This window comes from Anomaloglossus baeobatrachus, chromosome 8 (genome assembly GCF_048569485.1).
Source record: "Anomaloglossus baeobatrachus isolate aAnoBae1 chromosome 8, aAnoBae1.hap1, whole genome shotgun sequence".
Classification (NCBI taxonomy): Eukaryota; Metazoa; Chordata; class Amphibia; order Anura; family Aromobatidae; genus Anomaloglossus; species Anomaloglossus baeobatrachus.
Genome location: NC_134360.1, coordinates 229,086,146 through 229,158,234, shown reverse-complemented (window position 1 = coordinate 229,158,234; position 72,089 = coordinate 229,086,146). Strand labels below are relative to the sequence as shown.

Here is a 72,089-nt window from a genome sequence, read left to right as displayed (position 1 = left end):
TACGACATTTATCGATTTTGTTATGAAAAGTCAATCAAAACAGAAATTAATTAATTCTGAAAAATCAACACGAAAAAGGGAGAGTTTCTGTGAAAAACCAACAGTGTCTCCCATATCCAGATATTTCTGTGACAGGATATATGAAATTCGCAGGAAAATGCATACGTGTTATAAACCATACAATCCATCCCAATTATTATCATCTAAAAATCTTTTTCCACAGGAAAAACCTTTGTTTCCCTTGTCTCCAGTGAAGGGATTGGTCACTGGGATTGATGGTCCCAGACAAATGATGAGTAAAAGCTTTGAAAGACAGAAACAGGTGTCTTGTGCAGATTCTTTCCCTGGGTTAGAATTTGACAGCCAGCAACAGCTGGGGGGTCTTTCAGAGAGAGAAATTCTTTCTCATTTAAGGGACAAACTTGAATTACAACGAATCTTTGAAGAAAAATTTAGGTTTGGTCTTCAGCTAAATAAAGTGGATTTTTGGGTAAATTAAGTTTATTGTTTGATAAATATGATTATTCATATACAGTGAATTTATGCATATATATATATATATATATATATATATATATTTTAAAAGTAGTGATAGTAAATCAAGATCATATTTTCATTTAGTAAAATGATAGTTAAATGTTATAAATTAATAATTTGATCTCTGTATATGGATAATGATATTTAAAATGAAATAATAAGAGAAAGTAACAGATTCTAAGTGTTTCATTTTTATCATAAATATGATAATAATTTTATTCTTTTATTTCCCTCAGAATTTATCAGTAAAGCAGATTGATGAAGTATTAACTTTTTATTTATACATTTGTTCTTGTCCTCAATCAGGTAACATATATCTTATTGTGTAAGGTTAATCGCGAAAGCATTATTTTCTCAGGTACCAATTGCCAGAGAACCATTAGTTTAACGTTTCTTTTATGAATATATATATCTTCTTTAGAGTTATTAGAAATGTAATCTGAGCTTTGGAGTGTAGTAAAACTGCTTGCTGTTTTGGAATGGTGTTCTTTGCACGTGACCAGAGCATGTGACTTGAATTACTAAAGCTAATAATAAATGTTTGTTCTATGGTCAAATGTACAGTATGTAATACATTGGAATTTGTATTTTTCAAGAAGTACTTCAAATTAGTAACATAATTTTTGAAATGCGCATAGAATAATTGGAAAAAGGGATATGTGTCTGTCAATGTTTCTATGTAGAAGTATATGTTAAAGAACCATGACAGTCTTGTGTGCATAGATGTGTCTATGAATGATTGATTGTCTGAGCAGCGGCCAATGTCGAGTACTTGAAGTTTCCAAAAAAAAAAAGAAAGGGAATTTTTGTTTTAACTCCGAGGTTATAATATGTATGTATATTATTAGAATAAATAAGTTATAGTACATAAGTATAAATAATGAAGGAACTTATACTGAATATATCTTATTCTTAGACACATTTCTTTAGTATAGAGATGTTAGGATTTTTTATTAAGGGTTTATTTTGAAGGATTACACTCTAGAATAAGGTTTTAACTTTTGATTTTTATACAGTTATGAGTTACTTCCTTTTGGTAATCATTTTTCTTATATGGTCTTGAAGATATATAACATAAATTTTAATTTAATTTAATCTTGACATATTAATTTTTATAATATCATATTTCATGATATTGAAAGGGAAAGGTTTGGTCTCAATCACACATTTATATTTGATAAATATATGTGTTTACAGGATACTTTAATAATTAATATTTCAAGCATAAGGGAAGAATTGGGAATAAAAAATATATTTGAAGTATATCATGATGCATTTATATACTAAGAGAAGAGTATTATTTGCAAGGTTACATGACTTAATTATTTATAGGTTACTGATATGATAGGTATGGAAATCCTATAAGATACTGGTAACATTAAGGTTATGTATTATTAAAGACATAGGTGTTATATACATAGAAGGCCTTATTTTTATTTCAATTTTTATTTTTATTCCGATTTTCATTTTTCCTTTTCTTCCTATTTTTTATATTAATTATTATTATTTAATATTCACATTTTTAATCAAAATTTTAATTCTACAATTTTTATTTTTTTCTTCAAATTTTAAATATCTCAATTGAGAAAACACTTCAATATTTAGTTAAGTAATATCTAATATAAGAATATTACTTTATTAAATATGAATCATATAAAAAGGGAAAAGTTCCATTTTTTAGAAGAAAAGATACTTCCTTCATCAATATATACAATTGTTTACTTCCTAGTAATACATTATGTTTATATTAATACAGTTAAGTCCAGAAATATTTGGACAGTGACACAATTTTCGCGAGTTGGGCTCTGCATGCCACCACATTGGATTTGAAATGAAACCTCTACAACAGAATTCAAGTGCAGATTGTAACATTTAATTTGAAGGTTTGAACAAAAATATCTGACAGAAATTGTAGGAATTGTACAAATTTCTTTACAAACACTCCACATTTTAGGAGGTCAAAAGTAATTGGACAAATAAACCAAACCCAAACAAAATATTTTTATTTTCAATATTTTGTTGCGAATCCTTTGGAGGCAATCACTGCCTTAAGTGTGGAACCCATGGACATTACCAAACGCTGGGTTTCCTCCTTCTTAATGCTTTGCCAGGCCTTTACAGCCGCAGCCTTCAGGTCTTGCTTGTTTGTGGGTCTTTCCGTCTTAAGTCTGGATTTGAGCAAGTGAAATTCATGCTCAATTGGGTTAAGATCTGGTGATTGACTTGGCCATTGCAGAATGTTCCACTTTTTTGCACTCGTGAACTCCTGGGTAGCTTTGGCTGTATGCTTGGGGTCATTGTCCATCTGTACTATGAAGCGCCGTCCGATCAACTTTGCGGCATTTGGCTGAATCTGGGCTGAAAGAATATCCCGGTACACTTCAGAATTCATCCGGCTACTCTTGTCTGCTGTTATGTCATCAATAAACACAAGTGACCCAGTGCCATTGAAAGCCATGCATGCCCATGCCATCACGTTGCCTCCACCATGTTTTACAGAGGATGTGGTGTGCCTTGGATCATGTGCCGTTCCCTTTCTTCTCCAAACTTTTTTCTTCCCATCATTCTGGTACAGGTTGATCTTGGTCTCATCTGTCCACAGAATACTTTTCCAGAACTGAGCTGGCTTCATGAGGTGTTTTTCAGCAAATTTAACTCTGGCCTGTCTATTTTTGGAATTGATGAATGGTTTGCATCTAGATGTGAACCCTTTGTATTTACTTTCATGGAGTCTTCTCTTTACTGTTGACTTAGAGACAGATACACCTACTTCACTGAGAGTGTTCTGGACTTCAGTTGATGTTGTGAACGGGTTCTTCTTCACCAAAGAAAGTATGCGGCGATCATCCACCACTGTTGTCATCCGTGGACGCCCAGGCCTTTTTGAGTTCCCAAGCTCACCAGTCAATTCCTTTTTTCTCAGAATGTACCCGACTGTTGATTTTGCTACTCCAAGCATGTCTGCTATCTCTCTGATGGATTTTTTCTTTTTTTTCAGCCTCAGGATGTTCTGCTTCACCTCAATTGAGAGTTCCTTAGACCGCATGTTGTCTGGTCATAGCAACAGCTTCCAAATGCAAAACCACACACCTGTAATCAACCCCAGACCTTTTAACTACTTCATTGATTAGAGGTTAACGAGGGAGACACCTTCAGAGTTAATTGCAGCCCTTAGAGTCCCTTGTCCAATTACTTTTGGTCCCTTTAAAAAGAGGAGGCTATGCATTACAGAGCTATGATTCCTTAACCCTTTCTCCGATTTGGATGTGAAAACTCTCATATTGCAGCTGGGAGTGTGCACTTTCAGCCCATATTATATATATAATTGTATTTCTGAACATGTTTTTGTAAACAGCTAAAATAACAAAACTTGTGTCACTGTCCAAATATTTCTGGACCTAACTGTATGTTAACACAATAAGGATGAAATATTATTTATAGTTACACATTTTCTTATAGTAGGTTATTTAATAAATAATAGACAAATCAAATAAATTAAATTAGAGTAATAAAGATGGAAGATCGAGGTACATCTAGGTTTACCTTCCTATATTTACAAATAATATTAATATTATATTTTTAATCAATAATAATTTGTAATGGGTATTATTGTGTTTTGATGGTATCATCCAGTCTTTCCTAAAAGGTTATTTGCTTTGGTTTATAATTTTACAAATGATCTAACTAAATAAGCTACATTGTTGCCTTTCATATTTATAATATGATACATGTTATAGGTACACATTATATTGTTTCATATTTTATATTATATTTTGGTTACATTCAACACATTGCCACCTATGGGTTTGGAAGGGTAATACACCAATGACAAAAAGGTTATTACATGAAATACTATCGTCTATACCATTATGCAGTATTATTACATCATTCTAAGTATCAATTATATTAATACTTCTACGATAATAATAATGACATAGTATTATAGTATTAGAGTTATGATACGCTGTGACATTTATTAGTGATAGTTATTGCCATATTTGGTATCTAGATTAGGGAATGAAGTCTTCAATCAAGATTACAGAAGATAAAAAAGACTTTATAATTTTCCTAAAGTTAAAAGGGATTCTGCAAAAAGGTCCAAAAGGGTAACGTCTCAAATGAGACTGTGAAACATACAATACACTTACCGTGTTTGCACCTCAGAAACACAGTGATCCTATGGTTCTAGGATGGACAATGACACATGGTCTGTGCATTAAGACCTCACTACAGATACTAAGAAGAGCAATGACGTGTTAAAGTTAACCCCTGTCGTGCTGACCAAAAACGTCTTAACATCTGTTCCAGGATTTGACAACAGGCAGCATGGAGGATAAAGGTGACTAATGTAAATTACACTACACAGACATCAAAGACTTCTGCTATTCTTCTACACTCATGAACTGTGGTTTATCAACATTGGCTATGGACTTTGTAATAAAGAATAAAGTTTATGGACTTTGATCTAACGATGATAAACGCAATACGGGACTGTATAAATTGGTAACCATTCATTTTTATCAAAGGATTTATTTCTAAGAGACTGTGTTTATGCCAGATTACATCGGAGATAAGAAGACATCAACTCAGAGGACATTATATGGTGACCGGATTTGGTTTTTTTGCATTTCTTTTTAGGTCTAGCGAAGTATAGTTATATATTTTTATATGATTGATCAGTCACGGCCTATCATAACATGAATTCACATTATTATATTATTGAACTTACAACATGAATAATGCAAATTAATTATTATTCATCATTATTATTGATATTAATCCATTATCGCCAAATAAGGAAAGATTTGTTATTTTAATGATGTATTAATTAATTTTCGGGGTTACTTCACCCGCTTTAAGGGAGAATTGTAAAAACATTAAAATTAATACATCTAGTTATCAAATATTTTATAGTAGGACATATATGTTCACAGTTCTGTTTATGTTGGAGGGCATAGTTTATTAATAAAGTTCTTATAAGGAATAGATCCATATTGAATATACTTGAGTACTGACATGGAAGGATATATTTGAATCTTCTGGAAGCTTCTAGAAGATTATGTCATATGGAACTATGTTCAACTAAAACACCCTATATGGACTGAACAGTTGGTATATAACACACGATGGAGGGGGCTACTGGTTCGCTCCTGCACGTTGCCTGCTGCCAGAAGACTCCGAGGCTGCAAGATGAACACACGCTGTCCAGCCTAAGGGATATCACCCCTGCTTTGCCATTCAGAAACCAAGGAGAGATGGGTGAAGATTTTCTATTGATCAGTATGGACTAAATGAACTCTTTTTCCGTAAGCTAATGAAGTATATTATTTTTCCTTTCTGTAACTGAACCCTGGCAACCATTTTTAAATAGATAAAATACATTTATTTTTTACATTTTTGAAGTTCTTTCTTTCATGCGCCTTTACGTATTTGAAGAAAAATATATTTAAGAGTATATTTTTTAACAGTATATGAGCGGCGGATTGTGACTGATGCCCTTGCGTTGCATCCTCCGCCCGACTGATCAGTCGTGGAATGACTGACCGTTGGGCGGGAGGAACGCAGCATGTAACTTTTTTTGAGCAGCGGAATCCTTATGATTTCACTGCGCATGCTCAGCTCCTGTGTTTAATTATTCAAATCAATATCTCTCTTTCTCGGCGGCCGAACGATCAGCTGATTGCCCAGCGGTCAACTTCTGTGAGCGATCAGCTAATCGCCCGGCGGCCAGCTTCTGTGAGCGATCAGCTAATCTCCCGGCGGCCAGCTACTGTGAGCGATCAGTTGATCACCCAGCGGCCGGCTACTGTAAGCGATCAGCTGATCGCCTGGCGGCCGGCTTCTGTGAGCGATCAGCTAATCGCCCGGCGGCCAGCTTCTGTGAGCGATCAGCTAATCTCCCGGCGGCCAGCTACTGTGAGTGATCAGTTGATCACCCAGCGGCCGGCTACTGTGAGCGATCAGCTGATCGCCTGGCGGCCGGCTTCTGTGAGCGATCAGCTAATCGCCCGGCGGCCAGCTTCTGTGAGCGATCAGCTAATCTCCCGGCGGCCAGCTACTGTGAGCGATCAGTTGATCACCCAGCGGCCGGCTACTGTGAGCGATCAGCTGATCGCCTGGCGGCCGGCTTCTGTGAGCGATCAGCTAATCGCCCGGCGGCCAGCTACTGTGAGCGATCAGTTGATCACCCAGCGGCCGGCTACTGTGAGCGATCAGCTGATCGCCCGGTGGCCGACTACTGTGAGCGATCAGCTGATCATTGATAATAGCCGGCCGCCGGTTAAACAGTGAAAAAAACCAAAACAACGGATTGTTGTTTTGCAGCATCAGTCACGTCAGTTGTGCCACTATCTGCAACGCATCCGCTGCAGCAGTCACACAACTGATTGTGATGGATGCAAAACAACGGAAGTGTGAACATAGCCTTAAATTACTGATTCTGGCAACAGATCCGTTTTTAGCAACAGAGCATGCTCAGAAGTGGAAATTCCTTTCTGGTTAGTACAAAATTCTCTCTCTCTCTCTGTCGATGTTGGTCTCTCCCTCTCACCCCCTCTCTCATACTCACCGATCACCGGAGTGGTAGTGCCTGCGTTTGTGCGGTGATGATGGGGGCTGTAGTGCCTGCGTGTATGCAGTGATGATGGGTGCGGTAGTGCCTGCGTGTATGCAGTGATGATGGGTGCGGTAGTGCCTGCGTGTATGCAGTGATGATGGGGGCGGTAGTGCCGGAGTGTGTGGTGATGATGGGGGCGGTAGTGCTGGTGTGTGTGTACTGATTATGGGGGCGGTAGTGCCGGTTTGTGAAGTGATGATGGGGGCAGTAGTGCCTGCGTGTACGCAGTGATGATGGGGGCGGTAGTGCCTGCGTGTATGCTGTGATGATGGGGCAGTAGTTCCGGTTTGTGTGCAGTGATGATGGGGGCAGTAGTGCCGGTGTACGCGGTGATGATGGGGGCGGTAGTGCCGGTGTACGTGGTGATGATGGGGGCGGTAGTGCCTGCGTTTGTGCAGTGATGATGGGGGCGGTAGTGCCGGTGTGTGTGCGGTGATGTTGGGGGCGGTAGTGCCGGTGGACGTGGTGATGATGGGGGCGGTAGTGCCTGCGTGTGTGCAGTGATGATGGGGGCGGTAGTGCCGGTGTGTGCAGTGATGATGGGGGCGGTAGTGCCGGTGTATGTGGTGATGATGGGGGCGGTAGTGCCTGCGTGTGTGCAGTGATGATGGGGGCGGTAGTGTCGGTGTGTGTGCGGTGATGATGGGGGCGGTAGTGCCGGTGGACGTGGTGATGATGGGGGCGGTAGTGCCTGCGTCTGTGCGGTGATGATGGGGGCGGAGGTGCCTGCATGTGTCCGGTGATGATGGGGCGGTAGTGCAGGTGTGTGCGGTGATGATGGGGACAGTAGTGCCTGCGTGTGTGCAGTGATGATGGGGACGGTAGTGCCTGTGTACGCAGTGATGATGGGGGCGGTAGTGCCTGCATGTGTGCAGTGATGATGGGGGTAGTTGTTACTGCATGTGTGCGGTGATGATGGGGGCGGTAGTGCCTGTGTACACGGTGATGATGGGGGCGGTAGTGCCTGTGTACACGGTGATGATGGGGGCGGTAGTGCCGGTGTACGTGGTGATGATGGGGCGGTAGTGCCTGCGTATGCGGTGATCGGGGTTGTCTCTCTCCCCTTTTCCAGGTAACGGATCCAGTTTTTTAACGGATCCGTCCCATCAGTTGTACCACAATCTGCAACGCATCAGTCACATCAGTCACAAAACGGATTGTGACTGATGCAAAACAACGGAAGTGTGAATGTAGCCTAACCGCGCACCCCGACTGTGCCGTACAGTCATTTCAGAGTGAGCAGAGAGGTTAAAGGAATTGACCAGTGACGAGTAGTTGTCACCTATCCACAGGCTGAGTGATATAATATTGATCGCTGGGACGATCGGCAGAACAGGGCACTTTTAACCCCATTGCAAAATTGTGCAGCAGGTTGGGCGTTCGACCGTCCCTCCATTAATTCTCTATATTCGGCTCTTTTCGGCAGCCCCATAGAGAATGAATGGAGCAGCAGTCGAGCATCCAATATAAGTGTCATAATAAGCCCTCATGCAGCTTTGGCAATAGTTCTTGTAAGAAAGGGAGAAAAATAGCTGGGTCCTTAAAGGAGTAAATGGTAAAAAGGTCAGGCAATGATACAGCCTGGAGACAGCAAATTGGGAAAATAACAGGATAAATGCCGACAGAGGAACATGGACGTAATAAAAGCCAGATAATGTGGGCAATCCAACAACTAGCAAAGGCTTTTGGCACCGGGCGCAGGCAGGTGTCAGTGTTATATATGTGCAAACACGTTTACTGAGATAGCACGAGACACGAGGGGAGAAGGTGGCAGCGCTGGGTAAGCAGCAGATGGCAACGGGCGGCAGCTTCCGCAAACCCTGTATTCTCCATGAAAAGACGATGGAGGAGTTTACTGAGGCAGAAGAAAACACGGGGCTCCTGGAATCAGAGAGAGAAAGCCATCTGTAGTGACGCACCGGGCACAAAATGTCAGAAGTGGCATATTCCATACATACAGATATCAACGAGGAGGCCGCACGTGTTATATCAGCTGTATTCTCTATAATAACCTTATTTCTCTAGCGCCAACATATTCTGCAGCGCTGTACAATTCAGAGGATTCCAACTACTTGATACTTAGAAATTTCAACGTTCTATTTAACATATTTAAAGGACCACTCCTGTATTTTGTTTTATTTTTCACTAGCCGTTATATACAGTGCCTTGAAAAAGTATTCATACCCTGTGAACTTTTCCAATTTTTTCAAGCTACACCCATAAACTTAAATGGATTTTATTGGGATTTTACATGATACTAAGCACAACTACTTGTAAAGAGTAAAGGAAATGATGCCTGGTTTTCTAAATATTTTTAAAAACTATATACCGTATAAACCCTTAAGCGGGCTTTACACGCTGCAACATCGCTAGCGATGCCGAGCGCGATAGTCCCCGCCCCCGTCGCACATGCGAACATTATCGCTACGGCAGCTTCACACGCACTTACCTGCCCTGCAACGTTGCTCTGGCCGGCGACCCGCCTCCTTCCTAAGGGGCGACCCACCTTCTCCCTTCCGCATTGTCGGTGGAGGCAGGTAGGAGATGTTCCTCGCTCCTGCGGCTTCCCACACAGCGATGTGTGCTGCTGCAGGAACGAGGAACAACATCGTATCTCCTATTGGTGCGACATTATGAAAATGTCTGACACTACACAGATAACCGATTTACGACGCTTTTGCGATCGTTTATCGGCGCATCTAGGCTTTACACGTTGCGACATCGTTACCGGCGCCGGATGTGTGTCACTTTCGATTTGACCCCAACGATATCGCAGTAGCGATGTCACAACGTGCAAAGTACCCATTAGTTTCCCTCCACTCTCTAGGGGTGTCAGACAGATTTATCAAACTAGCCATCACAAGGGCACTAAAGACGTAAGCTGAGCACGGGCAGAAGTATTTAAATACTTGTTTTTATGTTGGGGGGCTGCTTTATGATTGCAATTTAGGTCTACATTAGAGGTTAGTCTGTTTTCTTTTTAATTTAGGAATCTGGTGTCACGGGTGTGTCACGGTTGACAGAGTCCTGTGGTGTCCGGCTGTAGAAGGTCACAGTGTTTGGCTACATATGACATTCTATTCTTCCTGCTGTTGTGTGAATGTTATCCTATGTATCTTCTCTGCTTGGGGTTTATCCCTTTCCCTTTCGAACCCTGTGGATATTCTCACGTTTCAGCTGCTAATCATCATCACTTACCCTTGTGTCCTTAAAAACCCACATTTCCCATTGGTGTTTGTTGGTGATAGAGTTATATTCCTATACTGGCCTTGGATGCAAGCCGTCAGCTTGTATTTATCTAAATAAATATTGTTTGTTGCAGTTTCTCTCCCTGAGTCTTCTTGGAGGTAAGTTATTTGTTCATTTCCCCCTGTGTGTGCTCCCTGTATGACCTTTAGAGCTTAGTGGGGTTGACTAAGCGCTCATCCCATCCGTTTCTTACCTAGGACCCAGTTCAGGGTCAGCCAGGGCCAGGTATCCTGCTCAGTGCATAGGTGCAGAACCTATCCAGGGAAGCCAGGGGCCAGCGAAAGGTTTGGTCAGGGGTCACCATCTCCCCCTTCCTAGACACAGGGTTTCCCTTCCTTGTCCCGTATGGGTGGTACTTTCCCATACCTAGCATGACATCTGCATTCTGAATTCATTTAGGGGTCTGGTTTCATGTGCAGAAATAACATGTACTTGTATGATTTGCGCATCTACACTGTGTGCAGAATTATTAGGCAAATGAGTATTTTGATCCCATGATACTTGTTATACATGTCGTCCTACTCCAAGCTGTATAGGCTGAGAGCCAACTACCAATTAAGTAAATCAGGTGATGTGCATCTCTGTAATGAGGAGGGGTGCGGTGTAATGACATCAACACCCTATATAAGGGGTGCTTAATTATTAGGCAACTTCCTTTCCTTTGGCAAAATGGGTCAGAAGAGAGATTTGACGGGCTCTGAAAAGTCCAAAATTGTGAGATGTCTTGCAGAGGGATGCAGCAGTCTTGAAATTGCCAAACCTTTGAAGCGTGATCACCGAACAATCAAGCGTTTCATGGCAAATAGCCAACAGGGTCGCAAGAAGCGTGTTGGGCAAAAAAGGTGCAAAATAACTGCCGATGAATTGAGGAAAATCAAGCGTGAAGCTGCCAAGATGCCATTTGCCACCAGTTTGGCCATATTTCAGAGCTGCAACGTTACTGGAGTATCAAAAAGCACAAGGTGTGCCATACTCAGGGACATGGCCAAGGTAAGGAAGGCTGAAAAACCACCACCTCTGACCAAGAAACGTAAGATAAAACATCAAGACTGGGCCAAGAAATATCTTAAGACTGATTTTTCAAAGGTTTTATGGACTGATGAAATGAGAGTGACTCTTGATGGGCAGATGGATGGGCCAGAGGCTGGATCAGTAAAGGGCAGAGAGCTCCACTCCGACTCAGACGCCAGCAAGGTGGAGGGGGGTACTGGTATGGGCTGGGATCAATAAAGATCAACTTGTGGGACCTTTTCGGGTTGAGGATGGAGTGAAGCTCAACTCCCAGACCTACTGCCAGTTTCCGGAAGACAACTTCTTCAAGCAGTGGTACAGGAAGAAGTCGGTACTGTTCAAGAAAAACATGATTTTCATGCAGGACAATGCTCCATCACATGCATCCAACAACTCCACAGCGTGGCTAGCCAGTAATGGTTTAAAAGATGAAAAATAATGACATGGCCCCCTTGTTCTCCTGATCTGAACCCCATAGAGAACCTGTGGTGCCTCATACAATGTGAGATCTACGGGGAGGGAAAACAGTACACCTCTGGGAGCAGTGTCTGGAGGCTGTGGTGGCTGCTGCACGCAATGTTGATCGTAAACAGAGCAAGCAACTGACAGAATCTATGGATGGTCGGCTGCTGAGTGTCATCAAAAAGAAAGGTGGCTATATTGGTCACTAATTTTTTGGGGTGTTGTTTTTGCATGTCAGAAATGTTTATTTCTAAATTTTGTGCAGTTATATTGGTTTACCTGGTGAAAATAAACAAGTGAGATGGGGATATATTTGGTTTTTATTACGCTGCCTAATAATTCTGCACAGATAGCCAAATCTAAAAAAAAAACACTCCAACTTCCAAAAATATTAAGCTTTGATATTTATGAGTCTTTTGGGCTGATTGAGAACAAATAATAAAAACAATCCTCTAAAATACAACTTGCCTAATAATTCTGCACACTGTGTAGTAACACATGCAGGACATGGACACCACTATATGAAATCTTCAAAACATGGATCGTTCTGAAATCAGAAGACCCGGCCTCACCACCGCGTGTCCCAAACTAAACTATCTTCTCCATATATACCCATGAAGCAGCTGGTCTGAAAACCCGGCGCTCGGGTCAGGTCTTCTGTTTCATGAGCGGTCCGTGTTTCACAGATATATGAAGCCATCCTTATAGGTTGTGACTCCCAGCACCAATGTAGCTATTCTATGCCATTCCTGGCCCCGTCTGCTTCGCTCCCACCCCGGGCCGAGACGCCCATTGCAGGATCCGCGTCGCCTCTGTTGATTGCGGGGATACAGGGGGATGAACCCAATGAATGTAAGGCGGGCTTTGCACACTACGACATCGCAGGTGCGATGTCGGTGGGGTCAAATTGAAAATGACGTACTTCCGGCATCGCATGCGACATTGTAGTGTGTAAAGGCTCGATGATACGATTAACGAGCGCAAAAGCGTCGTAATCGTATCATCGGTGCAGCGTCGGCGTAATCCATAATTACGCTGACGCGACGGTCCGATGTTGTTCCTCGGTCCTGCGGCAGCACACATCGCTGTGTATGAAGCTGCAGGAGCGAGGAACATCTCCTACCGGCGTCACCGCGGCTTCCGTAGAATATGCGGAAGGAAGGAGGTGGGCGGGATGTTTACATCCCACTCATCTCCGCCCCTCCGCTCCGATTGGCCGCCTGCCGTGTGACGTTGCAGTGACGCAGCACAACCCGCCCCCTTAACAAGGAGGTGGGTCGCCGGCCAGAGCGACGGTTGCAGGGCAGGTGAGTGCATGTGAAGCTGGCGTAGCGATAATGGCGCATGTGATGCCGGAAGTACGTCATTTTCAATTTGACCCACCAACATCGCACCTGCGATGTCATAGTGTGCAAAGTCCGCCTAAGTGTACGCATCAATGTGCATTCCTGGAAAACTTTATCAAGCACCATGACCATAAAGATTATGAAATATCATTAATGATTGACCCTGCACCCTTTGTCACAAGCTGCGGATGCCTTCTATGGTATTAAATATACAGTGAGGGGCAGTATGTGCATGCGATACTCCCTGTGCAGATCCCTCACAGGCATCGGCTTGGCTGTATCTCAGGTTTGCATATCCTCAGGGCTTTGTTAGACGTCGGACTGTCCTTAGAAAACCGTCAGGTCTGACATTATAATGGCGATGGTTGACTCAATCCTTTCATCCTCTATCAGTGCCACAATGATTACAGATTAAGGCATCTCAATACATGAATGGTTAAATCACAGCCGTGGGTAATCCTGCTGGCACAGCACTTGTGCCCACAGCAACGTCCGGATGATGCAATGTGTCCAAATGTCCAAATGCATTAACTGGTCATAGATAATTCAATAAACTTTACATAAATCAATAATACAAGACAATATAAGAAACTATTTAATATATCTTATCAGAGAAATCTGCTTCTTTCTACACTTATGAGCCACATCTCCCCCAGCACTCTCCTGCCTCCTGAACTCATCATCCACTATCAAAAATATCTAAAATGTGTCTGATTCTGTTACGTCCGGGTGGTGGAAGCACTGGACCGTACACCGATTTCCCCTGAGAAGGCAGCCAAGCTGGTCACCCCGCCAGAGGGTCCTGATGCACGGCAGCCGGGGCACTATAGGTAGCTGGACAGTTAGCTGGACTCGTAGAGAAGCAGGAAAGGTGGATGATGCTGAACCCACGGAGTTCTGGACGGTAGTCCGGGTGACGAGGCTCAGGGTCCGAGGCCGGGTTATAGGGTCAGGCGGGATCCGGAACCTGCTGAGCGATGGAACGGGTCACCGAACGGAGCCAGAGACTGGAGACTGGCGGAGCTGCAGAGGTGGTGGGACATCTGCCGAAGTCACCGTCAGGGTCCAGGGATGGACTTGGTTCGGAGCGACTGGCGTGGCAGGATAGGCTCTACGAGACAGGACAGGGTTAATACAAGGCAAAGCACAGGGCAAAGCAATACGGGGACCTGAACACTAGCTTGCTAAACACGTAGAACAGGCCCCGCCCACCAGGAAAGAGAAACCTTATATACCCTGTACCTGTCTATGCAATATCCTGTTTCTGGGTGCTGGCCCTTTAAGAAAGGGTCAATGACCGCGCGCGCGCCCTAATGCGCGAGGCCCGTGTGCCAGAAGCCAGTACAGGAAGCGGTGAGGAGAAAGCAGGAGCGCCCGGCTGGGAGTCCCATGTCGCAGAGGAGCGCCGGGAGCGGGGAGCTGGACGCATGGAGGCCGCAGGCGAGGAAGAGGAGGCCGGGACCGGAGTGGTAAGCAGGGGACGCCGCCGGGGAGAGGGGAGCGGGCCACGGGGACCGGAGGACGGGACCAGGGGACCGGGAAGCGTGACAGATTCAGTGTTAGTGAGCACCTCTCCTCTTCTCCTTTGTGGAGATTATCCTTCCACCTCACAGTAGTGGCATATCAAGATGCTGATTAGACAGCAGTATTATTGCACAGGTGTGCCTAAGGGGTACTTTGCACGTTGCGACATTGCAAGTCGATGCTGCGATGCCGAGTGCGATAGTCCCCGCCCCCGTCGCAGATGGGATATCATGGTGATAGCTGGCGTAGCGAACATTATCGCTACGGCAGCTTCACATGCACTCACCTGTCCTGCGACGTTGGTCTGGCCGTGACCCGCCTCCTTATTAAGGGGGCGGGTCATGTGGCGTCATAGCGACGTCTGTGACGCCCTGGACTAGCCAGGTAGTCACAGACATACCAACATACCCCCCCCCACCCTAGACAGTTACAACAGTCAGACAAAAACCCTTGTTGCTTCACTCCAGGGTCTGTTGTCCACACCAGGTGGGGCGGAGCCAGGCGGTTGGCCCCACCCACCGAGGAGTTTACAGGCCTGGAGGCGGGAAAAGGCAGTCAGATGAGTTTAGGAGTTGAAAGTGAGAGGAATAAAACGTCTGCGTGTGCCTGGGTAGGAGCCCAGCCACTGACAGCAAGGTTGGCAGACGGTGGTGGCCGTCTGCAGGAGTTGGTGGAACTCTGCAAAGCCATAAGGATCGGGGCTGGGCGGTGGCCCACCGGTACCGAACCGGGGAGCGGAGTGAAGCTAAGCACACACAGGCAAGGCCATCGGACCCCGACCAGGCTTGGAGCCGCCGTCAATAGTCAAATCCGAGTGTGACAGGAACCCCAGGGGTTCCCCAACAACCAAGTCCCGACAGAAGGCAACAGTCCACACCGTGAGGATATACAGCCACTGCCACAGGCTAGAGATCCAAGGGCCAGCACCTGCGGGCAAAATGGGCTCCTACGGCACCTATACGCCGGGGAACGGACTACCGGTGGACAACCACAGGAGTCAGAACACTTCTAACAGGTGCAGGGAAAGACAGCCACCATCAGCCGTCCGGGGAGAACACAACAACAACAACACTGCAGCCGGCTGCGGGACCCGTCCATCCGGCCATTTTGGTTTACCAGAGACTCTGTCAGTGATTGTCTGAGTGAGTACACCAGTGCCGTCCAGCACCGCGCCGCACTGTCCCTGCACCCCAGTCATCCAGCCTCCCTGTTACACCACCGGGCCCCGGGATCACCAACCCCCTACCGACGGAGGGGACAACATCCTAGCTGCTCCCTACCATCTCTCCTGAGATCCCCATCACCAGCAGCGGTGGTGCCATCATCACCACGTCCCATGAGTGGCGTCACAAACTATCTCCCTAACCAAACTATCCCTTTTCACTCACGGGTGAGGAGCGCTGCTCGAGTCCCCGGGTCCGTCCCACCGCTCGAGCCACCGAGCAGCAGCAGCAGAAGCCCCGGACCCGAGCGTGGAGAGCGTGTCCCCTCCGCCCGCGACACGTCACACGACAGGCGGCCAATAGCAGCGGAGGGATGGAGATGAGCAGGATGTAAACATCCCGCCCACCTCCTTCCTTCCGCATTGTCGGTGGAGGCAGGTAGGAGATGTTCCTCGCTCCTGCGACTTCACACACAGCGATGTGTGCTGCTGCAGGAATGAGGAACAATATCGGACTGTCGCAGCAAGGTAATTATGGTTTTCACCGACGCTACACCGATAATACGATTACGACGCTTTTGCGCTTGTTAATCGTTTCATCTAGGCTTTACACACTACGTTGTCGAGAGCGACGCCGGAAGTGCGTCACTTTCGACATGACCCCACTGACATCGCACCTTCGATGTCGTAGTGTGCAAAGTACCCCTTAGGCTGGCCACAATAAAAGGCCTCTCTAAAATGTGCAGTTTTATACTGTTGGGGAGGGGGAGCAGAAAACCAGTCAGTATCTGCTGTGTGATGAGCCAGAAATAAATGCTCGGTACTCGAATCGAGTTGGTCGGATGCGTTTCTGGCCATAGAAGGTCACAACGTTTGGCTGCACAGAATGCTCCCTGACTTTATATTGTTCCTGCTGTCAGTATTAATTCAAGACAAAACAATCACTGATCTCGGGGAGACCAGCCTGAGAAAACACTGCCAGCAGCCAGCGAAGGCGCTCAACACAGTGAAATCCTAGGTGCATTGCCCCCTGGGGAGTATGCAAATCAAAAAAGGTCCTTGGAGCCTCTGTTAGGAGTCTCGACACGGAGGGATATCTGGCTATTTTACGTGTCGAGACTCCTAAAAGAGGCTCCACTGACCTTTTTTGGTCAGTATTCATTTGTATAGATAGCTTTTCTGCTGGATTCATCTCTCCCCCTTTAGGACCTAGCAAAGCTCACCTTCCATCCAGCTGCTGATTACCAGTATTCTCTTGATGCTTATATACCCCTTCCTTCCTTGGACTGGTGCTGGTGATATTATTCAGTTCATTCAAGCTCTGGATGCAAACAGGCGACTTGCACTCATCTGTGGTATTGTTGCTAAAACTCTGCCGAACTTCTTCCTGTATCATCTGTAGATAAGTAGTTCATGTGTTTTCCCCCTGTGTGTCCTCCTTGTGTTGTCTATAGTGCTTAGTGGGGTTGATGTAGAGCTCATCCCACTTGCTCCCTATTTAGGGCCCAGCAGTCAGGTGGAGACCCCGATGAGGATGACGCTCTGCAGTCAGGTGGAGACCCCGATGAGGATGACGCTCTGCAGTCAGGTGAAGACCGCCAATGAGGACGACGCTCTGCAGTCAGGTGGAGACCTCGATGAGGATGACGCTCTGCAGTCAGGTGGAGACCCCCAATGAGGACGACGCTCTGCAGTCAGGTTGAGACCTCGATGAGGATGACGCTCTGCAGTCAGGTTGAGACCCCGATGAGGATGATGCTCTGCAGTCAGGTGGAGACCGCCAATGAGGACGACGCTCTGCAGTCAGGTGGAGACCCCGATGAGGACGACGCTCTGCAGTCAGGTGGAGACCGCCAATGAGGACGACGCTCTGCAGTCAGGTGGAGACCCCGATGAGGATGACACTCTGCAGTCAGGTGGAGACCGCCAATGAGGACGACGCTCTGCAGTCAGGTGGAGACCCTGATGAGGATGACGCTCTGCAGTCAGGTGGAGACCCTGATGAGGACGACGCTCTGCAGTCAGGTGGAGACCCTGATGAGGATGACGCTCTGCAGTCAGGTGGAGACCTCGATGAGGATGACGCTCTTAAGTCAGGTTGAGACCCCGATGATGACGACGCTCTGCAGTCAGGTGGAGACCCCGATGAGGATGACGCTCTACAGTCAGGTGGAGACCTCGATGAGGATGACTCTCTGCAGTCAGGTTGAGACCCCCAATGAGGACGACGCTCTGCAGTCTGATGGAGACCCCGATGAGGACAACACTCTGCAGTCAGGTGGAGACCCCGATGATGACGACGCTCTGCAGTCAGGTGGAGACCTCGATGAGGACGACACTCTGCAGTCAGGTGGAGACCTCGATGAGGATGACGCTCTGCAGTCAGGTTGAGACCCCCAATGAGGACAACGCTCTGCAGTCAGATGGAGACCCCGATGAGGACAACACTCTGCAGTCAGGTGGAGACCCCGATGATGACGGCGCTCTGCAGTCAGGTGGAGACCTCGATGAGGATGACGCTCTGCAGTCAGGTGGAGACCCCCAATAAGGACGACGCTCTGCAGTCAGGTGGAGACCTTGATGAGGATGACGCTCTGCAGTCAGGTTGAGACCTCGATGAGGATGACGCTCTGCAGTCAGGTGGAGACCCCCAATGAGGAAGAGGCTCTGCAGTCAGGTGGAGACCCCCAATTAGGACGACGCTCTGCAGTCAGATGGAGACCCCGATGAGGACAACACTCTGCAGTCAGGTGGAGACCCTGATAAGGATGATGCTCTGCAGTCAGGTGGGGACCCCGATGAGGACGACGCTCTGCAGTCAGGTGGAGACCTCGATGAGGATGACACTCTGCAGTCAGGTGGAGACCCCGATGAGGACGACGCTCTGCAGTCAGGTGGAGACCCCGATGAGGACGACGCTCTGCAGTCAGATGAGCTTCCCTGAGATGGTTTCTGACAGTTTGTGCAGAAATTATTTGGTTTTGCACCGATTGTTGCAACCGCTGTCTAGGTGGCCGGTCTCAGACGATCTTGGAGGGAAAGATGCTGGATGTGGAGGTCCTGGGCTGATGTGGAAGTCCTGGGCTGATGTGGAGGTCCTGGGCTGATGTGGGGTTCCTGGGCTGGTGTGGAGGTTCTGGGCTGGGTGTGGAGGTCCTGGGCTGTTGTGGGGGTCCTGGGCTGGTGTGGAGGTCCTGGGCTGGTGTGGGGGTCCTGGGCTGGTGTGGAGGTCCTGGGCTGGTGTGGAGGTTCTGGGCTGGTGTGGGGGTCCTGGGCTGATGTGGAGGTCCCGGGCTGGTGTGGAGGTCCCGGGCTGGTGTGGAGGTCCCGGGCTGGTGTGGAAGTTCTGGGCTGGTGTGGAGGTCCTGGGCTAGTGTGGAGGTCCTGGGCTGGTGTGGAGGTTCTGGGCTGATGTGGGGGTCGTGGGCTGGTGTGGAGGTCCTGGACTGGAGTGGAGGTTCTGGGCTGGTGTGGAGGTCCTGGGCTGGTGTGGGGGTCTTAGGCTGGTGTGGAGGTCCTGGGCTGGTGTGGGGGTCCTGGGCTGGTGTGGGGGTCCTGGGGTGGTGTGGGAGTCCTGGGCTGGTGTGGAGGTCCTGGGCTTGTGTGGCTACATGTGGTCTGCGGTTGTGAGGCCATTTGGATGTTCTGCCAAATTCTCTGAAATGCCAAACGAACATTCAATTAATGGGCAGCAGCTCTCGAGGACATTCCTGCAGTCATCAGCCAACTGCACGCTCCCTCTAAAGCTGCGACATCTGTGGCGTTGTGCTGTGCTGTGTGTTGCGTATATATTTCCGTTTGGTATATATGGTGGCCTGCAATGATGGGACTTCAGGCTACTTTAATCCTTGGCTGTTCCATCATGGCAGCGGTCTATGTAGACAATCATAACCGAAAGGGGCACCTTTTCCTATGTGCCAATATGGATGCTGCATTACATGCTGAGGGTCAGCCGTTGCATAATTTGGAGTTTTCCAATAATATAAAATTCCTTGCTGTCATCTATTGTATTATTGCTACTTGACATGTGATGCTTTGACGGCTGCTATCCCGGTGACACATGAATCAGCATGAAGTGCTGTAAACCCCGGCATCAGCAGCATTATTGTGATGACTTGTAATCAGCGTCTGTAAAATAGACCTTCCCTTATGAATTGTTTGAGGCTCCAAATACGGCTGATGAAATGAGGCTGCGTTATTACCCCAGGACCTGGGAAACCTGTCCCCTCCCACCATTATGACACCAACTTGGGTATTTAAAAATATGCAACTCTTATTATATGTTCCCTGTGTGGCAGCATTATGCAGGCACTATATAGCAGCACATTATGGGCACAGTGTGGTAATTCTGGTTTGGCTTTGTATGATGTATATGTATTATATAAATTACTGATCCTGGTGTGTCTTACTGCCGAGACCCCCAGTAATTACAAGAACAGGGGTCCCTAATCCCAAGTTTGAATAGAATTATGCTCGAGAATCATCACTCCAGACCCCATATACTGTCACACCACAGCTTTTCCCAGACAAATACATATTACACAGAGGGTGAAATAAGTATTGAACACGTCACCAATATTCGATGCAATTGATATTAATTTCTCACATCACAAAATTTATGGACATCTATGGTTTAATTTATTTGCCTGTTTGGATTGGATGGGTTGTTACCGACATCTGGTGAGAAATTTGCTGATTGTTGGTGATCCCACCGATCACTGAGGTCATGAAATGAGGAAGACATTAAATGGAGCAGCAGTCCCTAAAGAAAAGTAAAAAACATTTCCAGGACCCTGTTAGTTCCTCCTGGAAGCCCAAAATATATTAATTTCTGATCCACATTACCTGTTTAAGCCACTGGAACATGGCTACTGAGAATGGACAGAGAAAGAAATACAAACCTCACCCATTTCTTAAATCTCTACAAACAGTGACCAGTGACCACGTCTGTTCTCCTTGGAAGCCGGCCCAGCATCCTGTGACCTTCCTAGAGCCAACGCTCGGATGCTGCAATCATTGAACGCCTCTGGAGTTTGCAAGTTCCTCGCGAGATCATGACTTATTGAGTGTCTTGTAAATGCTGGAGGTTCCTAAGATGCCGGCATTCAAATCCCAACCCCAGAAAGTTCACAGAATCCTGCTCCGTCTTCCATGGAGTAATGACACGTTCCCTGGGCCAACAAGTCATTTTGCCCTTCTCTAGCATTCACCCCTTTTTCTGCATTCAGTGTTTGTTAGGATGTTGAAACGGGCGAGCATTGTACCTGTGTGTCTGTCCTGTGCACAGGGGTGACAGGAGACATTTCCAGTGGTTTATGTGGGTCCTGTAGATGCAGATAGGTCATTAATGTTTATTTTGGAACAAATTCCCATAGTGCATATACATTATCAAGCTTTCTTCCCGTCCACATTGCTTGTTACATTCATATCCTAAATATTGGATTCCATGCATGTTATACTTTTCTGTTCCATGTTTTCATTGTGCACTTGTGTTATTGTTACATTGTATCTATTATGTATAGTGTTTTATTGTTACATTGTATCTGTTATGTAGTGCATTTTATACTGTATCTCTTTTGTATTGTGTTTTATTGTTAAATTGTATCTTATGTATCGTGTTTTATTCTTCCATTATATCTCTAATGTATCGTGTTTTATTGTTACACTGTATCTCTTTTGTATAGTGTTTTATTGTTACATTATATTGTTACATTGTCTTATGTATCGTGTTTCATTGTTACATTGTATCTCTTTTGTATAGTGTTTTATTGTTACATTATATGTCTTTTTTAGTGTTTTATTGTTACATTATATGTCTTATGTATCGTGTTTTATTGTTACATTGTATCTCTTTTGTATAGGGTTTTATTTTGACATTGTATCTCTTATGTATCATGGTTTATTGTATCGTGTTTTATTGTATCATTGTATCTGTTATGTGGCATGCTTTATTGTTACATTGTATCTATTGTATCTATTTTGTAGCCTGTTTTACTGTTACATTGTATCTCCTATGTATGGTGCTTTATTGTTATATTGTATCCTATGTATGGAGTTTTATTTTTACACTGTATCTCTTTTGTTTCCTTTTTGCCTTCTTGCACCCATCCACTATACATTGTATCTGTTTTGTAGCGTGTTTTCTTGTTACATTGTATTTCCTATGTATGGTGTTTTATTGTTACACTGTATCTCTTGTGTTTTTGGTTTGTTTTTGCCTTCTTGCACCCGTCCACTGTACATTGTATCTGTTTTGTAGCGTGGATTCTTGTTACATTGTATCGCCTATGTATGGTGTTTTATTGTTACATTGTATCTCCTATGTATCGTGCTTTATTGTTATATTGTATCCTATGTATGGTCTTTTATTGTTACACTGTATCTCTTGTGTTTTTGTTTTCTTTTTGCCTTCTTGCACCCGTCCACTGTACATTGTATCTGTTTTGTAGCATGTTTTCTTGTTACATTGTATTTCCTATGTATGGTCTTTTATTGTTACACTGTATCTCTTGTGTTTTTGGTTTCTTTTTGCCTTCTTGCACCTGTCCACTGTACATTGTATCTGTTTTGTAGCGTGGTTTCTTGTTACATTGTATTTCCTATGTATGGTGTTTTATTGTTATACTGTATCTCTTGTGTTTTTGGTTTCTTTTTGCCTTCTTGCACCCGTCCACTGTACATTGTATCTGTTTTGTAGCGTGGTTTCTTGTTACATTGTATCTCCTATGTATGGTGTTTTATTTTTACACTGTATCTCTTGTTTTTGTTTCCTTCTTGCACCTGTCCACTGTACATTGTATCTGTTTTGTAGCGTGGATTCTTGTTACATTGTATCTCCTATGTATGGTGTTTTATTGTTACATTGTATCTCTTTTGTATCGAGTTTTATTTTGACACTGTATCTCTTGTGTTTTTGTTTCCTTTTTGCACCATCCACAGTGACATCACAGCATGGAGGGCCGTCCGCTCTCCTCCTCCAGTGATGATGGTGCTGACAACGCCTTCATCCTCCACCAATGCGCTGTGGCCAGATCCTGCTCATAAGGAGAGGTGATCGCTGAGCCCACTGCCACAGCCAGCAGCATGCAGGACCAGGAGGACAAGCGGTGCCTCACACAGGGCTACTTAGAGGCATTTAAACACTTTGCCACTAAGGCCATCCACACAGGACAGGAGCCTGAGCAATGGACCTCCATGGCCGTGGTGCCCCCCATCTCCCTCTCCACCACCTTCAAGCAGCATAGTCCTGGAGAGCATGCGGTGAGTTTCATGACAATGGTCATTGTTACAGGATTTCCTAAATGAATGTACCCCTTCACATCCAGAGCAAGTTGCACTTAGAAATTTCCAGTCACCGCTGATTTCTGCAAGTTACGACTTGACCCTATAAACTTTCGTCTTCTGTTTCATGATCCCACAACTCATAAAATTGCCTTAAAATCATTTCCTAAAGAGGTTCTGCAGCAGCGGCCTGCTGTGCCGTGCCTTTGTCCCCACACCTCTGTGTACAGCGGAGATTTCCAGCAGGTTCCACAGCTTTTGTTGTCCATGACTTGGGGGGATGCAGATGATGCAATGTTACATGGAAGCTGCTTAGTCACTGGAGATCAGCACTTTCCAGGAACAGCCTTGATGGAGCCGATGTACTTGCAGGGTTTGGGATTTTGTCAGGAGTTTTTATCCCCTCCCAGCTCACAATCCCCTATATATCAGGACATTATAAAGTGTTTATCATAGTTCTTAGTACTGACGGGGTCTCCAGATACATTTATCTCCTGACGTCTCAGAAGAGTATGATGGAGAGGATGACTATGCTGGTTGTCCGGTGAATGAACCCCTCAGTATCCAGAATTTGTGGACAAAGACGCCATTATAGGGGTCTTTTATTCTACATTCATCACATGGAGGGGGACGCAATCAGCGCAGACACCAAAGCTAACGGTAGACCCCCAAATACCCGGCACTCGGCATATGGAGGGTTCTTATGTCACCTCACATTTTTTTGTTACAATGTAGCAAAGTATTACCTGCTTTAAAATACTAAGAGATATTGTAGGAAAACATTAATTGCACTTCGTAAAAAGTGGTAATTCATAAAACTGGCTTACATCTTCCATAGCTGACGAGGAGACAGATCCAAAATATGCAATTACACGTTTTTCGTTTTGTGCAAAAGTCTGGATAAATTCTTTGAAATGTGAACAGACCCCAAGTTCTTATGGACACCGTCACATTGGTGTATGGCATAAATAGCGCGCCTCCAATATCATATATTGACCAAAATTGTGCAGAATACATAAGAAAATGAATTGTGGGGTCTTCCATAGGATTTTGCCTTCTGTAGCGCCCCTGAGCCACTCAGAGCACTACTAGGAACTGCATCCTCACCAGGATGCAGGGCCTACCCCCAAGGACCTGGAACACAAGGGCCAGCAACACCTAAACACACCAAAATCCCAGTTTCCACTCCACACCAGGGGTAATTGGCTAGTCGGACACAAGGGGATGGCCACCAGACCAGGGGACTAGACAGCCTGGTGGGAGGGGACTAAAAGCAGTCGAGAAGAGTCTGTAGTAGTGAGTGAAAGTGGAAAGACGTGCCTAGAGCTAGGTCGTGTAACGGTGACCCGGGGGCACAGGAGAGTGGTTGCCAGGGTAGGTACACCTGAGTACCACTGGGACCAGAGCACGCACGGGGCACAGGGCCCTAGGTCAGGCATTGGTTTCAGACGGCCTGGCAAATACCTGCACAGTAAGGGGACATTCACAGACTTCACTGACCCACAGATCCGGGGGCACCAGCAATAAAGCGAAGATCAAGGTTCGGGACACAGACCAGCCCCATATGGTCCACACTGCCCGCTGCACGGACAAGGAGACTGCCAAAAGGACAGTCAGGCCCCAAACCGCTCCATGCTACGGTGACCCAACCACACTGAGGGTGCCGGGGACAGAGCAACCGAGTCATCCAACTGGCACTGGAAATACATGGACCTGAACCAGCCGTCCGAGGGTCAAGAGTGAGTAGAGACTGTTAACTACAACCCACGGTGTGGTGAAAGTCTCCATCATATGTCTTCCCGGGCTCAGCCCTACCTGCGGAGGGCCTACCACCATAGCTGCCATCACCACCAGCCCTAGAGATAATCAACTCCGCAGCGGCGGTTCCCCCATATTAACTGCAACCCGCAGGTGGCGTCACACCAATGTCTTTATTCTCCCCTGTAAATACTCCCCATTAGAAAAAGCACCCAGGGCACGGGACCGGGCAACGGCCACCAAAGTGACATTCCCCAGTTATACTCTGCCTGGGACCAAGTACCCCATTCCCTGAGCGACACACTTCCATGTAGGGAGTGAATCCAGACGTATGGAGGATGAGGACGCTATCTGCTGCCCCCAGGCTGTCTGTCCGTCCAGAGGATGAGGACGCCATGTGCTGCCCGCAGGCTGTCTGTCCGTCCGGAGGATGAGGACGCCATGTGCTGCCCGCAGGCTGTCTGTCCGTCCGGAGGATGAGGACACCATGTGCCGCCCACTGTCTGTCCGTCCAGAGGATGAGGACACCATGTGCCGCCCACTGTCTGTCCGTCCAGAGGATGAGGACACCATGTGCCGCCCACTGTCTGTCTGTCCAGAGGATGAGGACGCCATGTGCTGGCCGCAGGCTGTCTGTCCATCCAGAGGATGAGGACGCCATGTACCGCCCGCATGCTGTCTGTCCGTCCAGAGGATGAGGACGCCATGTGCTGCCCACAGGCTGTCTGTCCGTCCGGAAGATGACGCCATGTGCCGCCTGCAGGCTGTCTGTCCGTCCAGAGGACGAGGACGCCACGTGCTGGCCGCAGGCTGTCTGTCCGTCCAGAGGATGAGGACGCCATGTGCTGGCCGCAGGCAGTCTGTCCGTCCAGAGGATGAGGACGCCATGTGCTGCCCGCAGGCTGTCTGTCCGTCCAGAGGATGAGGACGACATGTGCCGCCCACTGTCTGTCCGTCCGTTATTAAACATTTACAGTGTGATGCTAAATCCAATGCTATTTCCATCCCGGCCTCATTTCTCACCAATCACTGCGATCGGCCTCGGTGGGTGTTCCGGATAAATAAGCCCTTGAGAAATGCTGCACCCTCGTAAACAGCTGACTATTGGGATAATCTTAACTTGGAAATTTGCCCAAGGCTCCGACAAGTCAAAGTTTAACTTCTATCACTGATGTTGTAAATGTTTTATTACGGGTCGCACCGGTGAAGGTGAAGGTGATCTTTAATGGAGAACACCACCTTCACTGAACGAGGCCCGGTGACCGGACCGTCCCCGCTGCTTGGGATCTTTCCATCCTACTAATATTCGCAGGGAAAACTGCAACCGGCTGCACAAGTATCATTAGATGGTGGCCATACGGAGGTGGGCCAGGATCTCAAGCACATTTTTAGCCGCTTTGACTCCTAAGGGTACTTTACACGCTGCGACATCGCTAGTGATCTCATTAGCGATGTGAAATTCTAGATCGCAAGTGCGATCTTTCGAGATTGGACATGCGTAAAATGACCTACGTGCGATCTCAACAGATCGCACTTGCGATCTAGAATGTCACATCGCTCATGAGATCGCTAGTGATGTCGCAGTGTGTAAAGTACCCTCTAGGGTGGCCATTGTGAGACCATATTTTCTAATCTCAGACCCCCTTTAAGATGGTCCGCACAGTCACTCCATGGGTAAAGTTTTTAATTTTACAACTCATCTTGAGTAACCAGAAATATTGAAATATTATGTGCTGCCTCAAAGGGGGTCTCCCAAAAGTGAGAGGTCACTCTCTGGGACCATAATTCTGGAAAAGCAGTGGTCAGTGATGGAAAAGTTGAGACCTCTGGATTTTTCTTTTCAGATACAACCCCCTTTCCCAGAATGCAGCCTCTGGGGTGATCAGCTAAAAGCCCCCGATCCTGGCACCGCAAGCAAGCGGATATTGCCGTGGTAAATGTAGTATCCTATGGCGGTCGTTCAGGAATATCCACGGCCAGTCCATGGATCTGGCGCCGTCTGCACTTAGTGGCCCGCCATTGTGGCTCTGATCAGCGGACCCCCTGGATCATGTATAGGACCGGATTATCTTCGCCTTAGTAGCCTAAAAATACAGCATTTGTTTCTCTGCATAAAAGCCCCTCATTAAAAAACAAAAAATGACGATGGTAACAAATATTTCTTTGTATTCATATTTTATCTTTTAGGGTTACGACTACAGCCGCAGCGGAAACCCAACGAGAAACTGTCTGGAGAAGGCCGTCGCCGCGCTCGATGGCGCCAAATACTGTAAGACCCTGATACTGGCGGCTCAATGGTCTTTCTAGTTTTAATCCCTTCCTTTATTTTCTAGTCTTCTTGTAAGAATAAGAAAACAAAACAAACCTTACCGACCCCTGGGTCTTCCTACTGGTCTCCATTGAAGAGTGGGGGGGCGCTGCAATAAATTACTGGGCTCAGCCGTCTCCTGCCGCCGCCATTTCTGCACAAACACGAAAGCTTAGTCAGGGGACACAACGGGCACTGATGACGCTCGATCTGTCCCCATCAAGCACCGTAATCGGCAGCACATCTTCCTGTTTACACCGTACAATGTGCTGCCGAGAGATGAGCACTGAATATTGCAGACCGGACATGTCCACAAATTATAGACGTGGTTGGCTCCGTGTGGCCACCTGCTATTTGTACATGCTGGAATATTCTTTTTTTTTTTTTCCTCCTTTTTATACATGGACCTGTAGTTTGAAAGGAAAAAAATCTGTGTGCACATAGGCGAATATTGGTGCATACTGTACACGGACCAATACATTTGTGTGAACAATTACATATATATCTTTTCTTTTTTTTTTTTCTTCTGGCACAAACTGTCCGTTGGATGATTGCCGAAGGCTAATAATTGGGAACTAATACTAATTCACTAGCCCTCTAAATACAATGTAACACCAGTGATTGTCTTGCCACGGCTGCCTTTTTAAAGGGAATCTGTCACCACCAGGTTTTTGCTCCCCCATCAGCATAATGTAGAGACAGAGACCCTGATTCCAGCGATGTGTCACTTACTGAGCTGTTTGCTGTCATTTTGATAAAAACATTGTTTTCTCTGCTGCAGATCTAGCAGTTATAAAGAGCTCATGAATATGCTGGACTACCTGCAGCACGCCAAGTAGTCATGTAATGATTTCATTAAAACTACACTAAGCAGCCCAGTATGGGACACATCACTGGAATCAGGGTCTCTGCCCCTAGGTTATGCTGCACTCAGATTAGGGGGCAAAACCTGGTGATAGATTCCCTTTAATAGCCCCTCACTTATGGCCACACAGGGGCTTTATTTGCCACCAATGAGGCCCTTTTCCTTGATTTCCCTGGTAAGCGGTGATGCAGCCGGCCAGCGCCTGTCCTGCACGTTGCAGCCTCCGCAGCTTTTTCTGGTTCCCCGTACACCTCGGCTTAAAGACCAATTGCTTCGGAGGTTTTCCAGTTGAATGAGTGATTTCCTTTTATCAGAGAAGCATCCATAATACTATGTGACTGTCTGCAGACGGCGCGGCATATTATCATCTTGACATGGAGCACCAGTAATATAAATCTGCACCACATCACATAAAAATACAATCAGTGGCATTAGAGGATCACCGTGATTGGCTGCAGCGGTCAATAATCCCTTTGTCAGGATGTCAAGAACTACACATTAGCGGGGAGTCCATGACTGTTGCTGCTTTTATTTTGCATTTTAATTCTTATTTTTTAGGCAATTTCTTTAATTTTGCAACAATTGGGGGCGTAAATGTTTTCCTTTCTGTCTTTTTGCGGTGTCGTCCTCGTTTCCCTACATCTGATGTAATGTTTTTTTTTCTGTCCAGGTTTGGCCTATGCGTCCGGTTTGGCAGCGACGCTGAACATCGCTCACCTTCTGAAAGCCGGAGACAAGATCATCTGCACCAGCGACGTGTACGGAGGTAACGGCCGAGAACAAGAAAACACGATAATGGGATGGTGAAAGGGAATAAAGAACCAGAAATATAAAGACAACCTGTCAATGTCTGCTAGAGTCAGCCCATATGGTGTCTTTAGTGAAATCTTCATAGACGTTTACTCCTTTTAAATAGGAATTGTCCTTTCATCAATTACATAAATCAATAGTACAGGTGAAGATAAGAAAGTAATAAATCTTCTTTCTCCACTTATGAGCCACTTTCCCCTCCTCTCTGACTCCTGAACAGATAAGATTCTCAGCAGTTTCTTGATCCTTTTCTCCTTGGAGCCAATTTTTGAGCTTCATTTTTTTTCTTCCAAAAACATCAGGGCTTGTAGTTGTAGTTTTTAATGACGCCATTAACTTTACCGTATAATGTGGTGAAAAACAGGGGAAAAAACCTCCATGTGCGGTAAAATAATAATAAAAACAAAAAGCAAGTCCGCCATTTTATTTTTTTTAACTAAGATATATCATATTCCCGCTATGGCCTTTAGGAAGCCACTTTTCTTTTTCACGCCACCATACACATGCATGCTAAACTGGCCGAGTGTGCATGTTTTCTCAATGGAGAAAGGAGAATAAGCAGCTTCCGAATCTCTGTCAGCGACTTTGCTCCTGACCGATCAGAGGATCAGGCATGTTTAATGACAACATGCCCCATCCTTCTTTCCCTTATTGGGTCTCCTATATACATAAAATGCTGGGTAAATCGCTGTGGTCTGTGCCTGTGTTTGGGGACAGAGAATTGATTAATGTCGTCAGTCATTCCCGTAATCGGATCAGTCACTCTATAATTTGCGTTTCGTGGCAGGAACAAACCGATATTTTCAGAGAATCGCGGTAGAAATGGGCTTGAAGGTGTCCCTGGTTGACTGCTCGGATCTGAAATGTTTGGAAGCTGCCATCACCCCAGATACCAAGGTAAGAGACGTCGTGACTCCGGGTCGCTCCGGCTAGTGGCCGCTTCGGCTATTATCTATGTCTTTGGGTGGGAATGAAGGATCGGTCACAGGTGGATTTTTTCACTGGGAACTTGTTGCCCCCTGTGAGTCCAATTACTGGTCTCGCCGATAGGCAGGTCAACCAATTATTTATTGTAAAAACCATTTAAAAGGAATGTAGCAATCCAAAACCATTTAGTGATTGGTTGCAGCGGTTACATATGATGCAGACATGATGTCACCGCTGCAGCCAGTCACTGAGATCAGAGCAGCAGAAGGAGCTGGCATTGCGCCCGAGACGTCATATTACAGCTGACCTAATGGACGCAGCACATAGGGGAAGGGATTCTAGAAAGCTAAACTCCTAAAAGAGTTTACCCAATAGCGTATTTTCTGTTGTCCACCAGCTCGTCTGGATTGAAACCCCAACGAACCCGACCCTAACAGTGATCGATATCCAAGGCTGCGCGGACATCATCCACAAGCACAAGGACACCATCCTGGCCGTCGATAACACCTTCATGTCCGCCTATTTCCAGGTGAGTGCCACAAAGTAATATCCCGGACACGTAAAGTGGATACAATTACATTCTAAAGGGGCGGAGACAGAATCATTTGTAGCAAATCTATAGAATGCCAGAGGTGATGAGCGGCGTAGGACAAATGTGCTAAATCTGGGCTGCACCTCAAAATCGGCACTAAATTTCCAAGTTTCCACTCCCCCATGTTTACAAATACCTAAGAAGACTCCGCATTGTGCTACAAAGCTAAAGTTTATAAAAAGTTTAAAAGAATCTTAGTATTTATAAATCTTCCCATAAATTTATCTGTTTTGGGCTATGTGCACATGGAGTCTTTTTGCTGAGTTTTTGGAAAGTTTCTGCTCCAAAAACTCCTTTAAAAAAACGTATATGTGCGCACAACCTAATGTGGTTTATATTGGATAACAAATATTGCAAATGACAGTTCTTATAACGTTTTGTTTTTCCCTCTTTTTTCAGCGGCCATTGGCTCTCGGAGCGGATATCTGTATGTACTCCGCAACCAAATATATGAACGGTGAGTAAATCTGCCATACTATGAAATATAGGAATATCGTCTTTATCCACCAGGGGGCAGTGTGTGTGTTTACGGTAATCAATGTGGTCAGTTAGGGACTTGATAAACGAGTCCGTTTTCCAAAACTGCACAGAATATGTAGAAAAAGAAAATGTATATATACATATTATATATACAGCTAATTATGTGTGTGTGTGTGTGTGTGTGTGTGTGTATATATACACACACATTATATGTATATATATACACACACATATATATATATATATATATATATATATAAAATAATATAAAATTGGCGTGAATAACTTTTTTAACTTTTGGTGTTTCAGGCCACAGTGATGTTGTGATGGGATTGGTTTCTGTGAACTGCGACAAATTGTACGAAAGGTTAAAGTTTCTTCAGAACGGTGAGTGAAGACTTAGTGAGGGGTTTCTATTACCGGGATTATTGATTTGATTGGAAACTTTTTCCTGTTCTGATAATTCTTTGATGAAGCTCACATTGTCCGCCACTAGGGGAGCTAGAGATGAGAAGAATTTGGAATAATAACATAAAGCAGCCAGACTGGCTTGCAAAGTCTCCTTAAGGAGAATAGTGTTCCCCCGTGGTCCCCACATAGCTTTCTCATGAGCCAGATCAGACACCCCCATACTTTGCACTGACGAGGGGCAAGCACCCCGAAACACCGTGTCTGCAAATTGGGATTCTGATCTGGCTTATATATCCTGAGTCATATTGCAAAGGATTGTCGAAAATCCACTTGTGACTTTTAGGATCGCTACTTCCAATAGGTGGCGCTGTGCTAGAGTTTGTCTCCTTTACTGGAGAGACAATTTGAGTAACATAAAGTTGGCAGCTGAAACCCAAAAAATGAGCAAAATATATATATATATATATATATATATATATATATATATATATATATATAATCTCATGGACGCCAAATGATGGCACACAGAAGCGCTGTAAAGCCAAAAGTTCACATTGGGGCTGATTGATTATTGTCCTGCACCTTTTTTCTACAGTGCAAATCTTCTAATAGTGACTTTTATTTAGTTGCGACTTATTCACAACTTAATTTCTGCCCTTTTTTTGCGCAGTTGATGTGGAACGTGCAGTATTTTAATGTTTATTGAAAGTATTGTGGGGATTTTTACTCTAAGTTGCATAAATAAAAGAGAGATCCCCTTTGCATTTACGCCGGTTAATCAAACATTGTGCAGTCATTTTGATTAATTTGGCACAAAAAGGCAAAACAAAAGAAGAATGAATCCGGGGCCTTGCTACAAACTTACAAACTTTTAGTTCTTTGCTAGTTGGAAACAGTCAGCAAGCTGCTTTTGATGGATCTCCTTCTTTTTATTGTGCCAGGAGGACTTCTCCACCGTCTAGATTTCAGTAATGAACGGGGTCTCCAGGCTTTCCATGATATTGTTGATATTCTTGTATCTTGCAGCTCTGGGCGCCATTCCTTCCCCGTTTGATTGCTATCTGTGTAACCGCGGACTGAAGACTCTGCCCCTCCGGATGAAGCAGCATTTCCACAACGCCCTGGCTGCGGCCATGTTTCTGGAGAAAGACCCTCGCGTGGATAAAGTCTTGTTTCCCGGTAAAGCTCTGTCTCTGGTGTTCTGCTATCTCCAGGGCTCCATAAGGGTCTAACAAAGAAGCTGCTTATAGGAGGCACTATACACAAAGCTACCTGTAGGGGGCGCTATTCACACAATGCTACCTATAGAGGGTACTATACACACAGCCGATACTTTTTCCCAGAGATCATTGGATGCAGATCTGAGTAATGACTTGAGTTTAGTTGCAAAGTTCTACAGCCCCTAAACCCAGCACAGACCCTGCACGGTGGGACCCTGAGGCCCTAAATGTACATATTACACAGGTGTCACACCCTTGTACTCCTCCTATGGGGACTACATTCCAACTATGGCTCCTGTTGGATATTGGGATAGCACGTGGGCAGAAGCCAGGGGCAAGACTGACCCTAGATAAGATCTGGTGAGGAGAGCAAGGAGGCCATGAGCTTTCCAGGTTGGGGAAGGTTTGCAATTATAGGGCCCTTCTCCTGCGTTGAGGACTTGGTGAAGACTGTACTCTTTAGTGACTGGTTTTCAGGGTCTCGTTCTCTTTTTTTTTTTTTCCTTCTTTTCCTTTTCTCTTTCATTCTCTTTTTTTCTTTCCCTCTCTCTCCTTTCTTTTTCCCTCTCCTCTCTCCCTCTTTCCTTTTCCCTCTCTTTTTTTCCCTCTTTCTTTTTTCTTTCTCTTTCCCTCTTTCTCTTTCCCACTTTCTTTCCTTCCCTCTCTTTCCTTCTTTCTTTCTATCCCTCTCTTTCCCTATTTCTTTTTCTCTTTCCCTATCCTATTTCTTTCTCTCTTTTTCCTTCCCTCTCTTTCCCTCTTTCTTTCCTTCCCTCCCTTTTTTTCTTTCTTTCCCTCTGTTCATCCCTCTTTCCCTATTTCTTTTTAGGTCTCTCTTTCCCTCTTTCTTTTTTCTTTCTCTTTCCCTCTCTTTCTCTTTCCCACTTTCTTTCCTTCCCTCTCTTTCCTTCTTTCTTTCCCTCTTCCTATCCCTCTCTTTCCCTATTTCTTTTTCTCTTTCCCTATTTCTTTTTCTCTTTCCCTATTTCTTTTTCTCTTTTTCTTTCCCTCTTTCTTTCCCTCTCTTTCTCTTTCCCTCTTTCTTTCCTTCCCTCCCTTTTTTTCTTTCTTTCCCTCTTTTCATCCCTCTTTCCCTATTTCTTTTTAGGTCTTTCTTTCCCTCTCTTTCTTTCCCTCTCTTTCTATCCTAAACTTTCTGTCCCTCACTTTCTATCCCTCACTTTCTCTCCCTCTTTCTATCCCTATTTTTTTTCTCTTTCCCTCTCTTTCTATCCCTCTCTCTTTCCCTCTTTCTATCCCTCACTTTCTTTCTCTCTCCTCAGGCCTCTAATGTGATCTTTTTATTTCAGGGCTTCGCTCTCACCCGCAGTACGAGCTCACGAAGCGTCAGAGCACCGGTGTGTCGGGGATGGTCACGTTCTACATTAAGGGCGGCCTGGAACATGCCAAGATCTTCCTGAGGAGCATAAAGGTAAATGTGTCTGCTGAGGTTCTAACACAAGGCCTCCTTATAGGAAACTTAAGGCCCCCGAGATGCAGATTTTCATATTTATTTCTTTTTTCTGCCATCATATCAATATAAGGGTGTGTTGTTGTTTTTTTTGCTTTTTTTTTTTTTTTTTAGTTTTTGACTCCATTCATTTTATCATTTAATGTACTGGAAAATGGGAAGAAATTCCACTTGGGGAAAAATAATGTTAACACAAAACCCCAAAAACGATGATGGATTTGTTGAGGTTTTTTCCCTTTTCTCTCGTTCTTCACTCTGCAGTAATGTGACCCAGGAATTCGTTCTCTTTCTGCTCCGCTCTGTTATGGTGATTTTGAATTTTTTTTTTAACTTATTTTTTATTTTAAGTAGCAAAAAAATATTTTTTAGGCTACTGAAGCCAAAGTGTTGCATGTGTTTTTGTTGTTTTTTTTGTTTTTTTTTATTATTATTATTTCCACATGTAAAACCCCTCTCACCTCTGATCCCCGCAGTTGCTGGCTCTTGCAGAAAGTCTTGGTGGATATGAAAGTCTGGCCGAGCATCCGTAAGTATTCCTAAGGCTGGAAACACATCTATGCGAGTAAAATCGGTCCGACTGGGCTGAAAAAAACTCGGCTGATTTTAGTTCACGTTAGGTCCGAGTGCAACGCAAGTGCGATGCTTTTTCTGAATAAATTAATGATTTTACTAGCGTGTGTAATGCGTGTGTAATGCGTATTTTTTACTATGTCATCTGCCATTCAGCTCTGCTAGATGGCCGCTGACAGCAGACACAGACAGCCATGTAGCAGAGCTCAATGGCAGATGACAGCAGACACAGACAGAGCCGCACAATCAGAATGAACTCGGGTGAACTTAACCCGACTTCATTGTCATGCTGCGGCTCTGTCTGTGCCGCGTCCTGATTAGCGGTCACCAGTGAAGGGCTCACCGGTGACCACTAATCCCCCGAGTGACTGAAGTTAGCAGCCCTCTCTCATACTCACCAATCACCGGCGCGGCGCTGCGCGGTGTTCACACTGCTCCGGCGGCTTTTACTATTTTGAAAAAGCCGGCCGCTCATTAAACAATCTCGTATTCCCAGCTTTCCCCGCCCACCGGTGCCTATGATTGGTTGCAGTGAGACACGCCCCCACGCTGAGTGACAGGTGTCTCACTGCACCCAATCACAGCAGCCGGTGGGCGTGTCTATACTGTGCAGTGAAATAAATAATTAAAAAAACCGGCATGCGGTCCCCCCAATTTTAATACCAGACAGATAAAGCCATACGGCTGAAGGCTGGTATTCTCAGGATGGGGAGCTCCACGTTATGGGGAGCCCCCAAGCCTAACAATATCAGTCAGCCGCCGCCCAGAATTGCCACATACATTAGATGCGACAGTTCTGGAACTGTACCCGGCTCTTCCTGATTTGCCCTGGTGCGTTGGCAAATCGGGGTAATAAGGAGTTAATGGCAGCCCATAGCTGCCACTAAATCCTAGATTAATCATGTCAGGCGTCTCCCCGAGATGCCTTCCATGATTAATCTATAAGTGACAGTAAATAAACACACACACCCGAACATTCCTTTATTAGAAATAAAAAACACAAACATATACCCTCGTTCACCACTTTAATAAGCCCGAAAAAGCCCTGTCAGTTCCACGCAGCAACTGAAGACAGCCGCGCGATCAGCTGAGCTGTCACTGAGGTTACCTGCGGCCACCGCTGGATCCAGTGACAGCGGGTAACTTCAGTGACAGCTCAGCTGATCGTGCTATTCCCTTCATTAGCTGCGTGGAGCTGACAGGAGCGGCGGTGTATTCTGCAGCTCCGGTCACCTTCATGCAGCAGAGCTGGAAGCGACACTGGACCATCCTGGATTACATCGGACATGGAGGGATTTTTGGGGCTTATTAAATTGGTGAACCAGGGAATTTGTTAGTGTTTTTTATTTCTAATAAATGATTTTTTCAGTTGTGTGTGTTTATTTACTGTAATTTACAGATTAATCATGGAAGGTATCTCGGGGAGACGCCTGACATGATTAATCTAGGATTTAGTTGCAGCTATGGGCTGCCATTAACTCCTTATTACCCCGATTTGCCAACGCACCAGGACAAATCGGGAAGAGCCGGGTACAGTCCCAGAACTGTCGCATCTAATGTATGCGGCAATTCTGGGCGGCTGCTGACTGATATTGTTAGGCTGGGGGGGCTCCCCATAACGTGGAGCTCCCCATTCTGAGAATACCAGCCTTCAGCCGTATGGCTTTATCTGGCTGGTATCAAAATTGGGGGGACCGCACGCCGTTTTTTTTAATTATTTAATTATTTATTTCACTGCACAGTATAGACACGCCCACCGGCTGCTGTGATTGGGTGCAGTGAGACACCTGTCACTCAGCGTGGGGGTGTGTCTCACTGCAACCAATCATAGGCGCCGAAAAGCAGGAAAGCAGGGAATACGAGATTGTTTAATGAGCGGCCGGCTTTTTCAAAATAATAAAAGCCGCCGGAGCAGTGTGAATGCCGTGCAGCGCCGCGCCGGGAATCGGGGATCGGTGAGTATGAGAGAGGAGGGGAAAATGACCGACAGACTGTGAGAGAGGGACAGAGATAGTGACGGACCGACAGAGAGAGAATAGAGACCGAGAGGGAGAGACCGACTGACAGGGAATAGTGATTGACAGACATTGGGAGACATCGCTCGTTTCCAGTGTTTTAGGAAACATGCGAGAAATGTATTTAGAAAATCGGATGTCACTAGGATGGTGTGAATGCCGTCCCGTGACATCCGATTATTTACACGCTCCCATAGACTTGCATTGGAGAAACTCGCAGTAGAAACTCGCAAAAAAGCAGCATGCTGCGATTTTTTTCTCAATCCAATTCGGACTGAGAAAAAAAATCGCAAATGCGAGCTGAATCATTCACTAACATGTGTCCGATTCCAATGCGAGATTTTCTCCATCGCTCTACTGCGAGAAACTCGCAAGTGAGAAGCCGGCCTAACAGCAACTCTCTAGGGCCGGGATCGTCATCCGGGGGCATTCATCGCTCCGTCCTCAGAATGTCTTTGCAGCAGCTGACGAGCCCCTGATTGACAGCTCACAGGATTTTTCTACCTTTTGGGGACAAGTTCTTTGTTTTTCCACTTAAATGCAATATTTTGCTCTTCAGACTCTTTATTTCCAGCACATTCATCTTTTCATGGAGTCTGTCGTTATAAATCAGCTTTGAAGAGCTAAAAAAAAAGACAGATAAACTTTACAAACTCTCCAGTCAGATCACAGGAGCAAACTCACTGATGGATTCTCAGTTAGCTCACAATACACAATACATCACAGAGACTCTGGAAGACAAACAATGTAACATTTTTAATGAAACCCAATTGAAAAAAATAATTTTTAACCCAAAATACAGACATTTAACTAAGAATACATTGTCCCCAAAGGCGGAGAAATCCTTTAATGCTCTATGGCCACCTTACAACTAGGCCATCACTTATCATGTGCTATTTCTAACACCAGTGTCCTCCTATATATTAGAGGGGTCTCTGTGCCCCACAGATACTAGCGTTGAGATGTGACTGTTATCTTTACACCCTTTGGATCAGTGTAAACAAGCGAAGCCCTCAGATTTTTACAATATCCATCATTTATGCTTCTGGTCTCTTGGATCTAACACTAAATTACCTCCTTTAGTCAATGAGTCCCCCGGGGTTCACAGAAAACATCGCCCCTGATCTCTCCTTTTTCTACAAGTGAATTCTAGGGGTTGAATATTTTTGCAGGGGTTTTTTCTTCGCCTCTGTCTTCTGCCTGATCTGATTTTGAACATATAGCTATACGGAGGTGTACCGCCCCGCTCTCAGCAGCCGAGCCGCTCGGATCCGGTCCTTCTGTGGGTGGCTCGAGGGTCTCCGGACCCAGGGGGTCTCGCGGTCACTTCAATCAAAAAGGGGATTATGGTGATGGATGTAGGACTTATATGTACGGGCTGAGCCGTATTAAGTTCGTGACGCCACCCACGGTGTGTGGTGAAGTTGGACACCACCGCTGCAGTTACGGGGGCACCCGGGGGAGATGTTGTGCAGCAAGTTGTTAACCCCTCCGAGCGCAGGGATGGTGGCCCCGGGACCCGTTGGGTTTTGGTGCAGGTAGATGGGTGACCGCAGGGTGCTGGTGTACTCACTATTGAAGGAAACACACGAGTCTCTGGTAAACCAAGGTGATGGTGGTCGGTGCCTGCAGCCGGCTGCGTTCTGGTTCCCCCACCCGGCTGGTGGTCTCTGTCTTTCTCCTGCACCTTTGTAGAATAGTGGACTGCCTGTGCTTGCAACTTCAGGAGTCCGCTCCCGGCTGGATGTGGCCTAAGGAGCCCTTGCCCGCAGACGCTGGCCCGTGGGATCTCTGAGCCTTGGCGGTGGTCTTTTATCCCTCTCGGTGGGCTGTTGTCTTCTAATAGGGACTTTGGGTGGGACAGGACCTCTAGTCCTGGCCTCAATCGGTTAATTAACCAGTTCCAGTAGCTTCTGGACCTAGCTTCAGGGTCCAAGTACCCCCCTGTGTGCTCCGGTTTCCGAGTCGGTTCCCCGGGTCGGTACCGGCGGGCTACAACCCTGTCCCGGTCCACCTCGGTTCCATCGAGCCGTCTTCCCGGCTCCTGCAGACGGAGACTGCCGCCTGCCTCCTAGCCAGTGACACCAGGGCGCCTTTCAATTTGGGGTAATCGCCTTTGCTGGAGCTGCACACAGCCCCAGCCCACATTCCTCTCCAACTTGAACTCTAACACTTGTCTCCTTGTTTTCCCGCCCCGGGCTATCTAGACTCCTTGGTGGGCGTCTTCCAACCGCCTGGTTCCGCCCCCTGGTGTGTCTGTCTAGCCCTGAGGGGGGTGACTAGGGTTTAAAAGGTTGGCTGATGTCACCTGTGAGGGAAAGGTGTTAAGCAGGGACCTATTTGTGACTACCTGGCCCGGCCAGGGCGTCACAGTAGGATGTCAAGACACCAGCGTGGTGCCCTGCCTATACATCTATGATCCCTGGTGGTCCCACTGATCTCAAGAACATGGGATCCTATAGCTAGTAAATGGAGCACAAGCCGCACATGTTCGCTGCTGCTTTATTCACACTGGGGTCTTCAGGACCCCCCCAAGTGAAGTGACATCTGGTCTCAGTTCTTCTATCTTTTTAATAAAAAAAAAATACACAAAAGCCGTTTGCTGCCTTTTTATATTCAGCTTTTTTTGCAGAATCTTGTGGAGTTTCTAGTGGCTTTTTATTTTTCTTCCTCCCGTTTTCTCGGCTTTGCGGATCCCTGCGCCGGAAGTTTAGGACTTTGGCTCCTGATGCCCCGTCAGCAGATCCTGAAGTTCAGGGAGCGGAGGGACAGATGGGCTTGTAAGCGGCTCGTCTCTTCCCACTTTATGGCCCATGTAATTCTCGTGTCTCCTCCTGTGTAGTGCCATCATGACCCACGCCTCGGTGCCAGAGAAGGAACGAGCTGCCCTGAACATCAGCGACACACTCATTCGCCTCTCCATAGGGTTAGAGGACGCAGAGGACATAATACAGGACCTAGACCAAGCGCTGCAGGCTGCGGTGAGTAATGCTGAACTCCACCTACCCCAAATCCGAAAATGTCACTGCTTAATAAAGAGCGGGGTAAGATCTACAGCAATCCAAGGATTTTCCCAAATGAAAACCATCCCAATCATTGCAATAATGATCAGTGATCAGGAGCACTACCATGCTCGGGTGCTCGATACTTGTAACTAGTGATGAGCGGGCACTACCATGCTCGTGTGCACTGTACTCGTAACTAGTGATGAGCGGGCACTACCATGCTCGGGTGCTCAGTACTCGTAACTAGTGATGAGCGGGCACTACCATGCTCGGGTGCACTGTACTCGTAACTAGTGGTGAGCGGGCACTACTATGCTCGGGTGCTCTGTACTCGTAACTAGTGATGAGCGGGCACTACCATGCTCGGGTGCTCTGTACTCGTAACTAGTAATGAGTGGGCACTACCATGCTCGGGTGCTCTGTACTCGTAACTAGTGATGAGCGGGCACTACCATGCTGGGGTGCTCAGTACTTGTAACTAGTGATGAGCGGGCACTACCATGCTCGGGTGCTCAGTACTCGTAACTAGTGATGAGCAGGCACTACCATGCTCGGGTGCTCTGTACTCGTAACTAGTGATGAGTGAGCACTACCATGCTGGGGTGCTGAGTACTCATAAATAACAATAGGACGGGCTCGACTTGTGTACCAAATATAATGGAAGTCAATGAAGATCTTCCGGAAAAATGCTTGAGTTCGCTATTGACTTTCATTACACTCAGTTACATGCGTCACACCTGTCCGAGCATCCGACTGCTCATTACAAGTACTGAGCACCCGAGCATGGTTGTGCCCGCTCATCACTAGTTACGAGTACAGAGCACCCGAGCATGGTAGTGCCCGCTCATCACTAGTTACGAATACTGAGCACCCGAGCATGGTTGTGCCCGCTCATTACTAGTTACGAGTACTGAGCACCCGAGCATGGTAGTGCCCGCTCATCACTAGTTACGAGTACAGAGCACCTGAGCATGGTAGTGCTTACTCATCACTAGTTACGAATACTGAGCACCCGAGCATGGTTGTGCCCGCTCATTACTAGTTACGAGTACAGAGCACCTGAGCATGGTAGTGCCCGCTCATCACTAGTTACGTGTACCGAGCAGGGTAGTGCCCGCTCATCACTCGTTATGAGTATTGAGCACCCGAGCATGGTAGTGCCCGCTCATCACTCGTTATGAGTATTGAGCACCTGAGCATGGTAGTGCCCGCTCATCACTCGTTATGAGTATTGAGCACCTGAGCATGGTAGTGCCCGCTCATCACTCGTTATGAGTATTGAGCACCCGAGCATGGTAGTGCCCGCTCATCACTCGTTATGAGTATTGAGCACCTGAGCATGGTAGTGCCCGCTCATCACTCATTATGAGTATTGAGCATGGTAGCCACATCGTGGGGACTTGTGCTGCGATCGTGTGTATATACAGCATTGTGGTATATAGGTGTCTCGGCTGTCCGCACTGTTATAAGTGATGCTCCTTGTAGTGTGGAGGGGTCTGATCCAGTAACACACTTTCTCTCCTCTCTTGCAGCACCCGGATCTCACAAACCCGACCAAGGTGCAGGATTTGTTGCAGCATCTGAAGTCCAACTGTTAAATATTAATTCGTTAATCATTCCAGAGCCGAATCCCCCAATAATAAATTCTGACATAGAAGTAAAATCTGTGAAAACTCCAACCAGGCACACAGCACTTTGTAATGATTATACACTGTATTCATGCCATGATAAATAGCCGACATTTAATGTCACAGGAGTAAATTATTATCCCATAAATTCATGCACAGATGCAATCTACATAGAAAGCAGAGTCACTGAGTACAAATCCTTGTAATGTATCAGTACAGGATCAGTAATGTATGTACACAGTGACTTCACCAGCAGAATAGTGAGTGCAGCTCTGGAGTATAATACAGGAGGTAACTCAGGATTAGTAATGTAATGTATGTACACAGTGACTTCACCAGCAGAATAGTGAGTGCAGCTCTGGAGTATAATACAGAATGTAACTTAGGATCAGTAATGTAATGTATGTACACAGTGACTGCACCAGCAGAATAGTGAGTGCAGCTCTGGAGTATAATACAGTTATAATGTAACTTAGGATCAGTAATGTAATGTATGTACACAGTAACTTCACCAGCAGAATATTGAGTGCAGCTCTGGAGTATAATACAGGAGGTAACTCAGGATCAGTAATGTAATTTATGTACGCAGTGACTCCACCAGCAGAATAGTGAGTGCAGCTCTGGAGTATAATACAGGATGTAACTTAGGATCAGTACAGGATAAGTAATGTAATGTATGTACACAGTGACTGCACCAGCAGAATAGTGAGTACAGCTCTGGAGTATAATACAGGAGGTAACTCAGGATCACTACAGGATCAGTAATGTATGTATACAGTGACTGCACCAGCAGAATAGTGAGTGCAGCTCTGGAGTATAATACAGGATATAACTCAGGAGCAGTAATGTAATGTATGTACACAGTGACTTCACCAGCAGAATAGTGAGTGCAGCTCTGGAGTATAATACATTATATAATTCATAATAGTTCAGTATTTAAACAGTGACTCCACTTTTTACGTAGGTTACACGGTAAATGACACAATGATATGACGCTTGCCGCTGGGGTCTGGGTCTCATTTTGGATATTTGATTATTAGATATTTTCTTGCATCTCATCATCCCATAAAGTGCTGCTTAGGACACGGGTCTGATTTCCCGGAGAATGTAGTAAACGCTCGTCTCCTGGCTGAATCCAATGCGTCCGTGCACCGGATCGTCCATATGTCCTAGCTCCAATAAATCTCACTGTTTTTACATTTGCTGTTTGCTTTCGTTTTATTGCAGAAGTCGCAGCTTTTTGCATGAACTTCAGACGAAATCATCTTCATCTTTTCAGGTTTTTGTGTGGCACAATTGCCTGGTAACGTAGCAATGCAGACGTGGTGGGGGGAAGTGCGGATGTATCAGTAGAGGAGGTTATACAGGATTTCTTTCCTCTCTATGTACTGTAATGGAGCTGAGCTGCAGTACCACAAATAACCAGCAGAGCTGGGTGGCGCTGTTCCTGGAAAAAGGGGGTGAGGGCGCACAGATACCCTGCGGCGCTCCTTATACGTGGGTATTTCATGACATGTATGGCGACACGTGCCCAGCCTGACAATGACCGTCTGCTCCATGGACAGCATTGATTTCCATTCCGTATCCGCATACGTCGTGTAACAACTGGGGTTAATGGATATTAATGATGATGATAAATGTACACGCTACATAGAAAGCGAAGTAATGGGGTCGGGAGTGGGATCACAGGGCAGGACGCATCCATTTCCACTGCCCCGGAGAGGAGATTGCGGTGCAGTCACCCATAGAGAACACTATTGCTCCGTTCACACAAATTGGAGACGCTGTCGCAGCTTCGCCATTGCGCTAATCAGTAATATCTGGCAAAATGATGAACACATCGGGAATCGAAAGGACAGGATTATAAGTCAGTAGGGTTTATCCGGTGCCACCGCCTTGCTGCAAATCCAACAGAATGTGATAGACAGTAATGTAACCACCGCCGAACACAATAGGCAACGGCATAGATAACAATTCCATAAATTATAACCGTTACTTAAACAGTTCAGATAGAAGAGATCAGAGGAGTTCAGTACTGAGTCATGTACAGTGAGTACGGAAAGTATTCACACCCCTTTACATTTTTCCCTCTTGCATTGCAGCCATTTGGTAAATTCAAAAAAGTTCATGTTTTTTCTCATTAATGTACACTCTGCACCCCATCCCCCATCTTGACAGAAAAAAACAGAAATGTAGAAATGTTTACAAATTTATTAAACAAGAAAAACTGAAATCTCACATGGTCATAAGTATTCAGCCTCTTCGCTCAGTATTGAGTAGAGGCACACTCCCTTTTGAGCTAGTACAGCCATGAGTCTTCTTGGGATCCTGGATTTGGGGATCCTCGGCCAGTCTTCCTTGCAGATTCTCTCCAGTTCCGTCAGGTTGGAGGGTGAAGGTTGGTGGACACCATTTTCAGGTCTCTTCAGAGATGCTCAATTGGGTTTAGGTCAGGCCTCTGGCTGGGCCGATCAAGAATGGTCACAGAGTTGTTCTGCAGCCACTGCTTTGTTTTTTTAGCTGTGCGCTTAGGGTCATTGTCTTGTTGGAAGGTGAACCTTCGACCAAGTCTGAGGTCCAGAGAACTCTGGAGGAGGTTTTCTTCCAGGATATCTCTGTACTTGGCCGCATTCATCTTTCCTTCAATTGCAACCAGTCGTCCTGTCCCTGCCCCCATAGAATGATGCTGCCACCACCATGTTTCACTGTGTGGATTGTATTGGGCAGGTGATGAGCAGTGCCTGGTTTTCTCCACACATACCGCTAGAATTATCACCAAAAAGTTCTATCTTCATCTCACCAGACCAGAGAATCTTATTTCTCATAGTCTGGGAGTCCTTCATGGGTTTTTTTTTGCAAACTCTACACGAGTTTTCATATGTCTTACACTGAGGAGAGGCTTCCAGCAGGCCACTCTGCCATAAAGGCCCGACAGGTGGAGTTGACTTTGTGGAACTTTCTCCCATCTCCCTACTGCATCTCTGGAGCTCAGCCACAGTGATCTTGGGGTTCTTCTTTACCTCTCTCACCAAGGCTCTTCTCCCATGATTGCTCAGTTTGGCTGGACGGCCAGGTCTAGGAAGAGTTCTTCGTCCCAAACATCTTCCATTTAAGGATTATGGAGGCCACTGTGCTCTTAGGAACCTTGAGTACTGCAGACATTTTTTGTAACCTTGTCCAGATCTGTGCCTTGCCACAGTTCTGTCTCTGAGCTCCTTGAGCAGTTCCTTTGACCTCATGATTCTCATTTGGTGTGACATGCAGTGTGAGCTGTGAGGTCTTATATAGACAGGTGTGCGCCTTTCCAAATCAAGTCCTATCAGTTTAATTAAACACAGCCGGACTCCAATGAAGGAGTAGAACCATCTCAAGAAGGATCACATGGAAAAGGACAGCATGGAACTTACATATGAGGGTCTGAGCAAAGGGGCTGAATACTTATGACCATGTGATATTTCAGTTTTTCTTGTTTAATAAATTTACAAAAATTTCTATATTTCTGGGGATGGGGTTGCAGAGGGTACATTAATGAGGAAAAAAAATGAACTTTTTTGAATTTACCATATGGCTGCAATGAAACAAAGAGTGAAACATTAAGGGTATGACCGCACTTTGCGTTGTTCTAAACGCATGTAAAAACGCTAATTGATGCCCAAGTTGATTTTTGTCTTTTTGGCTTTTTGCCCATAGAAGCAGCTAAAACGCATCCGTTTGCGTTGCTTTTCCATCGCTTTTGTGATGCGTGTTATGTGATTTTTGTTATATTTCTATGTGCGTTTTGATCGTAATTAAAAGGCTGCGTTTGTTCGCACCGATTTTAAAGAAATAAAGTTGTTTGTTCAATTCGTGAAGTATTTGGGAAAAAAAAAACTTACCAAACTAATCATTTTCGTAACATCTAATTTCAGCCTTTTATACCACGCCATAGTTTGAGATTATGCGTTCACAAACACTATCCCCAAATTACAATGGACAAGGATGTTTTCAGATCACACAAAGGAACAATTTATATTGTAAAGGATGTGACGTTAGTCTGATCTTTGCTGAGGTCACTTCCTACCGCAATTAGGTTGCGTTTTCATTGTTTGAAACGCAAAGGACACGCAAGTGAAAAGCATATAAAACGTTGATATTTTCATTTTGCACAAATGGATACGTTTTACATTGACATCAATAATACCAAAACGTACCTAAAATGGCAAAAACAATTGACATGCTGCTTCTTTGAACGCATGGTTTTTGCCACAAAACATGCAAATTAAACGCAGCGTTTAGAAACGCTAAGTGCGGACTGAAAAAACACATTTTCCATAGACTTTGCTGGAAAATCAAAACGCATGCCTTTGGGCATGAAAACGCAGCAAGTCAAAACGGACAAAAAAAGCAGCTGAAACGCAGGTGGAAACGCAAAGTGCGGTCATACCCTTAAAGGGGTCTGAATACTTTCCAGAAAAACTGAATCATGGAGCAGTAATGTTGGAGAAGTAGTAACCGATAGGGAATAGCAGTAAGGACTGGTGGAGAAGCAGTAAGCACTAGTGGAAAAGTAGTAACGATTGGTGGAGAAGCAGTAAGCATTGGTAGAGAGGCAATAAGGACTGGTGAAAGAATAGTAACAACTGGTCGATGAACAGTAACAACTGGTGAAGTACTAAGGACTGATAAAGGAACAATAAGGACTAATTGAGGAACAGTAAGGACTGGTAGAGAGGTAGTAAGGACTGGTGGATAAGTAGTAAGGACTGGTCTAGTACTAGTAATGACAGGTGAGGAAGTAGTAAGGTCTCGTGGAGAATCAGTAAAAAAAAAGTAGTGGAGAAGCAGTAAGGACTAGTGAAAGAATAGTAAGAACTGGTGGAGAAGTAGTGAGGACTGGTGGAGGAATACTAAGAACTGGTGGAGAAGTAGTAAGAATTGATGGAGCAACAATAAGGATTGGTGGAAGAGCAGTAAGAACTGGTGGAGAAATAGTAAAGACTGGTTAAAGAATACTAAGGACTGGTGGATGAATAGTAAGAACTGGTGGAGAAGTATTAAAGACTGATAAAGCAACAGTAAGGACTAGTGGAGAAGCAGTAAGGACTGGTGGAGAAGCAGTAAGGACTGGTGGAGAAGCAGTAAGGACTGGTAGAGAAGTAGTAAGGACTGGTGGAGAAGCAGTAAAGACTGGTAGAGAAGTAGTAAGGACTGGTGGAGAAGCAGTAAGGACTGGTGGAGAAGTAGTAAGAACTGGTGGAGAAGCAGTAAAGACTGGTAGAGAAGTAGTAAGGACTGGTGGAGAAGCAGTAAAGACTGGTGGAGAAGCAGTAAGGACTGGTGGAGAAGCAGTAAGGACTGGTGGAGAAGTAGTAAGAACTGGTGGAGAAGCAGTAAAGACTGGTAGAGAAGTAGTAAGAACTGGTGGAGAAGCAGTAAAGACTGGTGGAGAAGCAGTAAGGACTGGTGGAGAAGCAGTAAGGACTGGTAGAGAAGTAGTAAGGACTGGTAGAGAAGTAGTAAGGACTGGTGGAGAAGCAGTAAGGACTGGTAGAGAAGTAGTAAGGACTGGTAGAGAAGCAGTAAAGACTGGTAGAGAAGTAGTAAGGATTGGTGGAGAAGCAGTAAAGACTGGTAGAGAAGTAGTAAAGACTGGTGGAGAAGCAGTAAAGACTGGTAGAGAAGTAGTAAGAACTGGTGGAGAAGCAGTAAAGACTGGTAGAGAAGTAGTAAAGACTGGTGGAGAAGCAGTAAACACTGGTAGTGAAGTAGTAAGGACTGGTGGAGAAGCAGTAAAGACTGGTAGAGAAGCAGTAAAGACTGGTAGAGAAGTAGTAAGGATTGGTGGAGAAGCAGTAAGGACTGGTAGAGAAGTAGTAAAGACTGGTGGAGAAGCAGTAAACACTGGTAGTGAAGTAGTAAAGACTGGTGGAGAAGCAGTAAGGACTGGTAGAGAAGTAGTAAGGACTGGTGGAGAAGCAGTAAAGACTGGTAGAGAAGCAGTAAAGACTGGTAGAGAAGTAGTAAGGATTGGTGGAGAAGCAGTAAAGACTGGTAGAGAAGTAGTAAAGACTGGTGGAGAAGCAGTAAACACTGGTAGTGAAGTAGTAAGGACTGGTGGAGAAGCAGTAAGGACTGGTAGAGAAGTAGTAAGGACTGGTGGAGAAGCAGTAAAGACTGGTAGAGAAGCAGTAAAGACTGGTAGAGAAGTAGTAAGGATTGGTGGAGAAGCAGTAAAGACTGGTAGTGAAGTAGTAAGGACTGGTGGAGAAGCAGTAAGGACTGGTAGAGAAGTAGTAAGGACTGGTGGAGAAGCAGTAAAGACTGGTAGTGAAGTAGTAAGAACTGGTGGAGAAGCAGTAAGGACTGGTAGAGAAGTAGTAAGGACTGGTGGAGAAGCAGTAAAGACTGGTAGTGAAGTAGTAAGAACTGGTGGAGAAGCAGTAAGGACTGGTAGAGAAGTAGTAAGGACTGGTGGAGAAGCAGTAAAGACTGGTAGTGAAGTAGTAAGGACTGGTGGAGAAGCAGTAAGGACTGGTAGAGAAGTAGTAAGGACTGGTGGAGAAGCAGTAAAGACTGGTAGAGAAGTAGTAAGGACTGGTAGAGAAGCAGTAAAGACTGGTAGAGAAGTAGTAAGGATTGGTGGAGAAGCAGTAAAGACTGGTAGTGAAGTAGTAAGGACTGGTGGAGAAGCAGTAAGGACTGGTAGAGAAGTAGTAAGAACTGGTGGAGAAGCAGTAAGGACTGGTAGAGAAGTAGTAATGACTGGTGGAGAAGCAGTAAAGACTGGTAGAGAAGTAGTAAGGACTGGTGGAGAAGCAGTAAAGACTGGTAGAGAAGTAGTAAGGACTGGTGGAGAAGCAGTAAGGACTGGTAGAGAAGTAGTAAGGACCGGTGGAGAAGCAGTAAAGACTGGTAGAGAAGTAGTAAGGATTGGTGGAGAAGCAGTAAAGACTGGTAGTGAAGTAGTAAGGACTGGTGGAGAAGCAGTAAGGACTGGTAGAGAAGTAGTAAGGACTGGTGGAGAAGCAGTAAGGACTGGTAGAGAAGTAGTAATGACTGGTGGAGAAGCAGTAAAGACTGGTAGAGAAGTAGTAAGGACTGGTGGAGAAGCAGTAAAGACTGGTAGAGAAGTAGTAAGGACTGGTGGAGAAGCAGTAAGGACTGGTAGAGAAGTAGTAAGGACCGGTGGAGAAGCAGTAAAGACTGGTAGAGAAGTAGTAAGGATTGGTGGAGAAGCAGTAAAGACTGGTAGAGAAGTAGTAAGGATTGGTGGAGAAGCAGTAAAGACTGGTAGAGAAGTAGTAAGAACTGGTGGAGAAGCAGTAAAGACTGGTGGAGAAGCAGTAAGGACTGGTGGAGAAGCAGTAAGGACTGGTAGAGAAGTAGTAAGGACTGGTAGAGAAGTAGTAAGGACTGGTGGAGAAGCAGTAAGGACTGGTAGAGAAGTAGTAAGGACTGGTAGAGAAGCAGTAAAGACTGGTAGAGAAGTAGTAAGGATTGGTGGAGAAGCAGTAAAGACTGGTAGAGAAGTAGTAAAGACTGGTGGAGAAGCAGTAAAGACTGGTAGAGAAGTAGTAAGAACTGGTGGAGAAGCAGTAAGGACTGGTAGAGAAGTAGTAAGGACTGGTGGAGAAGCAGTAAACACTGGTAGTGAAGTAGTAAGGACTGGTGGAGAAGCAGTAAGGACTGGTAGAGAAGTAGTAAGGACTGGTGGAGAAGCAGTAAAGACTGGTAGAGAAGCAGTAAAGACTGGTAGTGAAGTAGTAAGGACTGGTGGAGAAGCAGTAAGGACTGGTAGAGAAGTAGTAAGGACTGGTGGAGAAGCAGTAAAGACTGGTAGTGAAGTAGTAAGAACTGGTGGAGAAGCAGTAAGGACTGGTAGAGAAGTAGTAAGGACTGGTGGAGAAGCAGTAAAGACTGGTAGTGAAGTAGTAAGAACTGGTGGAGAAGCAGTAAGGACTGGTAGAGAAGTAGTAAGGACTGGTGGAGAAGCAGTAAAGACTGGTAGTGAAGTAGTAAGGACTGGTGGAGAAGCAGTAAGGACTGGTAGAGAAGTAGTAAGGACTGGTGGAGAAGCAGTAAAGACTGGTAGAGAAGTAGTAAGGACTGGTAGAGAAGCAGTAAAGACTGATAGAGAAGTAGTAAGGATTGGTGGAGAAGCAGTAAAGACTGGTAGTGAAGTAGTAAGGACTGGTGGAGAAGCAGTAAGGACTGGTAGAGAAGTAGTAAGAACTGGTGGAGAAGCAGTAAGGACTGGTAGAGAAGTAGTAAGGACTGGTGGAGAAGCAGTAAGGACTGGTAGAGAAGTAGTAATGACTGGTGGAGAAGCAGTAAAGACTGGTAGAGAAGTAGTAAGGACTGGTGGAGAAGCAGTAAAGACTGGTAGAGAAGTAGTAAGGACTGGTGGAGAAGCAGTAAAGACTGGTAGAGAAGTAGTAAGGACTGGTGGAGAAGCAGTAAGGACTGGTAGAGAAGTAGTAAGGACTGGTGGAGAAGCAGTAAGGACTGGTAGAGAAGTAGTAAGGACCGGTGGAGAAGCAGTAAAGACTGGTAGAGAAGTAGTAAGGACTGGTGGAGAAGCAGTAAAGACTGGTAGAGAAGTAGTAAGGACTGGTAGAGAAGTAGTAAAGACTGGTAGAGAAGTAGTAAGGACTGGTGGAGAAGCAGGAATTACTGGTGGAGAAATATTCAAATTGTCTCTCCAGGAAAGGAGACAAACTCTAGCGCCACCTATTGGAAGTAGCCATCCTAAAAGTCAAAATTGGCCTTTTAACAAGCCTTTTCAAATGACCTAGGATATATGCCAGATCAGAATCCCAATTTGAAGACACAGTGTTTCGGGGTGATTGCCCCTCGTCAGTGCAAAGTGTGTGTAACTGATCTGGCCTATGAAGGAGAAGTAAGGACTGGCATAGAAGTAGTAAGGATTGGTGGAGGAACAGTAAGGACTGGTAGGGAAGTAGTTAGAACTGGTGAAGAAGTAGTAAAGACCGGTGGAGAAGCAGGAATTACTGGCAGAGAAGTAGTAAGGACTGGTAGAGAAGTAGTAAGGACTGGTGGATAAGTAGAAAGGTCTGGTAGAGAAGCAGTAAGGACTGGAAGAAAAGTAATAAGGACTGATGGAAAAGCAGGAATTACTGGTGGAGAATTAGTAAGGACTGGCAGAGAAGTAGTAAGGACTAGTGGAGGATCAGTAAGGACTGGTGGAGAAGCAGTAAGGACTGGCAGAGAAGTAGTAAGGACTGGTGAAGAATCAGTAAGGACTGGTGGAGAAGCAGTAGGGACTGGCAGAGAAGCAGTAAGGACTGGCAGAGAAGTAGTAAGGACTGGTGAAGAATCAGTAAGGACTGGTGGAGAAGCAGTAGGGACTGGCAGAGAAGCAGTAAGGACTGGCAGAGAAGTAGTAAGGACTGGTGAAGAATCAGTAAGGACTGGTGGAGAAGCAGTAGGGACTGGTGGAGAAGCAGTAAGGACTGGTAGAGAAGCAGTAAGGACCGGTGGAGAAGCAGTAAAGGCTGGTAGAGAAGTAGTAAGGACTGGTGGAGGAGTACATACACAGCGCACACACAGACCTGGGGGAGGTCTGCTCTACTTCTATGTATCACATGATCAGCAGCAGCATGGAGGACAAGCACTGCAATATCAGCCATTTCTAAACTTAAAACAACTGCAGACCATTGTTTTTTGTGTTGTAGGTTTATATGTTCACCACTAGATGGCAGTAGTAAGCTACAGTCTTAGTTTTTGTAACGTTCTGCAAAAGTTACAATATCTTAATCACTTTAGCTGCAGTCAGCCCTTAGGGGGGTCCTAAAAATCATCTACCCAGAAGCGAAACTGTACACCTCAGACCACTGCATCAGACAGCCTGACAGCGCCCCCTGCCGGCTGCGCCCGAGGTCATGCTGCACCCCCCCACCTCGGATACGCCGCTGTCTCTATTCTATCTACACATGCCAGTATTATAAGTAGCACATAGTAGGTGGGGTCCTGTTACACATTTTGCATTGGGGCCCAGGAGCGCATGTTATGTCCCTGTCAACAACTGGACTGGACATTTGAGACACAAAATGACTTACGTTTTGTTAATTGTTTATTATTCTGTTCACATTGACTTCAAATAATTTTTTTTTATTTGATCCTCACATTCTTTTATTATTTTCACTTCCAATTTTCTGCCCCTGATTAATTCAGGTCTCTTTGATATTAATATCACATCTGTCTGCATTAACCTCCTTAGCTCCCCCTTGTGGCCAACAGAAACAATTTTAAAATTTTCAGTACTTTAAAGGGAATCTGTCACCAGGTTTTTGCACCTAATCTGAGAGCAGCATAAGGTAGAGACAGAGACGCTGATTCCATCGATGTGTCACTTACTGAGCTGTTTGCTGGCATTTTTTTTCATTCTGCAGTTGTCTTTTGCCACATTTTTAGAATTTTTCCAGACTGGTTTTGGTTGGCATCTTAGATAATTCCAGCTACATCTCCAACATCTCCCTACTGCTCCAAGCATAACCAAAGCACCTCTGACCTCTACTGTTCTTTGTATGTCTGAGCATTTCCGGAAACCCTTGTGATTGACATCAGCTGTGGTGATCAGTACATTGAGGCGGCTGGAAGAAAGCGTGGGCACTGCCAGGGATGGAGGTTGTAACAAGTCAGGAGGGGCTCACGCTGTCTGCCATCCCAGTGCTGGTTCATGCTTTCCTGTGCTATCTCTTGTTAGAGGGATGGGTGCCATATTTGTCTGACATTTTTACTTGGAGAGAGCATTTTCTGTGAGGAAGCACTGCTGCATTTGTTACCAGGCATATTATAGGAGGTGTCAAAGGCAGCAGATTTTAGAGTTCGGGGTGAACTACAGGGGATCTCCAAACAACACCATGAAGACCAAGGAGATCTCCAAACAACATCATGAAAACCAAGGAGATCTCCAAACAACACCATGAAGACCAAGGAGATCACCAAACGACACCATGAAGACCAAGGAGATCTTCAAACGACACCATGAAGACCAAGTAGATCTCTAAACAACACCATGAAGACCAAGGAGATCTCTAAACAACACCATGAAGACCAAGGAGATCTCAAAACAACACCATGAAGACCAAGGAGATCTCCAAACAACACCATGAAGACCAAGGAGATCACCAAACGACACCATAAAGACCAAGGAGATCACCAAACGACAGCATGAAGACCAAGGAGATCTCCAAACGACACCATGAAGACCAAGTAGATCTCTAAACAACACCATGAAGACCAAGGAGATCTCCAAACAACACCATGAAAACCAAGGAATCTTCAAACAACACCGTGAAGACCAAGGAGATCACCAAACGACACCATGAAGACCAAAGAGATCTCAAAACAACACCATGAAGACCAAGGAGATCTCCAAACAACACCATGAAGACCAAGTAGATCTCTAAACAACACCATGAAGACCAAGGAGATCTCAAAACAACACCATGAAAATCAAGGAGATCTCAAAACACCACCATGAAGACCAAGGAGATCTCAAAACAACATCATGAAGATCAAGGTGATCTCCAAACAACACCATGAAGACCAAGGTGATCTCCAAGCAACACCATGAAGACCAAGGACATCCCCAAACAACACCATGAAGACCAAGGAGAGCTCCAAACAACATCATGAAAACCAAAAGGAGCTCCAAACAACACCATGAAGACTAAGGTGATCTCCAAACAACACCATGAAGACCAAGGAGATATCTAAACAACGCCATGAAGATCAAGGAGATCTCAAAATAACAATATGAAGACCAAGGAGATCTCCAAACATCACCATAAAGACCAAGGAGATCTCAAACAACACCATGAAGACCAAGTGATCTCCAAACAACACAATGAAAACCAAAGGGATCTCCAAATGACACCATGAAGACCAAGGGGGTCTACAAACAACACCATGCAGACCAAACAGATCTCCAAACAACACCATGAAGGTCAAAGAGATTTCCAAACATGTCAGAGACAAAGTGGTGACAAGTACAAGTCAGGGTTGGGTTCTAAAATTTGTGCACCAAAAACGTAGCCTGCATACACAGCCTAAGGTTCCCTTCACACGTCCGTTAAAATCACGCACGTGTTTCACGGGCCGTTTTTCATGTCCGTTGTCCGTTTTTTCATCCGTATTCTTGTTCCGTGTAACATCCGTGTTGTCTCCGTATGTCCGTATGATTCATCCGTTTGTCCGTTTTTAGAGTCCGTGTGTGATCCGTGTCACTAGCGTTTGCCATCCGTTTTTCAAGAACGTTTTTCTGTGGATTGTCATCACATTAATGATTCAATGTGTTGATGCTGGTGTTAATTAACATTTTCCAACTTAATGAGCCACTAATCCGGATTTGGTTTTTTTGGTGTGCTTCCATACTGGGTCTTGTTGAGTTTTTCAAGCACTAAACCAAAAACAAGCTGAACAAACGCTCAAATGAAGCCTCACACTCCTTCCTTAATGCCTGCAGGCTGCAAAATGACATTAAATACAGCTCAAAGTAAATTGAAGACACCTGGCAATAAAGAGATACATTAATTACAAGCAAAGTTGAAAAAACGGACACGGACCACACGTAGATGCATCCGTGTCACGTACGTGTTTTCACGCACCCATAGACTATCATTGGATGCGCGTGTGCGTGTTCCGTGCCAAAAACGGACAAGCATCCGTGAGGCACGGATACACATACGTGTCACGCACACGGACATACGGAGCGTATGGAAAAACGTACGTGTATACACAGACATTGAATAACAATGGTCCACGTTTGTCCGTGTCTCTGGTACATACGGACACGGACCAAACACGCACGTGTTTCACGGACGTGTGAAGGGGGCCTTAGGGGGTGAATAGTTAAGCACAGAGACGTTTTCGGTTTCTCCTATTTGCTTCACAATAAAATGAAAACCAAGTGTTCACAGCTGCAGGAATGTTCTGTGCATGAAGTGATGCAAAGACTCAAAAGAAGACAGTGACATTCCAGCAACACTAAGGTGTTTCCCGCACCAGGTGACACGGTGTTTCCAGGAGCTGTGTCCACATCTCGGCCATGCCACCCACCTGCTCTCCCCGGACTGTACTGACTCACGCTGCCCGGATACATATTAATTCCACTGCTTCCGTCTGTGGGAAGTCCGGACATATCTATGCCTTTCTAATCATTGAGTCCTGCCTATCTGGATTATAGACTAGGAAACAATGGAACATATCCAATATCTTCCCAAAAGAACTAGAATAATTTCTGTCCCGGCAGATTTACTGCAGTGAAGCTCAGATCCCATAAGTGTTGTCATAGGGACATAAGCACATAAGCTCAATGTACAAGTCTAACACTGAGAGCACTAGTGGGATATTGATAAACCATGTTAGGGCAAACTCTGAGCACTTTCTATACATTCCCGGCTTTTCCCTGTCCTATTTTGCTGTGGAATGGGGTGGGGGGTAATCGTCATGTCATTTCCCCACCCCATAATGAGTGCACCCCAACAATGCTGAGACCCCATAATGAGTTTGCCCCAACACCGCTGAGATCCAAAAATGAGTGCACCCCAACACCGCTGAGACCCCATAATGAGTTTGCCCCAACACCGCTGAGACCCCATAATGAGTGCGCTCCAACACCGCTGAAATCCAATAAATATGTGCACACCAACACCGCTGAGACCCAATAATGAGTGTGACCAATACGGCTGAAATCCAATAATGAGTGCACCCCAACACCGCTGAGACCCAATAATGAGTGAGCCCCAACACCGCTGAGACCCAATAATGAGTGCGCCCCAACACCGCTGAGATCCAATAATGAGTACACCCCAACACCGCTGAGATCCAATAATGAGTGAGCCCCAACACCGCTGAGACCCAATAATGAGTGCGCCCCAACACCGCTGAGATCCAATAATGAGTACACCCCAACACCGCTGAGACCCAATAATGAGTGAGCCCCAACACCGCTGAGACCCAATAATGAGTGCGCCCCAACACCGCTGAGATCCAATAATGAGTACACCCCAACACCGCTGAGATCCAATAATGAGTGAGCCCCAACACCGCTGAGACCCAATAATGAGTGCGCCCCAACACCGCTGAGATCCAATAATGAGTACACCCCAACACCGCTGAGACCCAATAATGAGTGCGCTCCAACACCGCTGAAATCCAATAATGAGTTCGCCCCAACACCGCTGAGACCCCATAATGAGTGCGCCCCAACACCGCTGAGATCCAAAAATGAGTGCACCCCAACACCGCTGAGACCCAGTAATGAGTGTGCCCCAACACCGCTTAGACCCCATAATGAGTGCGCTCCAACACCGCTGAGATCCAATAATGAGTGCACCCCAACACCGTTGAGATCCAATAATGAGTGCACCCCAACACCGCTGAGATCTGATAACGAGTGCGCCCCAACACCACTGACACCTGATAATGAGTGCACCCCAAAACCACTGACACCTGATAATGAGTGCACCCCAACACCGCTGACACCCAATAATGACTGCACCACAACATCGCTGAGACCCAATAATGAGTGCGCCCCAACACCACTGAGAACTAATAATGAGTGCACCCCAACACTGCTGAGACCCAATAATGAGTGCGCCCAAACACCACTGACACTTGATAATGAGTGCACCCCAACACCGCTGAGACCCAATAATGAGTGCACCCCAACACCTCTGAGAACCAATAATGATTGCACCCCAACACCACTGAGAACCAATAATGAGTGCACCCCAACACCGCTGAGACCCAATAAGGAGTGCACCCCTACAGATGTGAATGATCGAGAGGAGGCCGGATTCCTTTTTCACGACTTAAATTTGCAGAACATTCTGTTACATTTTTGCTTTCATTATTTGTAAACAACTTTAGATTTCTTCTCCAATCACTTCCAAATTTTGCACAGTTACAGATTGTTGCCAATTCTGTTTCCAATTTTGTAGCCAAATGTGTCTCACTCCTAAAAAAAAGCAGTGAATGGATGAATTTACAGTCCTCCTTTTTATAATAACGCTCAGTTCCACTGCTCATTATGTTTTGACTTTGTATAAAGGGTTGTAGCATCAGAGATAAACTCTTTCACGATATTGCTGCCAAGTTATTCATCCTCTGATTATGTAAGGTCAGGCATTGGAAAGCCAGGCATTGGAAAGCCAGGCATTGGAAAGCCAGGCATTGGAAAGTCAGGCATTGGAAAGTCAGGCATTTTCATGTGTGCATGGAAGCAAAAACATTCCATCATCAATATAGGTAAGAGTTCTTTACAGTAAGAGCAGTCATTGATTGGAAAGATGTACTACAAAAGAGAATGATAAAATGTAATAATAAATATAATAATAAATAATAAATAATAAGTATAAACAATAGTGACTTAATTTAAATATGATGTCTCATTGTTACAGCCCCTGTTCATATGTCATCACAGGCCATAATAGTGATAGCCCCCTACTCGAGACCCCCCTCCCCCCACTTCCATGAGCCAATGCAATGTTACATTAAAATGAAAGATTCTCCTACAGGGTCTGTTCAGAGCAGCTCTCAGATTTGGCACATTACAGGTGTCCTGCTTTAGGCTATGTGCCCACATTGCTTTTTTCTGTGCTTCTTTTCTGCACACAAAAAAAAGCATGCTTTGGCAGGAAAAAAGCAGCTGAAAAAAATGCCCATTTTTTATTGCATTTGCATGTTTTTTCAGTTGCCTTTTTTGTGCTTTTTAGTCGTAGCGATCGCGGGGGTTCAGGAGCTGTACCCCCACAATCACCACCGGGTCTGCAGCTGATCTTAGAGCTGGGACCCGGCACTCACTGCCAGGAGCGGTCCCCGCACCACACCCAGCAGTTTAACCCCCTAAATGCTGCGATCGATGTGATCGCAGCATTCAGGAGGCAGGGAGACGAATTGCTTACCTCTCCCTGGCAATAAATGCAATCACAGGGACCCGATCACTGCCATGGTAACCCTGGGTTGTCACCATGATGACCCCAGGTTACTGAGCTACGGAGAGCCTCACACACCATGCTGTATGCACAGTGTGTGGGAGGCAAAGTGCTGCGATATAATCCCCTGTAGTGATAAAACATTGCAGGGTATTATAGAAACGCTGAAAAAAAAAAAAGCAGAAACAATTGACCTGCTGCTTCTTTTTTCAGCAACAAAATCTGCAAGGAAAAAAGAATCAACATGTGCACAGCAAGTCAGGATCCACAGACTTTGCTGGGATGCTTTTCCTTGCTTTTATTGATTAAAATCTGCAAGGAACAACGCATGAAAAAAATCCAACAAAAACGCAATGTGTGCACATAGCCTAACACTAAGGGGTACTTTGCACGTTGCGACATCGCACCTGCAATATCGTGGGGGTCACATCGAAAGTGACGCACATCCGGCGCCGGTAACGACGTTGCAACATGTAAAGCCTAGATGCACCGATAAGCGATCGCAAAAGCGTCATAAATCGGTGATCTGTGTAGTGTCGGTCATTTCCATAATGTCGCACCAATAGGAGATACGATGTTGTTCCTCGTTCCTGCGGCAGCACACATCACTGTGTGTAACCCCGCAGGAGCGAGGAACATCTCCTTACCTGCCTCTACCGGCTATGCAGAAGGAAGGAGGTGGGCGGGATGTTTACGTCCCACTCATCTCCGCCCCTCCGCTTCTATTGGTCGCCTGCCGTGTGACGTCGCTGTGACGCCGCACGAACCACCCCCTTAGGAAGGAGGCAGGTCACCGGCCAGAGCGACGTCGCAGGGCAGGTGAGTGCGTGTGAAGCTGCCGTAGCGATAATGTTCGCTACGGCAGCTATCACAAGATATCGCATGTGCAACGAGGGCGGGGACTATCGCGCTCGGCATCGCTAGCATCGGCTTGCGATGTCGCAGTGTGCAAAGTACCCCTAAATGTCAATAGCACTGCTCTTAAGGGGGCTTTACACGCTACGATATCGTTTTGTCGTCGGGGTCAAGTTGTTAGTGACGCACATCCGGCGTCATTAACGATATCGCAGCGTGTGACACTGACCAGCGACCTTAAGCGACCACAAAAATGGTGAAAATCGTTCACCATGGAGAGGTCGTCCCAAACTCAAAAATCGGTAAGGGTTGTTTAGTGTTGTGGTTCATCACTCATGCGGCAGCACACATCGCTATGTGTGACACCGCAGGAGCGAGGAACGTCTCCTTACCTCCCGCCGGCCGCAATGCAGAAGGAAGAGGTGGGCGGGATGTTTACATCACGCTCAGCTCCGCCCCTCCGCTTTCATTGGCCGGCCGCTTAGTGACGTTGCGGTGACATCGCTGTGATGCCGAACGTCCCTCCCCCTTGAAGGAGGGATTGTTCAGCAGTCACAGCAACGCCGCCGTCCAGGTAAGTATGTGTGACGCTGCGTAGCGATAATGTTCGCTACGGCTGCGATCACAAACAATCGCATGCGCGACGGGGGCAGGTACTTACACGCTCGCTATCGCTAGAAATTGCTAGCGATATCGCTAACGTGTAAAGCCCCCTTTACTGTAAAGAACTCTTTCCAATACTGATGACAGAACAGTTTTTCTTTAATTTTCACCTATGCCCCAGTGGGGTAACAACATAGGGTGCAAAATTAGAGGATAACCCTGAGACCTAGTATTTGGAAGGTGTTCCATTTCATATATAGCAGGTGTTCCATTTCATGTCAGATAGTAAACTAATTACTGATTTCACTATCCAGAGGCTCCTGAGTTCTTGAGGTTGTAAAACCTCAAGACCCCGATGTTGTCTAAAGATGGAAACCACAGACTCAGGACAGCACTTTATGCATCCGGAGATGTGAAAAATAAGATACATCTCACCTGCGAGAACCACAAGTGCTGTCTTGTACGCCCCGCCACACTCAGCATCCTTCACCATGGGGTCAGGATTTAATCTGCACCCACATGGCGTGCACAGAAGATTATGTGCCGGACAGTATGACATCTGAAAATAAAAAAAGACGAGATGTCACAAGTGTGTATATACTGTATATATCAGGTCTACCCCCTGCGCTATATACACACAATCCTTAAAGGGATTTTTCCCAATTCATTGTGACCATGCTAAAATAATAAAAGAAGCTGGTACTCACTCTCCGACACTGCTCTGAAAAGCTGCAGCTGTGATGTCACGTCTACAAACGCTGCAGCCAATCACTACAATCAATCGCTGTAGATGGCATGAGCCATTGAGGTTGAGCCTAGTGATTGACTGCAGCGCTGTTGATGTGCCATCACCGATGCAACCAGCAAATGTTGCATAAAATAATAGTAGTCAAGAAACTTTGTAATGTATCGTATCTGATAAATATTCTTCTTTCTCCACTTATGAGCCACTTTTTGTTAACCCTTTCATTTGAACTGAAAACTGCGGAAATCCATTTTGCTCAAGACAAGATGCACTGTCAGCTCACAGAGGGATCGGATTACAGCTGCATGTTATAGCCTTTGAAGAGGGGAGAGAAGCAAAGTGAGAGAAATAAAGAGACCTCTGATACTATTTTCTAGTAAGTGTTTATCTACCCTGGATCTGAATTCACAGCTGCACTGCTCAGCCCTGCTCTATAATGGCCTCAATGCTGCTGCTGTCTAGTACGTTCTTTTTCACCCCATTTCTGGACTCACAGCTGCACTGCTCAGTAGTGATGTATAATGTCCTCAATGCTTCTGTTGCTTCTGGTAATAGTTATATCTCACTCCAGAGCTGAATTCACAGCTGCACTGCTCAGTGATAATGTATAATGCGCTCCATGCTGCTGCTTTCTAGTAAGTGCTATTTCACCCCATTTCTGGATTCATATCTGCACTGCTCAGTAGTGATGTATATTGTCCTCAATGCTTCTGTTGCTTCTGGTAATAACGTAGTTATATCTCACTCCAGAGCTGAATTCACAACTGCACTGCTCAGTGATAATGTATAATGCGCTCCATGCTGCTGCTTTCTTTAAAGTTCTTTTTCACCCCATTTCTGGATTCACAGCTGCACTGCTCAGTAGTGATGTATATTATCCTCAATGCTTCTGTTGCTTCTGGTAATAGTTATATCTCACTCCAGAGCTGAATTCACAACTGCACTGCTCAGTGATAATGAATAATGCGCTCCATGCTGCTGCTTTCTAGTAAGTTCTGTTTCACCCCATTCATGGATTCAGAGATGCGCTGCTCGGTAGTGATGTATAATGTCCTCAATGCTGCAGTTGCTTTTAGTAAATGTTATACTTCCCTCCAGAGCTGGATTCGCAGCTGCACTACTCAGTAGTGATGTATAATGCCCTTGATGCTGCTTCTGAACATGTGCTACATACACTGGAGATTGAAATTAGAGCACAATGTCTGATCACTTGCTTTTTCAGAAATAATGTAATCTCCATTGATGAACATTTGCAGGTTTTTTTTGTAAGGGGTGCACCATGCCACTAAGGCCTCTGCCACACTCACGTGAATTTCACGCACGTGCCGAGAGACACGTATTTCCCCTGCGTGTTGCGTGCAGGTAAGTACGTGTCTCTGGTACGTGCGTGACACGTGTGTTCTACGTGTGCTATCCGCGATAGCACACGTAGAACCGGTAATTATTATACTCACCTGGTCCTTCCTGATGTCCGCGCTGCTGTCCGTGGTGCTGATCCTCGGTCTCCAGCCCTCCCGTCTCCCCGCTGCTGCCAGGCAGTGAAGTGAATATTCAATGAGAATAATGAGCGGTGGTCGGCAGCAAGAGGCAGCAGCGGCAGAGACAGGAGGGCTGGAGAAGGTGAGTTAATGTTTTTTATTTTTTTCCCTGACATGTGTGTTTACTCCGGCGCGTGTCACACGGGACCGCATCCACACTACACCCGTGTGGTACGGGTGCGGGCCGTGTAACACCCGTGCTGCCGGAGAAAACACTGACATGTCAGCGCTTTGAAAATCGCACACACGTACAAACGCACACGGACACACGTTCCGTGTGGTTTTACGTGTGTGTGCCTGCTACCATAGGGTAGCATTGCTGTACATGTCTCCGTGCCGCCGGTACGTGTAAAAAATGACAAACACGTGCCGGAGGCACGGATGTGTGGCGCAGGCCTAAAACAGTGTTTTACAAAAGATCCAAAGTTTATCAACATTAAACCTTTATTTTGCCCAAAATGTGATGATGATAATTAGAGAACAGCAATGACTGTAGAGAGAGATGATCAGTGAATGTTCTGCAGGAAACAACAGTCACAATCAGTAGGACGTGCACCGGCCGTTGCTGTGAATGACTTCAGCACATCTGCGACCACAGGACATCACCAGTCTCTCACACTGCTCTGGTGGGATTTTGGTCCACTCTTCTTCCAGTCTCTTCCACAGTTCTTTGACTGTTGTGGGTTTTTTGGCCATAACTTTGTCACCAAGGATTTTCCAGAGGTTTTCTATTGGGTTTAGATCAGGACTCTGGGCTGTGGCCATTTCATTGTTTCAATGTTTTTTGTTTTGAGGAACTGCTTTCCCCATTTTGCTGTGTGACAGGGGCATTGTCCTACATGAACACTGCTGCCTGATTGAATGATGAACGCAAGTAAGGAACCTCGTGTTGTTGAAGAAGGTTCTGATACACACTTGCATTCACTCTGCCATGTAGCTGTATGAGAGGTCCAACTCCTGCTGCAGAAAACATTCCCCAAACCATGACATTTCCTCCACCACCTTTCACTGACTTCTTAACATACTTTGGGCTCAGCCTTTCCGCAATTTGTCAATGAACATAAATGTTTCCCATTAGATCTAATTAAATTAAACTTGCTTTCATCACTAAAATGAACTGTGGACGATTCTCCTCTGTCCCCACAATATGCTCCCCACTAAAGGTGAGTCTAGCCTTGTGATTCTTTCTGGTAATGAGAGGTTTGGTCACTGCAGAGTGGGTTTTCAGTCTAAATGCTCTTAAACGTCGTGACAATGTATAACGAGACAGATCCTTATCCTGCTCAGTGCTGAACTGGCGAGCAATTCTAGCTGCAGTGGTGAAGCTATTACTCATGAAAATTCTCCGCATTATCCTGTCCTCTCTTGCATACGTCTTTCGAGGGCGACCGTCCTTCTTGGGGGACTTGAAAGAGTTTGTGATGTAAAGATGCAATATTCTCAAAATCACAGACTTGAAACGACCAACTTCTCTTGCTATGGCTTATAGGGTCACACCTTTGGTCTTCATCTGGACAACCTGCTGCCGGAGGATTTCAGTCACCATTTTTGCAAAGTCAGTGGAAACTGGAAAGTTTGGCTGCCAGTTACATAGGGTTTGTCAGATAATTAAGGAAATTAGCAGCAGGTGCCTGATTAACACCAATAACTTGCAGATATCTGAAAATGTTCTCTAATTTTGATCTGTGTCTTTTTCATTTATCTCATTTACATTTTTATTATTTGCTTTACAATAAATTCAATTTATGAAATAAGCGGAAAATCCTGCGAGTTTCCTCACGTAAGGAGAAAATCACATAGGAAAACACAATGACCGCAACATTTAGGAAATTGTGTGTTGTTCTCTAATTTTGATCTCCAGTATATTTACCCATCCTTCTGTGACTGGAGAAAGCAAGGACTGAGTCTCTGGATGGGACCCTGCAGATCTGACTCGCCCACCCCAGGGCTGTGGGACACCCGGTGCCGGGCCGGACTAGTCCGGTGGTAGTCAGTGGTGGCTGGGCCCGGCTCCGTGGCCCTGGTGGGTGTCAGTTGAATATGTGGCTTGAATTAAAGTTTGTGTTCGTGACGCCACCTGTGGTATGCGGCTAGTAAGCCGCCGCTGCTGTATGAGGCCTCCGGGGGATGATATGGCAGCAATGGTGGTACTGCTCCCCACAGGTGGAGCGGTGTCCCGGGGCACAGTTGGTGCTTGTGTGTGTCTATGCAGATGAAATAACAGAGGCAACTCCAAGGGTGCAGTTTCAAGTTCTTTACTCACAATTCTTGTCAGAGCTCTGTAGGAACCCTTGGACTGCTGGGACCACTGTCAGGGACCTCCGCCGTTTCTGGGTGATTCTTGGAGAAAAACCCGGTACCCTTCTCTTAAGTGTCTCTGTCTTCAGCTGTCCTCCTAAGCCTAGCTCTTTTAGGATGAACCTGGCTTGGCCTCCACAACAGCCTCCAGGCTGGGGGGTCACCTGTCGGATGATTATCCCTTTTCTAGAGGTACTGCTGTGCGCTGTGGCCCGGGGAGTTTACAACTTTCTCTGGGCCTCGGTTTTTACTGTTTGGAGATGATTTTGCACTCCTCCGGTTTCTAGGGACCGTCCCCTGTTGCAGCTTGATCCCTCCACCGATGTTCCAGTGGAACAGGCCACCGCAGCTCTACAGCTACCCGTCACCCTGGGATCCCTTCTGTTCTCTGCTTGGTGTCACCTGGACCCTCTGAGTCCCAGGATCTTCACCAGGAAGCGTCTCTTTCTTTCTTTCAGCTCCTGACTGACTTGGAGCTCTGTTTCCTTTCTCTTCTCCTCCTTGCCTGCCTCCGGCAGACCTCCTCCTCCTTCCCCACTCTCTCTTCAACTAACTAAACTAGACCTTCCTTTCTCTATCTGCTCTCTTGTGGCTCCTCCCACCTCCCCAGTTGCTCTGTTCTACCCTATAGGAGCAGGGATGGGTCTTACGGCCCCTCCCAGCATGCAGCATGGGAGGGTAACTGCCACTGTCCCTGGTCCCAGTGTGTTTCTAGCAATGGGTGTAGTGTGGATTTACCAGGGGACCGGTGTTCACTCCTTTCCTCACCCAGAATGGGGCATCACACCGCTGGATGGGGTGCAATGACCTGTGGCGACGGAAGCCTCAGGGGCGCCACAGATCCGTCCCATTATCCATTATTTATGAACAGGTGATGTCTGGTGCTGGCGTAATTGAGGCTATTGGCAATAAAGCTGATTGCAATTTTACCCTTTAGATCCCACAATCAAACATGGCTGTGCACTACAAATGGACAGACGGGTGAGACCTTCTGCCAACCCCATCACTCCCCGATGTAGCAGTGCTGATGGTCTGTCACGTCAGTGAGGGCTAATGAAAGCCGGCATGTCGGCCATCTCTGTGCCAGGGCTTTATAGGAGAAGCTAAAATGACAACACTTGGTCACTTCATCTCCACAAAAGTGGAATAAAAAGCAAATAAAAGCTTTTATGAACCTCAAATGGTTACAATAAAACCTGCGGCCAAAAAAAAAAAATAATAAAAAAAACCCCGTCCCTCACTCAGCCCCATCAATAGCAAAATAAAAGGGTAATAAAATAAATAAAAAAAGGAAAGAATGGCTGGATGTCTGGAAGACGTCACTTTATTTTATTCCTCTTTATTGCTGTTTTACCTTCTCGTATCTTACATTTTATTAGTAACCTCTTATGGTCTGCGTTCTTATCTGGAACTTCTTAGAATTAACTTGTTTGTTTCTTTGCCTGGCCGATTAACCCTTTATAGTCATATCCATGTCATATGTGCAGTGAGCACCGACTGGTCTCCTCCTAACATATACAGTGTGTCCACCCATATCCTGTCCACCGCCATTCACTTGAGAACGGCGGCAGCTATAGGCATAGAAGTGGTATCTAGGTATAGTAAAGTAACCATGCGCTACGCAATGAAACCACCTATAGCGCCACCTGGTGGAAAACAACAGAGTTAGCATTTTTATCTTGAAAATTGAACGAGATGGAGAAAAAAAGTGAATTACAAAGTTGTAGGGCATCATCAATTCAATACAAATCGACACCTTGCATACAGAAATTCTATGATATGAAACCCACGACCCCCCCAAAACATTGAATGTTGGTCACGCATATGGCGCTCATTTAACTTTGATGCTCAGTGGCCCCCGTCAGCTGCAATGCACATCTGGACTCTGGACAGCATACTGTATCTTGCTGCACGTTGTGCAATATGGTAGGTGACACGTTTGCACAAGCATCTGTGATACGTCGTCGTAGGTCCTGCAATGTTAGTGGAGGGGTCGCATACACCTGCTGTTTGAGGTGACCTCACAGAAAGAAGTCCAATGGGGTCATGTCAGGTGAGCGTGGAGGCCACTCCACACAGCCACCATACCCAATGACTTGTAGGAAGGTCTCCATGAGGTATCGCTTCACGTCTGCAGCCTTGTGAGTTTTACACGTTCTAATCATAGCATTTCTGTATGCAAGGCGTCGATTCGTATTGAATTGATGATGCCCTGCAACTTTGTAATTCACTTTTGTTATCTATCTCGTTCCGTTTTCGAGGTAAAAATGCTAACTCCGTTGTTTTCCACCAGGTGGCGCTATAGGTGGTTTCATTGCGTAGCACATGGCTACTTTACTATACCTAGACACCACTTCTATGTCTATAGCTGCCGCCGTTCTCAAGTTAATGGCGGTGGACAGGATATGGGTGGACACACTGTATACCCTTTACATATACTTTTCCAATTCTTCATGTGCATGCGGCCATCGGAAGCTTTTATGCTCTGGAAGCCTTGGTGTAATTTTGGAAATGCTGCTGATGTTCCTTGTTCTTCTCCACTCGTCCCCATTATAGCTCCTTCTACTCTTGCATTCCTCTATCACTGTTTCTGTTCTCCATCCATCCGGGGCAATGTTCCCTTGTAGGACAGTATTTCCCAGCCAGCGGCAGGAGTTGTGCCATTACCAGAAGTCGCTGGAAACTTTTTAGGTTAGGTGTTCCCTAGGATGATATAAAATTCATCATGTGTTTCCCATTGAATTACTTGTCTGTAGCACAGTAGGGCAGGACTTGCTGCATTGTATGAGGATCAGTGAGGACCAGGGTAGCGGGGTATGGAGGATGGCAGGCAGGCAAGCAGAGTAGAAACACCAGAAAACACAGAGCCAGGAGTATGGATCTATATGTCACACAGAGGTCATGGCGGTGTTTGGATCTGTTCAGACTACAGATTCTGACATTCCGCCTGATAACTTCTCTGAGGTCTGTAATCAGTTTAGGAGGACTCGTGCATCAACCAATAGATTGGTAGTTCATAGGCAGGCTAGCAAGAGTTAATATCTGCTAGTCTGCTTGTTTGTCTCCTTTGATCACATGTTGTGGGGGAGCCAATCACATCTGCTCCCCCTCCTATATATGCTGGCAAGATCCTTCCTTCTATGCCAGCTATAGTTTATCTATACTGGTGAAGTAAGGTGTTGTAATCCAGACTAACTGGTGGTTGTAGTACTAATTGCTGTGTACAGAAGTTAACTTACTGTTTGGGTTTTTTTTGTTGCTACCTTCCTGCTCTTGCTTTTCTCCTCAGTCCTCAGTTGTTTGTTCCGGTGAGTTTTATGCATATCAGAGTTTTGGTTTCCCTTGTCTGTCTTAATCTTTGTTTCCATCTCACTCCTGCCCCTTTCTTCCATGGTAAGAGGGGGGAATCAGATTAGTTCTCATCAGGAGCATAGCCAGGCATGAGACTCGGGAATCTCCACCATTAAGGGTAACCCTGAGATTTGGGATAGCCTAAGGAGCCCTAGTCTGAGGGACTACAGCATAGGAGCCCCTGTCCCTCACTTTCCTACAGTCACATTGTGACACTATACATGTATAGGGAGTCTAAAGACCCTGTTACACGCAGCGATATCACTTGCGAGAGTACCCGCTCCCGTCGGTTGTGTGTCACGGGCAAATCACTGCCCGTGGCGCACAACATCGTTAGGATCAGTCACACGGGACTTACCTCCTAGCGACGTCGCTGTGGCCGGTGAACCGCCTCCTTTCTAAGGGGGCGGTTCGTGCGGCGTCACTAAGCGGCCGCCCAATAGAAGCGGAGGGGCGGAGATGAGCGGCCGCAACAGTCTGCTCACCTGCTTCCTTCCGCATTGCCGACGGCCGCAGGTAAGCTGTTGTTTGTCGTTCCCGGGGTGTCACACGTAGTGATGTGTGCTGCCGCAGGAACGACAAACAACCTGCGTCCTCAACAAGCAACAAGTTGTTGAAAAGGAACGACGTGTCAACGATGGACGATAAGGTGAGTATTTCCCATTGTTAACACACGCTCGGAGCTGTTACACACAACGACGTCGCTAATGACACCGGATGTGCGTCACGGAATCCATGACCCCGGCGATATATCGTTAGATATGTCGTTGTGTGTAACGGGGCCTTTAAACTTATAGCAAACAAATAGTCAATGGCAGAGTTGCACACTATCAGCAAACCGAAGGTGTAGGTGATCAGCAAACAAATGGTAAACCGATAGCAGAAGTAATGAACAGGAAAACTGGATACTTTGGGGCAGGACAAATCACACACTGTTGCAGCAGAGTTTGTAGTGTGAACAGTACCAATATCTCAGGGAAGAGTTTGCATTGCTTACAGCAAAAGAATGGTTCACAAAATGCATAGAAAAGATAAACAAGAAGTAGGTTGTTGACGAGATGATTTGTCAACCGAGAGAACTGGATGATAAAGATAACTTCCAGAGGTATGCCTGGTAACTGACTCCACAAATCACTGAATACTCACACTGCACATGGCTGACTGAGGCGGCACTAAAAGACCTGGGGTGATGTTATCAAAGGAGTTCACTGGTTACTTGGAAAACCCAATGTGGGCTAAATTAAATGATATTTGTTTACTTAATCTCCTAAGGGAGCATTACATGACTTATAAGCCTCCCTACGCCAACTTGAGGAGAAACTTTACTCCTTAGTCCATATGATGTTCCAAACTAGATATAAACCAGATAAGATGATGAGAGGTGGTGGATCAAAAATTGAAAATGATCTATCCATGGGAATTAACTAATATGGAAGATCAGTAGTGGTCCACAAGCAGGGTCTTCAGTTCTTCAGAGTCTGGTTCTGCCACTTTTACATCACTCACAAAGGCATTATAAGGTGTCTTGGAATGGAAAAATAAAGGATCAAGAGTTCTCAAAGGTCAAAAGTTCATAAATGACCGTTCTAAAGATTATTGTTTGTCCAAGAATCATCTTCAAGGAGGAATGGACGAGCAGCACTCAAGTAGTCGCCCCCAAGAATTCCCTCTGTGGTGGCAACTGGCGTGGAGTTGATGGAAAATGGAAGCGATGACCATAAAGTGCTAGAAAGGACATGAATCAGGGGGATGACAAGTGGTGGATCAGAAATATATTGTCCATATTCTAAATTATTGCCTTGCATGGAGGAAATCGCTAACGCTATAGTGTCCTAGATCCTTTGGTCCTCAAAAAGTCCTACTGAGGATGTAATTCCCAAATTCTTTGTCATTCGGAATTCTTTCTAGATTCTTGCCCATTCTGTGGAACCAACACGGCTTCTGGAGAACCAATAACCAGGTCATAAGGAATCTTACTGGGCAAGCAGCGCATTTGACTCTACATCGTCGTTATGGTCAGTGTTGACCATTTGTAAACTGTAGAGAAGAGTGAATCAATTCAATGGAAAAAAATCATTAAATTAAAATAATACATGAGTCATGAAAAAATGCACCCCTCACAATTTTGTACAAAGCAAAAGAGTAACCTGCAGCACGGCCACACTGGCTTCCCATAATGCCTTGCAGCCATCGCATCACATGGTAGAGGACTGCCAATCAAAAAAAACTATCAAAGCCTGTATAAAAGCCGAGGCAGGGAATGCAGCAGCCAATAGGTGGTGAATACAGATAGTGAGAGGACATCACAGCTTCACCATTGAGATGCTGTGCATGTGTGCAGCTCCCGAAAGCTTCAATTTATAATGTAATTTGCATTTAAAGATATTTAATTTAGAGAAAATTTCTTTTTGATGAGAGAATCTGAGTGCAGATCCCCCTGTAATACATGATGGAGCAGAGTTCGGGGTCCGTGGAAGGATGAAGTCCGTCCTCATCATCCTCATGGCGTCACATGGAGAAGCCGCTCACCGCCGGGCTGGAATGCGTGTCCTCATCCTGATGTAATGGGAAATGTCATGCCTCTTTTGAACAATGCTAAAATTACATTAATTTACAATTAGCGTCGTCTGGTTTCTGTGATTTCACTTTTTTTTTCTCTAATGAAGAAAATGGTTTAGTTGAACTGAAAGTTTCAAAGATCCAGGAACCTCCAGATACAAATACTGGAAATCACCCGCAGGGTCCATATGAAGTAATGGACAAGTCCAAAAACATCTTCCAAATTAAATTTTTTGATAACAGAGAGTGGTAGAGATGGGTTTTCACACCGCGCCAATGACCAATGATGAAAGTTTGTAAGATTAATGTTACTTTTATTTCATGTTCAGGTCAACGCGTTTCAGGATTCTCAGCTCCCTTCCTCAGGACAGAGAGGCAAAGGAACATCAAATTGAGATTTGATGTTCTTTTGACTGTCTGTTCTGAGGAAGGGAGCTGAGACTCCTGAAACGCGTTGACCTGAGCATGAAATAAAAGTAACATTAATCTTACAAACTTTCATCATTGGTCATTGGCGCGGCGTGAAAACCCATCTCTACCATTCTCTGTTATCAGCCACTTTGGGGACTGCTGCCGTGACCTGGAGTTTCATGCATATATAGGAGTTGTGACTTTCACAACTCCATTTGGTGAGTAATACCACTTCATTCACACCCTGCATATATTGGGGGTAAGACCCTATTGCGCTTTTATATCCACAGCTCTTTCATCTCCTAAATTAAATTTTTTGCATTTTGAACTTTTCTTTCCCTTCTTCCAAGACTTACTGTATACCTTTTTTTTTCCATTAACTTGTCCATACAAGAGTTTCCAAATTTTGGGACAAGTTGTAGTTTTGAATGACACCTTTCACTTTACTATATAACGCAATGAAAACGGGGAAAAAAAATCCACGTTTGGTGAAATTTTAAAAAAATAAATAAATAAATAAAAAATAAAATATAATTCTGCCATATTACCATAGGTCTCCAAGTCTGGACTATTATGGTGATAACTAATTTAGTAATTTTCTATTTTACTTTTCTTCAATACAATCATAACTTTTTTTTTTTTTAAAAAAATTGTGATTTGTGTTCCCATTTTCCGCGACCAATAGCTTTATATTTCCACGGATGGAGCTGTGTGAGAGCTTGTTTTTTGCATAATAAGCTCTAGTGTTTAGTCTATATTTCTTTCCTTTTTTTTAGAGGCAAAATATCAGAAATGTAAGTTCAGGGTTCAGTTATTTTTTCTTTACTGTCTGGGTTAATTATTTTTTTTTTAATATTTATTAAATTTTCATGAACCAATACTAAATATACTTTTATACTTTTTTTTTCATTATCCTGGAACTGGAAAAGTGAGGTAATGTAAACTTTTTTGTTATTTTTTTTATTGTATTTACTATTATTATTATTATTATTTATTTATTTATTTTTTTTTTTATTTTTAAGTAATTTGACTCACTTTTTTAGTCCTATTTTTCAAGTCACTTTTACTTTAGTATTGGAGTATATTGGGATATTAACACTCTCCAATGCCGCCAATTACTTCATAGTGGTACAAGATGGCAGTGACCGGGATCATCAGAAGGTCCAAACTGGGATTTTAACCTAAAGGCACCACACATATGCAACCCATAGGGATGGGGTGATTGTTGTCTGAACAGACACCAATGGTCACTGCTGTATAACACAGCTGGCACCTAACGTGTATGGAGTGGCCTCCAATCCTGAACCCAGTACCGTGTGTTACGTCACCGCCGGAGTCTGCTCCAGCGACTTCTGCTCCGATCGCCAGGCGATGCCGTGTTCCTGCCGTGGATGGTACTGGTGATGGGAGAGGAGTCTATGCCAGCGGTGGGCGCAGGCTCCGATCATCCATTGGGCTGGGTTATCTTGGGATCTGCAGTACCGCTGGCTGACTGTAGGTGGCGGGTGTCTCCCAGCTGAAGTACCATTATTTAGCTACAGCTAATGGGAAGACACCACACCCTTCTTATTCCCCCTCCTGTCTGATGACCTCTGCCAGAGATAGTTCTGATTCTGGCTCATGTGCTGTTTGTTTTGTGATTCCTGTGTGCTGACTTGCTTGTTGTTGACTACTGCCTGCTGTTTTGTACCTCGCTGCCCGACCCGGATCTGACCACTGCTACGTTTTCTGTTTACGCCTTTGCCTGCCGATTCTGTCCCTGTTCTGCTGTTCCTGGTTTGACCCTGCCTGACGACTACTCTCTCGGACTGCAGCCTTCCACGGGTAGAGATCTCCAGGGCCTTGTGTAATTCCAAATCCCTGTATAGGGGTTAAAGGGTTTCAGGGTTCTGGGGTCCTGCTTGGTGAGTGGCTTCCCTTTAGTCTGTCCATTACATCCTACCTGAGTCTGTTTATCCAGGCAGGCGTTACACCGTGCCCTTGACATCTGCCATACAGTTAGGTCCAGAAATATTTGGACAGTGACACAAGTTTTGTTATTTTAGCTGTTTACAAAAACATGTTCAGAAATACAATTATATATATAATATGGGCTGAAAGTGCACACTCCCAGCTGCAATATGAGAGTTTTCACATCCAAATCGGAGAAAGGGTTTAGGAATCATAGCTCTGTAATGCATAGCCTCCTCTATTTCAAGGGACCAAAAGTAATTGGACAAGGGACTCTAAGGGCTGCAATTAACTCTGAAGGCGTCTCCCTCGTTAACCTGTAATCAATGAAGTAGTTAAAAGGTCTGGGGTTGATTACAGGTGTGTGGTTTTGCATTTGGAAGCTGTTGCTGTGACCAGACAACATGCGGTCTAAGGAACTCTCAATTGAGGTGAAGCAGAACATCCTGAGGCTGTAAAAAAAGAAAAAAATCCATCAGAGAGATAGCAGACATGCTTGGAGTAGCAAAATCAACAGTCGGGTACATTCTGAGAAAAAAGGAATTGACTGGTGAGCTTGGGAACTCAAAAAGGCCTGGGCGTCCACGGAT

The 72,089-nt window shown here is 45.5% G+C and overlaps 1 protein-coding gene across 1 annotated transcript; it reads left to right on the top strand.

Annotated features, from left to right (window-relative positions):
* The first annotated feature begins 22,936 nt into the window (after nt 1–22,936).
* CTH (cystathionine gamma-lyase) lies at nt 22,937–42,450 on the top strand. The gene is made up of 12 exons (XM_075320314.1): nt 22,937–23,167; nt 27,134–27,215; nt 28,790–28,885; nt 29,717–29,826; nt 30,254–30,385; nt 30,848–30,905; nt 31,238–31,315; nt 32,366–32,518; nt 33,870–33,991; nt 34,504–34,556; nt 39,458–39,596; nt 41,153–42,450. Exons 1-12 carry the CDS (start codon nt 22,991–22,993, stop codon nt 41,216–41,218), a joined length of 1,266 nt encoding a protein of 421 aa, XP_075176429.1. The 5' UTR covers nt 22,937–22,990; the 3' UTR covers nt 41,219–42,450.
* The last annotated feature ends 29,639 nt before the right edge of the window (nt 42,451–72,089 follow it).

Excerpts from the sequence above, each read along its gene's own strand:
- CTH (XM_075320314.1), top strand. The coding sequence starts at position 22,991 with ATGCAGGACCAGGAGGACAAGCGGTGCCTCACACAGGGCTACTTAGAG. Across the intron at positions 30,906-31,237 it reads CGCAACCAAATATATGAACG|GCCACAGTGATGTTGTGATG; the intron begins GTGAGTAAATCT and ends TTGGTGTTTCAG. Across the intron at positions 39,597-41,152 it reads ACCAAGCGCTGCAGGCTGCG|CACCCGGATCTCACAAACCC; the intron begins GTGAGTAATGCT and ends CCTCTCTTGCAG.